The 69,451-nt window shown below is 38.5% G+C and overlaps 3 protein-coding genes across 11 annotated transcripts in view; all 3 read right to left on the minus strand.

The window, feature by feature from the left end:
• LOC111868776 (nucleolar transcription factor 1-A) overlaps positions 1–26,449 on the minus strand; it is a 42,971-nt gene extending 16,522 nt beyond the window's left edge. The window contains exons 1-8 of one of the 2 annotated variants that reach the window (XM_023859734.2): positions 26,358–26,449; positions 21,804–22,085; positions 17,246–17,364; positions 13,134–13,289; positions 5,105–5,206; positions 3,078–3,199; positions 2,892–2,994; positions 674–829 (exon numbers count right to left, since the gene is read on the minus strand). In XM_023859734.2, coding sequence (XP_023715502.1) covers positions 674–829; positions 2,892–2,994; positions 3,078–3,199; positions 5,105–5,206; positions 13,134–13,289; positions 17,246–17,364; positions 21,804–22,080 — 1,035 coding nt within the window. In that variant the 5' untranslated portion in view covers positions 22,081–22,085; positions 26,358–26,449. Of the gene's footprint in view, positions 1–673; positions 830–2,891; positions 2,995–3,077; positions 3,200–5,104; positions 5,207–13,133; positions 13,290–17,245; positions 17,365–21,803; positions 22,086–25,466; positions 25,976–26,357 lie in introns of those variants that run through there. The other variant, XM_023859735.2, reaches the window with a different exon arrangement.
• Positions 26,450–31,242: 4,793 nt separating this feature from the next.
• On the minus strand, positions 31,243–54,937 carry LOC111868784 (integrator complex subunit 9). 5 transcript variants are annotated; one of them, XM_023859755.2, is made up of 8 exons: positions 54,634–54,937; positions 52,453–52,644; positions 50,995–51,197; positions 47,911–48,088; positions 44,017–44,704; positions 40,374–40,765; positions 36,302–36,502; positions 31,243–31,434 (listed from the first exon to the last, which is right to left on the minus strand). In XM_023859755.2, the coding sequence occupies exons 1-8, from the start codon at positions 54,640–54,642 to the stop codon at positions 31,315–31,317; spliced, it is 1,983 nt and encodes a 660-aa protein (XP_023715523.1). In that variant the 5' UTR covers positions 54,643–54,937; the 3' UTR covers positions 31,243–31,314. The 5 variants fall into 5 exon arrangements, with proteins under 5 accessions (XP_023715523.1, XP_023715519.1, XP_023715521.1 ...); XM_023859751.1 differs by lacking the exon at positions 54,634–54,937 and adding an exon at positions 54,212–54,428; XM_023859753.2 differs by lacking the exon at positions 54,634–54,937 and adding an exon at positions 53,336–53,820.
• Positions 54,938–62,048: 7,111 nt separating this feature from the next.
• LOC111868778 (metallo-beta-lactamase domain-containing protein 1) overlaps positions 62,049–69,451 on the minus strand; it is an 11,660-nt gene continuing 4,257 nt past the window's right edge. For all 4 annotated transcript variants that reach the window (XM_023859738.1, XM_023859739.1, XM_023859740.1 and 1 more), the window contains exons 3-5: positions 68,569–68,733; positions 65,104–65,217; positions 62,049–62,816 (exon numbers count right to left, since the gene is read on the minus strand). In XM_023859738.1, coding sequence (XP_023715506.1) covers positions 62,632–62,816; positions 65,104–65,217; positions 68,569–68,733 — 464 coding nt within the window. In that variant the 3' untranslated portion in view covers positions 62,049–62,631. The remainder of the gene's footprint in view (positions 62,817–65,103; positions 65,218–68,568; positions 68,734–69,451) is intronic.

Below are 69,451 nucleotides of genomic sequence, written 5' to 3' on the forward strand. Positions count from 1 at the left end.
AATGATCTTGGAAAAGCAAACCACAACCAAATCCAGTTCAGAAGATGTTAGATCTCCAGTGAAGGAATCAATGCAAGACAGTGCAAATGGGACCTTCTAGGAAGGCTATCAGAGTCAGATAAGAACACTTAGCAAACACAAGCAACAAAACATTTACAAGTTTAGCGGCCTCCGTAGTCTAGAGGTAACGTTCCCACCTCATGACTCGTGGTACGCGGGTTCAAACCCGGCGGAGGTCGAATTTTTTAGGGCGGAAACATTCAGGGAACAAGTCCTCCAGGAGGGACTTTAAGCCGTGTGTCCCATGTCGTAACTTTAAGGCACGTAAAAGAACCTCCTATCTCCAAAGGAGGTCACTGAGCCAAATTCTAGGACGTTTCCCGCCCAACAATAGTCTCTAACGTCTCTAATAGATGGGGGAAGCATTATAGATACCGCCAAGCTAGTGAGGCCGAACTCGCTGGCTTGGTCGGGACTGATGGTACACACCAATATCCGTAGGGTATAGAGACTGGTAGAATATCATAGAGGGAAGCACAATGGACCAATACTGGTCTAAGTGCATCGGGAAACCCACCCTCTCAAATAACTAAGTAACTAACTAACTAATTATAAAAGTTTGCTGGCGTCACTGGTAATACAGAACAGATCCTGATATATGGTTCTCCCTCACCTGGTATCTGGTCTCATCTTCCAGTGCCCAGTTGATCCAAACTACCTTCTTCTTGTCACTCATATTCCGCCACTGCTCCTTACACCTCTCCATTAACTCTGTTCGGTCAAAGTCTGGGTCATTCTTATGCCTGTTTTCCTTGCTTGTATAGAACAGCTGTAACATAAAATGTTAGAAATAATCTAGCAGCTTCTCCCTGGATGTGAGGGGAAGTGGACTGTAAAGTGCTGAGAACAAAATCCGTTCCTCAAAAAAATCAAAACTTACAAAAATTTCTGTACTGTTCCTGAATATAATAGTTTAATGCATGATAATATTCCAGTCCACAAAAAAATCAATTTTTTTATTTAATTAATAGCATGTTTACAATCTACTCTCAATAATATGGAGAAATAAGTAAATTTGTTCTATGTAGGTGTCTTGAGTAGAGAAGTCATTCACTAATGATATTCTGACAAGCCCTGTAGAAGAATGGTGATGGTTTTAATCTTTGTCATCTGTGGGTTGTGGTAGGTCACATGGCCACTGTCTCCTCAATCTTCTTCTTACATTTCGTGGGTTGCTATTTTCTACAACTAGTCTGTTATTGTGTCCGAGTATGCTTTGATGGTCAGTGATGACAATCTCTGTATTTCTTCTATGACAAATGATACTTGCAGATCATTGTGGATAGTAAAGTTGGAGACATACCAAGGTGCTTTAGTTACTGAGTGCAAGAATTTGGACTGAAGTCTGAATTATTTTTGTGTTTGCTGGTTTTGTACAGCCCCATAGCTGTACACCATATGTCCATATGGGTTTTATTATGCAATTATATGACAGAAGTTTATTTTCTATGGATAACTTGGATTTATGGCCCAAAAGGCAGGACATTCCTGGTAGTTTTTTTAACTTCTGACGCTTTGTTTTAACATGTTTCTGTCATGTCAGTTTTTGGCCAAGGTATAATTTTTCCAAGTATTTTACTTCGGTTTGAACTGGTATTTGCAGTTAAAGCTAGTAAAGTGATTCATCTAAAGGTAAAGGGAAAAATAAATTCATGTATTTGCTCAATTCTTAACACAGTACAGGACAAAACCATAACATACAAGGTACTATCAGAAAGTTTCCAGACTGGGTTGAAAAATAAATGCTGGCTTAACTTACTCAATTTTCACTGCCATCTCCTTCAGAAGCACCATGGAAGTCACTTTCCTTAATGCTGTTGAGTACCGCTCGCAATTCCCATTGGATGTCAGACATCGTTTCTAAATGTCATCCCTTTGGTTTCATTTCCAATTTGGGAAACAAAGTGAAATCACAGGGGGCTAAGACCAGCTAGTAGGAAGGCTGGGGAATGATAATCATGTTGTCGTTAGTCACGAACTCTGTGGTTTTCAGGGATGTGTGGGTGGGAGCATTGTTGTGATGAAGGAGCAATGCAGTGCATGTTCAAATTTTCTGTTGAGATCTTCTGGCAAACTCCATAATTGATCCAAATGGTGTCTGTGAGCTTATGGATTGTTCGGCAATGGTCTTCGTGGACGAGTTCTCAAATTTTGTCAACATTTTCTGTCATCTTGCTGTTACTTGGTTGCCCTGACACTCAACCGTCCTTGAAATGTGAATGCCATTCAGAAACCACTGTCCAGCTTAAGGAAAGTTCCCCATAAGCCTCATGAAGCATTTAAAGGGTTTAGGTAGCAGATTTACCAAGCTTCATGCAAAACCTGATGCAGACACATTGCTCGATTTTGCCATCCATCGCTCAACTCAACTGACTTCACATCACTAACTGTCCTGCTTACAACATCTTGGCATGACCTGTACAGAAAACACCGTTCCTCTGTTGCGGTATCCAACTGTTGCATTCACATCTATTGGGATGCCCATGTGATTGCTACTCAGCCATTGCCTAGTAACAGTCATTGTTTACAGAGCCATTAGTTGGCAATGGCTGTTGTATAATTGCTTATCTCGCAGTCATTGCCTAGCAACAGGTCTATATGTCACAATGTGTACTCTGCCAGTTCTCTCTTACAGGGTTTGGAAATCACATTACATGAACACAAATTACTTCTCCACTCCTACCACCATAATAACCAAAATATCAGATCATCCTCAACTGCAAGCTAGATTGAACTCCTATCCATCCTGATTCTGAGAATCCAAAGACAGGAAAAAGCCAGTGAACTACAACTTCAATACCAAAATTATAGAAGCACACACACAGTTTTACCTTGAAAGGTGTTGATGGTTTCCGTGGTCCCGTATCAACTGCTGCTCCTGGCTTGTGATCTTTGGAAGGCACTGGCTTTGGAATTAGGTTTGGATGTTCCCGGCTGCAAAGGTGTAAAATCCAAGTCATGAATACCTGATACTCTCATAAACAAGGAAATTGTAACATGTAAATGTTTAAACTTACTAGAATTCTTCCAATTTCTGATCATACTCCCTTCTCTGAGCAGCTGCCATGTCAACGTACTTCTGCTTCTTCTTTGCTGGTAAGTTTTTGTACATCTCAGCTATGCACTTTGAAACAGCTGTCTGTAACAAGTTTTACATTATCTCTTTGTCAGGCAGATATTCAACTCTGATGAGTAAACACATACATTTGTATACAGCTGGATGAATAGGCATGTAACTTACTCATCTCTATATCTCTATATATTTACATTTATGTGTGCTTGGTTATGATATCCAGTAATTCAGTGGAACAAATCTGAGACCATTATACTGTTTGGGTATTCTAGTTAAGAACCGAACAAAACTGAAGACAGACATCATTATCACCCTACTTCCTAAATCCATGGATGAGATAGGAAACATGGGAATCTTACTGAAACACTTCCAGCAATTAAGGAACTGGGGTCTGATTCCTTGCAGGAACATAGCTTCTAGACCAGCTGAGGCCCACCCAGCCTCCTACACAATGGGTACCAGGGGATGTTTACCTCTTTAAGTAAAACAGCCAGGGCATGAAGCTCACCACTCACCTCCATTCAATGGGAAGATTAAGAATGGTGGTGGTATACCTCCATTACCCCATACATCTTCAGCACAGGGACTTTACCTTTTACCATCACTATATGGAAAATGCTGGGATAGAACCTCAAGCATACCATAACCACTTCCTTTCATATCATTCATAAACAACCTGTGATCCATGCTATGTAATCTATGCATCTAAGCACACAAAATAAATAAATAAATAAATAAATTAATTAATTAATTAACAACAGTTAGAATCTCCAAACTTATCAGTTTGGAAGTTGGGTGACTGACATGAATTGGCTTCTGTATTGTGGACCAAATCTTACTATAGTTAACCTTTAATGTCTGAAGTACACATACCAGTACACTGGAGGGTACAGTCATTGTGGCCAAAGCACCTATATTCAGGTATTTGGGCATTCAAATGCTGCTAGTAGAAGCATACACACACAAATCTAAATAATTATTTTAAATATAATAAAATTCAATGTACATACCCTTTTTTGTTATCTTCGTCATGTATATTTAAGCTTCAACCCCCACCCCTCCACCCCAAGCCATCAAAATGAATTGCACCTTGGTACAGTACTCTTCGACACACCCGAGAATGCTCAGTCCCACATCAAGTATCTTGCATTTCAGCTGTTTTTCAACTTCATCATCTTCCAAATGACATTTCATTGCCTTTGTATGATGGAATGAAACTATGATATTTGAATTCATTATGACCTAACAGAACACTGAATGCACTCTGCATCTCAGCTATGATGCAAGTGTTTGGCTACAACCACAGAAAGCGCAACATTTTCTTGCAGCTGCAGTGTAAGGGCCTGGGACTCATGTATGTAACCAAGAGTTTTCTCTCCAGCCGCTCTTGAATTCCCATACTTTCACTTTTCTATCCCTCTAGTCAATAGAGCCGAATAACTGAGGAGTGTAGCAAAAATATGAATCTTACAAATAGAATAATAAAAAAGTCTTTTAGTGGTTCTACATGTTTTACAACACCACAGACAACCGAAGTATGTCAAATGTTACAAGGAACGATTTTATTATAATGCAGAATTACTTTGTGAAGACGCAGGCACCCCTTCTGTAAAATATCCCCCCCAAAAGTATAACTTTTTTGCATACACATTTTAAAACTGACATTACAATAGGTGACATGGTCTTTTCTGATAAAAAAATTACTTCCCTTCCTTTATCATACAAATTGTATTAGATACAGCATTTCTAACAACAGGCTTAAAATTATTTAAAACACCAAACAGCAAAGCACATTTCAATGCCCAAAAGCAATGGACATTTAAATGAACTCTGTCGAACTCACCCCACCACCATTTAAAGGTTAATTAACTATGGAAGAGTGGAAAACTTCTAGGATCTAGCAAATGATTATAAATCTGACTAATCAGAGGGGTAAAAAATTTCTGAAATTTCATCACAGTTTATACTTACCATCTCCAATCCAGGGTTTTCTCTAGCAACTTTGTCTTTTTTCTCCATGTAGAAGAGCATATATGTTGAGAGAGGTCGTCTGGGCAAATCAGGGTGACGGTTCTGTGAAAGACCAGAAACTTCAAAATCTTAAAGACACATGCCTCATGCAGTGTTTCATGGTATACATACAGAATGTAATTATTCTGACTTACATTAACTTTTCACTGCAAATCATACTACAAAGTACCTGCCAACTCAGTGTATCTTGGTATACTGTATGACAACGGTCTCCTGACTAGAGTCCTATACATGGAATATAAAAATCTTTCAGTTGTATATACAGCGTAACCTCGATATTATATTATTATGAGAATTTATAAAATTCCTGAAAACACACATTGCAAAGGATACTTTAATATCCAAAAATGCTGAAATATGTAAGCACAAGTCTCCTATAACTTCTGATTATATACAATACACAGCACCAATGATATCTTTGTTATTAGCCATACCCATTCTACTGTTGTTTCACTGTATGTCACTGTCGCACAGATTATATTTCTTAGTGGGAATTTTGAGAATCTATAAGACTTTTATTTTCTTTTGCATTTTAGTGTGTTTGAAGAATAAATTAAAAGCAGAACTGATTTCTAAAAAGGTTATGTGTTAACGTACCTATAAGAGAGTCAGACTGTAAAGCATAATACTCTTCTTGAAATAGTAGAATACTCAGTCCCAGTTCCCTCTGTGCAAAAAGGAAGCCTTGTTTCTGGCCAGATTACAGAGACTACCATCATTCGCCACGTTACCAAAAAATGATAAGTGGTTAGTGACTACCAAACAGGCAGAATAGATGGAGACAGGTGGCTAAGAACAGCAAGAAATTACAGACCTAACAGAGTAAAGGATAAGAGATAGATCAAGAAAATGATAGAAAGATGATTTTAAGGTATGTATCATTACTTTGTCTGTGAAGAGAACACAAAGAAGGAATTATACTCATATTTCAGTAAAATCCCCATCTGAGATTTGTTACCTTGTATCCATACCTATGGTATTATGTTTCTGCATGTATCATGTAACTTTCGATGCAGAAACAATAGAATTTGTCAATATACAACCAATAACAGAATAATGAATTTTATACAGCAAAAGAAACTGAAAAGAATGAGCTCAGACAAGGCAACCCAAAAGTTAAAAAATAACTACCCAAAAAACATATCTAGGAAGAGATCTAAAAGACTGAGTGATTCTGTTCTATGATCCCTACAGTAGACCATCTAGGTCAATATAAATTAAATTCATATTGATTTTAATTAGTTTTACAAAAAATTAATCATGCAAAAGTTGAAGCATAATATAAAACAAAGCATTCATTAATAATCTGCTTTTAATTGAAACATTCCTCAATACAGCGAATATACTGAATAAGGAGTTGCGGACAACTGACAAGGGGTGGTCCTCCAGCTTGGGGGTTGCGTATGGTGCTAACAGGTCCTCACCATAAAAAAATAAGCTTGTTACAAAAATGTTCAAAAAGCCTCAGACCTGGACAGACCCTGTGGATAAATGACTTAGGTGAAAGAAAATGGATATGAGATTTAGTACTTGAATGTTAGAAGCATGAATAGGGCAGGTTGGCTCAGAGCAGTGGTGGAAGAAATCTCAAAATATAAGTTGTTTTAGTGGTAGTACAGGAGGTCAGATGGGATGGAGGTGGTATGAAACTAGCAGACAAATACTCATTTTTCTATGGAAAGGGAAATGAAAATCGTGAATTAGGTACAGGTTTTTTCGTACAAAAGAGAATCATATCAGCAGTTAAGAGTGTAGAGTTCGTTAGTGACAGGATATCATACGTGTATATAATACTAAAAGGTCGCTGGTGTGAAATCATCATTCTGAATGTTCACGCCCCAATAGAAGATACAATCAATGATATAAAAGACAGGTTCTACGAAAGACTAGAATGTGTATTTGATAAATTCCCGAAGTACCATACAAAAATTTTAATGCCAAAGTAGGCAGGGAAGATGTTTTCAAACCAACAACTGGGAATCAGAGTTTGCATGAAATTAGTAAAGATAATGGAGTTGGAGTAGTAAACTTTGCCACAATGAAAACTCGTACTGTCAAAAGTACAATGTTCTCACATTGTAACATTCATAAATGTACTTGGACATCTTCTGATGGGAAAACACAATGAAATCGACCATATTTTAATAGACAGGAGAGGGAATTCAAGTATACTTGATGTCTGACCATTCAGGGCAGCAGATTGTGATACTGACCACTACCTGGTGGTGGCAAGGGTTAGGGAAAGACTGGAAGTGAGCAAACAAACAACACACAGAGTTCATATTAAGAGGTTCAATCTCAAGAAATTAAACAAGGTAGAGGGTAAAGAGCAGTATCGTGTTGAAATCTCAAATAGGTTTGTAGCTTTGGATGCTCAAAATTATTATACAGAATAAAACAAGCCAAATTTCATTGGTTACAGGGTCCAAGAAAAATAAATGGAGATAATCTGAACAATATAAGATGTGAAACCAGCAGGCATTTCAGGAATAAAAAAGAGGGAATATCTGAAAGACAAAATTGTTGAACTTGCAATGAACAGTTAAGTACAAGAACATTAGAGACCTGTATAGAGGAATAATTTACTTTAAGAGGGGTTACCAACCTAGAAGTAACTTAGTGAAGGATGAGAATGGTGATATGCTTCCAGATTTCCACAACATTTTGAATAGGTGGAAGCACTACTTCTCTCACTTACTGAACGTACATAAGGTCAATGATGTTAGGCAGACAGAAATACATACAAGGTGCGGCAATAAAGAAACCGATTACGTTTACGAGTCATTTCCGGCCACGTCGATGACGACGAGGAGGGTAGGGCATTGACCCGTGGACTTCCCTCTACCGTCACACAAAGTTTCATTCACGCACATCAGTTAGTCTGGCCGCGACCACTGTTAGAAGCAGATCGCGTGTCTGAGCTCCATCGGAATAATGCTGAGTGCTAATGTAGAATGTGTTAACATCCAATTCCTCACAAAACTTGGAAAATCTGCCACTGAAACTTACAATTTGTTGACAGAAGTATATGGTGATCAGTGTCTATCTCACACGCAAGTTTTCGAGTGGTTTAAGAAGTTTATGGAGGGTAGGAAAAACGTCAGGAACGATCCAAAATCGGGCCGTCCTTCCACTGCGAAAACTCCAGAGAATGTGGAGAAGGTCACTAGAATTGTTCGAAGAGATTGTCGACTGAGCATTCGNGTTTATTACAAAAATGTTTTGACGACCCTCCGTGAACGTGCACGATGAAGGAGACCAGACATGTGGAAGAATGCCTCATGGGTTCTTCATCACGACAATGCGCCAGCACACATCGCGCTATCTGTGAAGAGGTATTTGGCAAAAAACAACATTCCAGTGATGGAACATCCACCGTATTCTCCGGACCTAGCACCGTGCGACTTTTTTCTCTTCCCAAAAATCAAGTCTGCGCTGAAAGGGACCAGGTTCGAGTCCGTGGATGCAGTGAAANCTGCCACACCTTGTACAGCTGAGCCATCAGTACCTGATCCTAACCCTTTTGAGGTTGAAAGTGCTATTGCAAAATTGAAAAGGTATAAATAGCCAGACAGTGATCAAATTCTGGCAGAACTTATTCAAGCAGGAGGCAAAATATTACGTTCTAAGATCCACAATCTAATTACTTCTATTTGGTATAAAGAAAAATTGCCTGATCAGTGGAAGGAGTCTATTATTGTACCAGTTCACAAGAAGAGTGATAAAACTGACTGTAGTAATTATTGAGGGATATCACTGCTATCAACTTCATACAAAATTTTATCCAATATTCTTCTCTCAAGGTTAAGTCCATATATAGATGAAATTATTGGGGATCATCAGTGTGGGTTTTGGCATAAGAGATCAACACTACAGATCAGATCTTTAGCTTTCATCAGATACTGGAGAAAAAATGGGAGTACAATGAGACAGTACATCAGCTATACACACACTTCAAGAAAGCCTATGATTCAGTTAGGAGGGAAGTACTGTACAATATTCTGATAGAGTTTGGGATACCCATGAAACTAGTCAGGCTGATTAAAATAAGTTTAAAATAAACATATGGTAAAGTCCGTATAGGTAAACATTTGTCTCATAATTTTCATATCCAGAATGGTCTAAACAAGGAGATAGTTTATCACCACTGCTTTTTAACTTTGTTTAGAATATGCCAATAGGAAGGTGGAAGAAAACCAGGTGGGACTGAAATTAAATGGGGCACAGCAGCTGTTGGTCTATGCTGATGATGTGAATCTACTGGGCGATATAACATAGATACCACAGAGAAACACACAAACTTCAATTGACAATAGTAAAGAGATTGGTCTAGAAGTAAACGCAGAGAAAATTAAGCATATGTTGGTATCTCATCACAAAAATGCAGGGCAATATCAGGACATAAAGATAGGTAACAGATGTTTTGAAAATGTGGCGCAGTTCAGATATTTGGGAATGACTGTAACAAATCAAAACCTGACTGAGTGATTGAGGAGGCAATTAAGAGGAAATTGAACTTGGGTAATGCTTGCTACCATTCAGTCAGAGCCTTCTGTCTTCTTGCCTGCAATCTAAAAACATAAAAACTAGAATATACAAAACTATAATTTTGTATGTGGTTCTGTATAGGTGTGAAACTTGGTCTTTGACATTAAGGGAGGAACGCAGACTGAGGGTGTTTGAGAATTGAGAACAGGGTGTTCAGGAGAATATTTGGACCCAAGAGAGCTGAAGTGACAGGAGGTTGGAAAAACTGTATAATGAGGAGCTTCATAACTTGCATGCTTCTCCAAGTATAATTAGAATGAGCAAGTCAAGAATGATGAGATGGGCAGGGCATGTAGCACAAATGGGGGTGAGGGGGGACGCATATAGGATATTGGTGGGAAAGCCAGATGGAAGGAGAGAACTGGGAAGACCAAGGTGTAGGTGGGTGGACAATATTGTAACGTGTCGGGTTACTGATCCCACTTCTGACACCAATGTAACATGTTTTAGTTACTGAATACGCCGTAGAGATTGTTAACTGGTTTATTCAACAACCTACAAGTAACGGCTACAATTAATTATAACAGTTGCGGGGTTTCACACTTTATAACCCTAATCGCAATAATCTGTTCACACTGTTGCGGGGTTTCACGATGTCACATGTCACAATATTAAAATGAATCTTAGAGAGATAGGATGGGATGGTATGGATTAGATTTATACGGTTCAAGATAGGGGCCGGGGTAGGGCTCTTGTGAACACTGTAATAAACCTTTGGGTTCCATAAACTGCTGGGAAGTTACTGAATAGCTGCACAATTGGCAGCTTCTCAAGAAGGGCTCAGCTCCATGAGTGAGTGGGTGAATAACTGATATCAAAGCCAATGAGATATGCAAAACTAAAATGATACAATTGGAATATACAGCAGAATTTCACTATAATAAGAATTTGTAAGATGGCGAAAGATTGATGCTCTAATAAATATTCGTTATGGGCAATTTAGAACGAAAAGCCTGTAGAAACTGTTCCAAGAATAAAGCAATGAATATCTGGGTTGCCTCACTGTAACTGAGAGAAAACACAATAATTTATAATAAAGTTACCTATTCTGTAATACATACACTACATGTGAATCATATTATCAAATTTGAAGTTGATACACAAAAGTAAATAATGTCATCGTAGTTTAATAACAGCAGATATTCATACTTCATATACTTGGGACACACAGTGGGAAACACCGCCTGTACGGTACTAACCACTGAACAAACATGGCAGCTGTGGGGTCTAGCACCAAAACACAACTGCATTTATGCCTCAACTTGGCAACATTCCAGTCTGCATTTCTTGTCCACTGGTTATCAGTTTCTTAACACATTTTATAACAAGAATATATTATGCCTCTTATTAATGCTCAAATACAGAACCTACATAAACACATCATTTTACCATCATGACCAAGTCTGCAAGCACTCTCACTGTTCCCACAAGAAAAAAGATGTATGCATATCATGTGATGTGATGCTGCTTCATGTGCAGAAGTAATCAGAGGTCAGAAGAGACAAATTAAAAGCTACATTCAAGCAAATGTATTAGACTGCTGCAGATAAAATGTCTCTTATTGCTTCTCTCTCTCTGCATAGATGAAACTTAGATCCTTTCCTCTTATGTACCAGGGGACACATGCACTGGCAACGCAACTCAGAATTTGCATAAACCAATACTGAAAGGTAAACGATTTATTAAAATATATAATGACAGAGAAAACAAATTCATTCCTAATGTTCTGCTAACATGGAGAGCTAGCCAAAATCATTATTCTACTACAATTAACTCAATAAATTAAGAAAAATGATTTGATGCATGAGAAGTTAATTCCAAATCTTGAACCAAACTCAGTAACTGTATTTGTCAAAGCATCCTCATGACACATAAATATGTAGAACATAACAGGTGTCTCCAATTACTATCATGACTCACAACACTTCATTTCAATATTTAACTTGGAAAAACATAACCTCCTAAAATTAATGATACTGTCATGTGTTAAGTAACTAGACATGGGTTTTGGACTAGTAATCATATTTATTGCACTTTTCAAAACTCATAACTACAATTCATTGTAACAGTTTTACTACTTCCTGCACTTTATTATTCACCATAGCATAAACTAAGTCTTCTCAGTCTGCTGCATCTTCATCAGCTGTCACCTGGTAAAACTTCCAATGTCATAGATCCCTCAGCTTCCATGTTCCACAGCTCTGGTCCTTGCTGGCTGTCCACTATCTCACAAGTCAACTAGGCATTACCTGGTTACAATCTCCTAACAAGGGCTATTCCCCATACCCTTATGTATAAGGAACTGTACTCACCGCCATCTCAAGATTGCACTGGTCTGTCACTGGCCTCCTAGCAAGAGCCCAGGACTTACTGTCTCAGACTGCTAACTACTGACTGTCTAACTTGGCATTGCTACCGTTTTCAACAGTGGGGGGCCCTCCCTCTCCCATACCTCCGCCAGGCAACTCTCTTGTAGTGCCTACCTCCAAACTCAACTGCTGATCAACTAACTCTGCTATCTCAGGACTTAAGAGAAGCCACAGTCATCTAATGTCCACTGGGCCACTGCCTAGCAATGGATGTGTTTACAGAGCCGTTCCCAAGAAACAGTCATCTCTGCTGACTTCACAATTCTGGCTCTCAGCAAGTAAAGAAAGGAAAAGCTATCCCTGTAACAGGATGTGGAGGCTCATTGGGTTGTGAGATGTTGAGGTTCCCACATTTTCTAGATAATCGGCTCACAGGTGGCGGTGAAGTTGTCAGCCTTACACGTCAGCCACCTTTTAGTCCCAGGATGATTCTTGGTACTAATTTCTGTTAGAGGCTGAGTCCACCCCAAGGCCATAGTGCAGCTGGAAAGATTAGGTCAATTAAAAAATCCAATGACCTCATTGAGAATCGAACCCACGACCTTCCAGTTTGTAGCATAGTACCTCAACCAACTATGGTACTGTGTTCCCCTGGCTGTCAGCAGACACATGAAAATATTAATTAAATAAAAATTTGTAACATAGCACTAATACTTTACTCTACACCTTAAATCCATTCTCAACAATCACCTCAAGATCAGTGAACATCCACAAAACAAGTAAGATCTGGCCATGAAGTAATGTATCCACATGAATATCACATAGTTTCAGACCTTAATTCCATCTACAAGCTCTTTAAAATTGTACAACCAACACATAAGTGGATTAAGAGAAAGTTCCTGTTATTTTTTGTTTCAAAATAAATACACAGAAACTCTGCACACATAAGGGTGAATATGCTGCAAAAATATCAGCAGTCAAAGGGATAAAAGAAATTAACATATTGGGTCTTAGGTGATCTATTTACAGCAATCATGCAGAGGGAAATGGCCTAGTACTGTACTACAAATAATTCTGCTGCTTAGAAGCAGTACTGAAAAATAATTCTTCACCTGTTTCTGACTGCGATAGAAGTTGGTCCACGGTTTTGAAACCCAAGCCTTTGCATCTTCAAGCATTTCCCGCAATAACCTAAATCTTCGCAACCTCTTCTGAATCTTCCCCCACATATCTTTACAGTCCTCTGCTGTGTAACTTGCAAAGCTGACCTGGGAATGACAAAAAGGAGCACTTCAAACCAGTGTCTGATGCAGCACATTGGATAGTTCTGAAACATGGCAGAAAGTTCCCTTAACATCACTAATATAATATATGAACATTTTAAGGTTATGGTAATAAGGTTATGGTAAAGGTAAAGCTTCTATACACAAGCATTAACCACAAAGGTATATGAAGAAGCTCCTTGTATTCTTACAACAGTTAAAGATAAAGAGGTAAAATTGTCCCTGTGCTTAATTAATTAAGGACAATGCCATGAAGCCATATGGAGTGGAGGTATAGGTCCACCATTTTTGACTGAGCATTAGACAGATTTTGAGTGGTAAACTTCAAGCACTTGCCACCTTAGCACCCAGGGAAAGAGCCCCCAGAAACCACTGGATATGACACAGGGTAGGCCATAAAGTAGGTCTGAACACTGTGGAGTAGGACTAAATCTCTTGCTCCTGCTGTGAACTGAACCCCAGCCATCCAGCCTATAGAACATAACTACACTGACTGAGCTTCCATGCATTCTTACCACATATAGCTACTAAACTTGATGAATAAAAAACTAACAGCAAGTTACTTACTGGCTGAAGCAGCAGTAGTCCAGGTACAGTAAGGTTAACTAAACTGAATCACAGCCATGGCAGCTGACCACATTGCATAAAGAAAGTTATCTTAAAGGGAAAACATTTCCTTGTATACCTATACACTACACAGAATTTTATTTTCCTTTTTTTTTTTCTGTGTGTGTGATGCTTGTTCTAGTCAAAAGTTCGAGAGCTCTTCAGTGATGTTAGCAAATATGGTTATACAGGGCATTTAATCGTCAAGGAAACCTGGTAACAGCGCTGATCAGGCTCAACTTTCCTCACGGATTGCTGCTGTAACTGCTGACAGTGGAATAAGTCATTAGCGCTGATAAACACGTGCACTCTTGCTAGTGCAGAGTGGATGGAATGTTTCTCTGCGGCTATCCCCTCATATAGGTTTCTGTACATGCACACATTTATAAGAATACTGTAAAATGAAAACACAAACTTACCTTGCTTTAGAACAGGTGCTGAAAGTGACCCCCTTCTGCTTGCAAACATACCTCACATTGCATAAATAAACTATGCAACACTTTCTGAAGTTGGTTCATGGTAACTGAACCAATTATGCATGTTATTTCATTCTGCAGAGCTTTAGTGGTGCAAGGATTACTCTTGTAGACCTTTAACTTTAAGTTTCCCCAAAGATAAAAATTGCAAAAACTGAGATCTGTGGATCTGAGAGGCTGCAGTCCTCTGCTGATTATTCTGTCTTCACACACTTCCCATATTGCGACCATGGTTGCATTAGCCATATGTGCTGTAGCGCCATCTTGCTGAAAATACCCATATTGTCATCCTTCAGCAGTCAGCTGCTTGAAGAACAGATTCAGTATATCATTAATGCAGCAGTCACAGTTCACAGTTTCATGGAAAAATAAGGGGCCAATGATTCACCGCAGACTTACAGCACACCACACCCCCACCTTTTCACTATGTCATGGCACATGCTGTATAGTGTGAGGATTTTCATCGTTCCATATTCTTACACTGGTTTCCTGTGCTAAGCATATTAATGATTTTTGGGGACTGACCTGTAGTCATGTCTCAATATCCCGAACTTTTTCTTCAGTCAGCACAATCCTCTTCGATTGCTTCTTTATGTCACACACTGAACCTGTGGCCTGCCACTTTTTCACAAGCTCGAATACACACATGACTTTGTGGGAACTGGCGCATCAGGATATTTACGATGAAACTTACGGACACATTTTCTCTAAGTTTTTTCCTTGCAAAAGTTTTGACAATAAACACATGCTGTTCAATAGTGAACTTCATTTCAGTAAAAATGTCAGCCACCTATCGACATCTCTAACACAGACTATTAATGTGACTTAACTGCAGTGACAAGATTACGTCACCAGACGGCATGTGTTTATCAGTGATAATGAGTCATTCTGCTATCAGCAGTTACAGCAGCAATCTGTGAATAATGTTGGGCCCGGTCAGTGGTGTTGCGATGTTTCCTCATTGGTTGAATGCAGTGTACTACTTGAATTATGCATGTGCAATAATTCATCCAATTGTAATAAAACTCCATGTTTGCTACTGTCAGTACGACTGTCACTACTACTGCTACTGCAGTCAACATCGTTATCCTGAAATATTACTTGTTCAAAGGTTTCTTCAACTATACCCTCTTGTCCATGGTACGTGTTAAGAACCATTCTTCTTCTACTATTTCTAAGAATTTCTGATGACACAGTCAGTCTAAATCCTTAATTATAATACCTGTATACTTGCCAACAATCCACTGCTTTACATCCACTCAAATGATTCCAATTGGGTTTCAGGTGAAATGATAGTGATTCAATCTTACACAGTCTCAATAATGTCAGTAACATTAAATAACCAACATAAAAAATGATAACGTGGCAAAGTCGACATAGGATGTCCACAATCTGCTAAAATCCCATTGATGAGATGTTGCCACATGCCACACAGTTGAGTTTTCAACACGGACTCACCGAAGAGGATGTTCTTTTCAATTAATGGGGTTTTCATTTCCACTCTGATGGAGTAAAATGTTGGTAACTTATCTCCATGAATGTGATAAGATGTGGCATCAATAATTAGTACTAACTTGGGCAGAAAATTTTAAATTAGTAATGTTTCTAACCAGCATACATAACTGTTGCTGTCCATTTCATTGTAATAATAGCCTATTTTCTGTCCGAATATATATATACGATGGGGTACAAAAAGAAACTGAACTAATTTTTCTGTGGGCAGAGCTTTTGTAGTACCGCGTTTTGCCGCTATGAGCGCATAGAGCTAACATTCCTGAGTCGATAAGCCGACTACCGTTGCTTCAGAAGGTAAGGACTAGTTTCGGCAGAGTTTACAGTGACAACTGTTTTGTGTGATCGTCGTTTTTGCAATGGCTGATTTTCGCGAACAGCGTGCGGCGGTGAAATTCTGCTTTTTGCTCGGGAAAAGTGGAACAGAAACTCTTGAAATGTTAAAAACGGTGTACAAGGATGATGCTATGGGGAAAACTCAAGTGTTTGAGTGGTTTTCCCGTTTCAAAAATGGTGAAACGTCAATTGATGACAAACCTCGTTCTGGTCATCCTTCCATGGCCCGAACACATGAAAATGTTGAAAAAATTTGTCAAATCATCAAGGAAGATCGATGACGGACCACTGAAGAAATTGTGGAGCTGTCGGGAGTGACTTGGAGCTCAGTGGCCAGATTTGTGGTAGTGGGGTGACTGGTTTTTCCATCATGACAATGCCCCTGCTCACACAGCCCTGTCTGTATGACAATTCTTGACCAAAAATGGTATGACCCCTGTTCTTCACCCTCCATACTCACCCGACCTTGCTCCGTGTGACTTTTTTTTTGTTTCCTTTGAATGAAAAGAGACATGAAAGGAAAAAACGACGGAGGCGCTGTCAAGCATCTCAAAAGATGAATTTAGACAATGTTTTAAAAAATGGAATAAAAGGCTAGACAAGTGTATTAGTGTAAGTGGAGAGTACTTTGAAGGGGATTGAAGGTTTGTGCTTAAAATTTGAATAAATATGTTTAAAAAAAAATAAGATCGGTTTCTTTTGGGTACCCCCTTGTACATATCATGGATGAAAATCAGTGCAACAGGACCCTACAATACAACATAATGTAAGTGATTTTAATTATGTGACTCATGTAATTTTGTATATGTATATTGATATATCTATTTTCAAAGGGACTATTTCCACATCCTAGGTTTGTTACCTGTATGGATATATGGAAAATAAAGGAAATGAATGAATGAAGAAGTCACAAGTCCTTTCTGGAAATCCTAGTCTAATGCTTCCTACACCCAGGTCAGAAGAAACTTGGACTGAAATTATGAGCCTATTTAAAAACAAATGCTGCCTTACATTATCCCAATTGAGCTTGTCGGCACGGGAATCAAACCGAAGGCTATCTTTCTGAGGAATCTCTTTCTCTATACGCTTCACGAGCTCCATCAAATCTGCTTCTGGCCAGTCAGGAATATCTGCAATAAATACGATATTCCATTAGTCAGGAGTCAAAAGATGCAGGAGTCGATTCCATTTATTTGTTGCATGCATTGCTAAACAGCATGGCTATGATCATCCTAACTATACAAGTTGGGACATCTTGGACTTCATTACTTTATCACCACTTTCAGCAAACACCTCAGCAGTTACAAGATTTTGCAGAAGGTATATTGGAGACTTCTGATATACAAAGCAGTTGGTTGTACTACTCTGTCCAAAAAGTATCCGACCTTGGGCCGGCAAAACAAAGTTCTGTATCTGGGTGGTTACCATACCTAATCGCCTTCAAAGTAGGCCCCTTGTGATTCCACACACTTAGCCCAGCGGTCCTTCCATTGCTGGAAGCAATTCTGGAAGGCTTCTTTTGGATTGGCATGCAGCTGTGCCGTCACATTCTGTATGATGTCCTCGCGGCTGTCAAAACAGCAGCCATTTAGCGGTGTCTTCCATCTCAGGAACAGCCAGAAATCACAAGGAGCCATGTCAGGAGAGAAGGGAGCCTGGCAAACCTGCGGAATGCCATGCTTGGCCAGGAAACCCTGGATCAGGTGTGACGAATGAGCTGGGGCGTTGTCATGATGCAGTTGCCAGTTGCATGCGTCCCACAGCTCCAGTCTCTCGTGCTGAACTGCATCACGATAGTGGAGGACTTCTTGGTAGTACTCCTTATTCACAGTCTGGCCTAGTGGTGCATACTCATGATGCACAACAACCCAGTAATACAAAAAAAAACAGTCAGTATCACCTTCACATTGCTCTGAACCTGTCGTGCTCTTCTGGGCCTTGGGGATGTTGGATGCTTCCATTGTGACACCTGGACCTTGGTTTCTGGGTCATATCTGTACACCCACGACTCATCACCAGTGATCAGTCTTCAGGAACTCAGGATCCCTGTTGGCACACTCCAGCATGTCCTGTGCGACCTCAAGACGGAGGTGTTGCTGCTCTGGCGAAAGCAGCTTTGGCACAAATTTTGCCGCCACTCTTTGCATGCCCAAATCCTCAGTTAAAATTGTGTTTGTGGAACTTCTGCTGATCCCAACCTCATCAGCAACTTCACGGATGACCAAAGGATGGTCCTCCATGATCAGCGTCTGCACTTTTTCAATGACATCAGCATTTCAGCTCATTGACAGTCTCCCGGAACGCTGCTCACTGTCCGCCGACATACGGCCATGTTTAAAGTGGTTGTACCACTCTTTAATTTGAGTGACCCCCATTGCATCATCGCCGAAAGCCTGCTGAATTTTGTGAATTGTTTCCGCTTGGGTATCCCCAAGTTTCTGACAAAACTTGATGCAGCATCGCTGCTCCAAGCATTCTGTCCTCTTGAGTGAAACGAGAATGCGAAGAACACGTGTTACACCACTTCACTATCTAGCAGAAAATCACGCATGCGCATGAAAGACCCTTCTACCACTACGCTCAGTTTCCCCACCCCTTTGGCCACTACTTACAGCAGAAAAAGACAAAGTTGGATACTTTTTGGACATATGGTTTGTAATACATACAATTAGGGACAACAGATTTTTCAAAATACACATACAAAAGTTCTAAGGGATGACTGGTGATAGATCGGTGTTACATAATTTGTGTATGGAAATGCAAGAACGAACACTCATAAAGAATAAAGTTCCACTGTGGAACACAATTACTGTAAAAGATCTTCTCAGTACACAATATTAACCCATCAGATTAGCGTATAAAACCATTCCAAGTATGTTTTGCAGGAACTGAATGCTGACTTATAGAACCATTCTGTCTTGGTAGTTTACCATGTAGTTTCAACTTTACCTACAAGATGGTGATGTATAATTCTCAGGTATCTTAATGAATGTTTCTGCAACATGGCCACACATTACAATGTCCACATGAAAAATCTTGGTGACAGCAAAAATGGTGAAAAAAACTGTGAGTTTGAATGCTGGTAATACAACATAAAAATGACACGGTAGGCATGTGTAAGAGGATAACATTAAAGCTCTCCTTTGCAGGAATAGTGACTCTGGATGCAGCAATGATGAAATTATTACAAATGACAGTACAGTTTCCAGTGATGACAGAACAGAGAGAAGATGCCAAAACTGAATTGAAAGCAAACTAGGAGTGGAAGCTGGGCCAAAACAGTCTACAGAACATCATGTATCGTGCAATGTATGGAATAAATGCTTCCCTTGTAAGAAAATGGAGCAAGGAAGGAACTCATAATGTAGGAACTGTTTTAAGTATGAAGAAAAAATATATCTAATTCAAAACTACAAAACTAGATAACAATGATGAATGGTCTGGTTAGCAGTGGGCTGCCAGACCACTGACACTAAACGTATATGGAACAGTTTTCTCATCTCCATTCAATAAAAGCAAAATGTATTGCTTGGAATCAGTTCCATACACTGTATAATCTACATGCTACAGCATTTCTTAGCTTTATATCCACCAGACCAAGGAAGTGTGTATATCCACCCTTGACTATGTGCCTCAGAACTCCCATCACATATGCATTATCAATGAGAAGAGACAGAGAGTAGAGTTCTGTTAATAATTCCAGTCATGGGGTTGCATTTATGCATGATCTGACTTCTAGACCAGGAGGTAAATAGGCTGCTAAGTGTTATCTTCAAGAACATTTTGGCTGTAAAGTGGAGAGCTCAAAAAGACGTTCACATCTTGTCAACCCTTCACACAGCAACAAGCGAATTTTTAAAAATAATAATACGAAGGCTATTCATAAAGTAAGCTTCATTTATTTTAGGCAACTAATGTAGAAGCAGGGGAGAGCTTGCACACATGACATGACTCACTGCCTTGTAAACAATCAAACAACTGGTCACCTACTGTTTGTTCTGGTCTCTACAGAGTGAGTTATGATGTGTCCTGCGATTGATAATCCTGCTAGCTTGAAATTCACAGTTATCATAGGTTTTCTTGGCAAAAACATGAGTACTGCAGAAATCCATCATGAATTATGTGCTGTGGTTAGAATAAAATGTAATGGGTGAAGGTACTGTAAGACAGTGATGCTTAATATTCAAAGAAGGGCTGATGCACTTTGCTGCATGATTTATACTCATGCAGCAAAGTACACCACATAAAACAGACAACACAACATTAACCATTGGCATCCGACAATGTGAAAGAGTTCATTTTCTAGAAGTTAACATAATGATAGCAACACAACGGTTTGACACAGCAAGTAACAGAAGAATTTGGTGTAGGCTATGTGTGGTCTCCTACAACAACAGACATGAAGCTCATAAGCAGCTTACAAAGTTTTTTATAATCAATTTTAGATTTAGTTTTGACCTAACTGTTAAATTTGTTTTAACCTAATAGTTATTTTTAATGTTTAATCACATGTATGATTCTTGTTTGAATCAATGTCTGGTCTAGTTTAGTCTAGTCTAGTTGATGAGCTGAATATATATAAAGTAACTTTCTTGAACCATATGTATATAAATGGGAACGCGAGCGTTGCAGTTCAGTGGTTGAGTGTGTGAGATTTGCAGCACCTGAGGATGGCCCATTTGGGTAGAAACATGTAGTGCTATACCGTATTTACACATGTATAGGCACAATTTTCAGACAGAAATTATAGAAAAAATAATTTTCTTGGAATATTATTTCAGGAGTATTACACCCTGTATTACTGTTTATGAATATAATTTTTTTTAAATGAAGTGTGATTTCAAATATTTCGAATATAAGCCGCACCCCAGTTTTCCTCTTGAATTTCTGGCAAAAAATGTGCAGCCTATACATGCGTAAATATGGTATATGTTAATAGACAATTGTTGTGTTGATGGTGGAATTTGTATATGTTGATTGTATACACGCAACTGAATGCAAACGTTAAAATTACTTTCCCAGTACTACATTGTACAGTGAGAGGATACATAACTACAGTCTTTTACTTAGTTGATATGGCAATACACGAAAGGATATGACCAAGAAAAAGATACATTTCACTGACTTCAGTATATGGGTTAAAGTTTGAGGCAAAATATTACTCTTTCACAAAGCAGAGTAGGTGGAAGACTTCTACTAATTCACAGTTCTTCAAGGCTGCAATTAAAATCTGGGGCAAGCAGTTTGGCACCTACATCAACAGTTTCAGTCAAGATCTTGCAAGGTGTCCAAGAGATGCCACATTCATTGCATCTGGAGGGCTGCTTCAAATCCTACCACTCTTATGGAATAATGAACCAATATAAAGCTGAGGTTTTCCTCTCAATGCAACATATATTCACTAATGTGAACCTAAATTAATATATAGATTCTGAATATTTATATGGTGTCAAACCCTCACAACTTGATTTTTAGATACAGTATTCCAGTCCCAATGCCTTTTCTGTAAGAGAAAACCTAAAAAAAGGATTTTTCAATTCACAAACCAACAACAAACAGGTAAACTCACCAACATTTGACTGATTTGTGTGATGTGTCTGGCCTGCATCATCGTTACCATCATCGTCATCATCGTCAACATCATAAACTTCAGTTTTGATAATGGTGTCTCTTGCATCTTGTGACTTTCTGCCCCGTGACCCAGCTATGCTGCTCCTGGAAGACTTATTAGCTACTGAGGTAACACTGTGGCTTGTGCTTGCACCATCACTCAATCGCATCTTCTTGCTCGCAGATTCTGTTCCTTCTGCTTCAAGGGTTAGGGGCCGCTTTTTTTTAGAGACCATTGTCACTATGGGATCAGAGGGATTACTAATTTATGGTTTAAATCTTCCATGATGTGTATGTATTGACCGTCTTCTAGTGCACACAATCTCACTTGTCACTTCACTACATGTTTCGGCATCACTGTGCCATCCTCAGGTGTGTTATTTACGTTAAACTACTGTCCTGCTCGCCATCAGGTGTCGTTTATAAAATGATTTAAAATGTATATTCGTCATGTACTATAATAAACGACACATGATGGCGAGCAGTGCAATAGTTTAACGTAAATAACACACCTGAGGATGGCACAGTGATGCCGAAACATGTAGTGAAGTGACAAGTGAGATTGTGTGCACTAGAAGACGGTCAATACATACACATCATGGACGTGAATCAGTGCAACAGGACACTAAAATACAACATCTCACTGAGTACAATTTGTTGAAATAAATCACCTGAATGAAAATATCCAAAATACATATATATATATATATATATATATCACCCTTGAGAGACACAATACATGGGGTACCACAGGGGTCAATTCTGGGACCACTACTGTTTCTTCTATATATAAATGATCTCCCACTAAATGCACAAGGTGCAGAAATGGTATTGTTTGCAGATGATATTAATGTACTTGTTATTGATAAAGATAAAGATGTAGCTCAACAGAAAATAAATAAGATCATGAATCAGCTTGAAACATGGTTTCATGTAAATAACCTTTTAATAAATATTAAAAAACAGTTGCTATGTCATTCCATCTTAGTAAAAATAGGTTTGTAGTTATACTGCAGATACTCTATAATAACTTGGAAACTGCTTATTCATCGGAACTGAAATTTTTAGGTATAGATATTATAGAAAACCTTAAATGGAATACCCACATCAACTCATTATGTTCAAAACTTAGTAACACATCCTATATAATTAAATCTCTAAGAGGAGTTTTGAGTCCAAATATGTTAGAGGCATTTATTTTGGAAAGTTTCAATCGTTACTGAGATATGGAATAATATTTGGGGGGGGGGGGTTGAAGGTGATAGTATAAAGGTATTTAAAATGCAGAAGAGGGTGTTGCAAATAATTAGTGGACTTGGTAAACAAGAGTAATGCAGCCAATTTTTAAAGATTATGGCATCCTCACAGTCACATCTTTGTATACCTTAGAGGTATGTTACATAAAAAAGCACAAAGCAGATTTGATCCAAAATATAAATATTCATAGTTATAATACAAGAATAAAAAAAGATTTTCATGTTCAATTCTGCAGAACTACATTATTTAAAAAAGTGTGGTAAATATGGGGATAGAATTGTAAAGTAGGGTGCCAAAATAAAAAACTTGGTGGGTTTTTCAGCTTTTAAAAAATACTTAATATCATTTTTATTGAAAAATTATTTTTATATGATAAATTAATTTGTTAGTTTTAATAAAAAAGGGGAGGGTGCAAGTACTTATGTTTGGATGTCATAGCCATTCATGAGCTGTATATAGTAGTTTGTATATTTTTTTAAATATTGTATTTATATATTGCTTATGATTGTAACAAATGTTGGTAGTATGCTTGTAACTTTGTAGGTTTATTTCATTAAATTATATTACAAAATGACTTGTCCAAGTGTTACTATGTAGCAAAATGGATGAAATAAAATTCAATACAATGCAATACAATTCTTCTGGTTCAGAATAGGGATTAATGGTAGCTTCTACGCACACAATAATGAACCTTCAGATTCCATAAACATTCCACTAACTTCTCAAGACAGACTCTACTCCAGGGAGTTAGTTATGAGACTGAGAAATGAATTATAGCAGTTCAAACATTTTTAAAATCTTACAGGACATTAATACAGACAAGCATAGCCCCGCACAGTTTCTGTCTATCTATAATAATATAGCAGCCTCTGTAGTCTAGGGGTAACATTCCCACCTCATGACTCAAGGTACGCGGGTTCAAACCTGGCGGAGGTCGTGGAATTTTTAAGGGCAGAAAAATTCAGGGAACAAGTCCTCCGGGAGGGACTTCAAGCTGTGTGTCCTGTGTCATAGCTTTACGGCACGTAAAAGATCCTCATGTCTCTAGGAGACCTCTGAGCAAAATTAGNAGGCAGATACCTACCTTCTTCCTCAACACAGAGGGTTCCCCACATCGACAAAACTGCAACTAATAGTAGAGTGAATTTACCGACTACACAACACGTTTTTTATTATTATCACTACATGTTTCGACCTCAAGAGGTCATCCTCAGGTGTATGAACACGGCTGTATAATTACACGTGGTCACATTCACTTTTCACTCATTCGACCCTGTATCTTATCCAGATTTACGCTCACTAATATATCGAGTTCTTTTTATAAAACACAGGTTAAAATTATTATTATAATTTAATTGTTAAAAGTTAAAAGTTTGTGAATCAAAGTTCAATACATGTCACTGGTTACACTTTCACTTGTTTTTACAGTCTCATTTTACTTACGCTCACAACTTCGATTCACGAACTTTTAACTTTTAACTGTAATTATACAGCTGTGTTCATACACCTGAGGATGACCTCTTGAGGTTGAAACATGTAGTGATAATAATAAAAAACGTTTTGTGTAGTCGGTAAATTCACTCTACTATTAATTAAACACACAACAGGATGCAAGAAATGATTAAAACTGCAACTGTCTAACAGTAACAAAATCTGGTCTTAGACCCCAGAAGAGGCTTGACACCAAGACTGACTGGTCAATTGACTGTAGGTCATAACCCGAATTTGACTGAAGTCAGTCAGAAGTTGACATCAGACAGTTATGAGTCTGCAGTTGCAGCTGGTGGTTGGCTGCATTCACAAAAGCAGAGGAATCTCTACTGTTAAAAAACCTCAAACAAGCAATGACCAGTGAAGAGAGAACAAACTGAGATGCCTCAGTATTTGCTATAGTGATACATAGAGTTTGTAGACTGGTGAGTGTTATAGTTATTTGTAGTTACATGTTTGTGTTCAATAAATCCAATTATCAATCCAAAACCCATGTCTATTCATTAACATGTGACAATACTAAAACACATTAGCATGAGAGGACCAGATATTTCGAATAACTTAATTTGCTGCGACCATCACCAAATTACTATTCTGATAGAAAATGTTGAATTAGAATCTGTTTATGTATTCATTATTTTGCACATAATGTTTATGAATACTTTATTTTTTATTGTTATTTTAGCTTTATTAATTGTATTTAAGGTTGATACTTCTTTTCTTACTTCACTGAAGCATGAACTTCAGATCATGTTCATAAATGAAATAACTACTGAAGTGCATATGTCCTGTATACACATATTTTGATCTACAGGATAAAATAAAAAAAGTAATGAATGCTTCAAAATACCCATGTTCCACCAAAGAAACTTACCGATGAAATCGGCATGTAATCATGCAATGCTGTTACATGAAGCCTTGAATATGATTACAAAATACGTCATTCATGAACTTTAATTCGACCTCATAAAACTGTAATTACTAGGTGATAAATTTTGGATGTAACTCACAAAACAAATCACGATTATTATTATTATTATACCTAACACAAAATAGACAACAGTATACAATTTTATTATTTGCACGTAAAAAGTCTGAAGCCGCCAGTGTGCACCGTAATCAGACGCTTTCTCGATCGGCCCTCATCTTGTGACACTACCGTAGCTTCCCCGGTCTCCAGCCCGGGTAAAACAAGCGGCATGTAGTCCGAGGCCAGCCGAAGTTACCGACCCACAACGGACGGCAGAGACGGGGCCGGGGCGACGGGTTCGCTTGCCTGTTTGCCTCGCACGTCACCGAGACCACTCACTCACGACATGGCGGCGATCCCCCCATTACCCGCCGCAATCACTAAAACGGCCTCGCCCGCATTCCGCTTCCGTCGTGTCGACCTACACGCAACAGAACTTGTTAATTTATCTAAGTATTTACCTCCATAACTAACAATATAATCACATCAAAGTAATGAGGAATAATCACAGATTCCGTTAACATATTTATATAGTGTACAGGTCAGCTGAAACAGTGTGTCGAGCAGAAAATATTCCATCGTACGCAGCGGAATATGGTTGCCGGCTACTACAGCTGCGACTGCGGCCAACGAAATCAGTGAGGCAGCCATCTTGAGCAATAGCATATAAAAGTTAATATTCCCACAAAACTCAACAGAAAAGTGGCAAATATAATCAAAATACTTTATAGGAAAACATCCACTTGCACGAACAACATATTAATACTAGTATAACCGAAATAAACAATAACATACAATTTAAGTTTACCAGTACGGATCTTCTCACTTAACACGTGTGATGGGATACGCGCTTCCAATGACACCAATGTTCCAAACAAAATTCGCTAATATCACATGTATTACCATTCTGCATTATTGGTTTTGCTGTATTGTATGTGCATATGTATATATATTAAATGCATCTATATATGAATGGTATTGAATGTATAAATACATAAGCAATTCAAATTAATATTCACTGTTGATACTTTTATGCCTACGAATGTAATATTGGCGAACATGTATTCTGACACTACAACGCAATCGAGACCTTCCTCAAAATAGGCATATGATTGGTTAAATAAAGGACAAAGAAATCTTATTGTTTCCACTGTTATTGAAATGTTTACCCGCCGTAAATTTGAAAATGACGGTGACATTACATACAATTAATCGAAGCATATAGCCCTCTTAGCCTTCACGCATGACTCTCTCTTGTCGCTCTTGACCCAGGAATCATTGATGATGGTGTATTATTCTTCCTTTCACTCGATTATGACTTATGGACTAACATTTGGGGGAAATTCTTGCCATAGCAACATAATTTTTAGGTTACAAAAGAAAGCTATTAGAATTATTATGGGGATTAGAGGTAGAGAGTCATGCAGGAAATATTTTGGAGAACTAGAAATAGTACCACCAGAACATCAATACATATATTCACTTTCACTGTGATCAACAACAGACATAATTTCAAAGTGAATTATGAGATTCACAATATCAATACTAGGACTAAATCTGATATGCATCACCCTTTGTGTCATCTGTCAGTCTTTCAGAAGGGAATTTATTATACTGGGATTATGGTGTTTAACAGCTTACCTGTCACAATAAAAGATCGGTTCCATAATACAAAACAATTTAAATTGGAACTGAAAAACTTCTTGCACTCCCATTTATTTTATACATTGGATACTGATGTCGGAAGCAGCGTCATCAGCAGCGACTTGAAGCACAGAGCAAATGATGCTCGAGATGGTTCAAGTTCGTATAGCAACAGGCGTGACCAGAGTGGTTTGAACGGCTGTTGTACTGCGATGTGGAAAGCAAATGGAAAAACTACCACATTATCACTTTTCCTGGATAGTCTCTTTCCAAAAACAGAAGATCGCATTAAGTGGAGAAACTGTTTTGGAAGAGACTGTGGACCTGTCGTCTGACAGATTACTGATGATGATGATGATGAGTTTTTTAAATATAGGACGAACTGAACCTTTTATAAAGCTGAATATAAGGTATCATGTGTTGTAAGACATTCATTTGATACTTGTATATGCATTTCCAAAATGTGAGCTCAGTAAGGTGCTGATAAATTGCTCATATTGTCAAGGTATTAAATTATTTTACTGTTGTTCTTTTAAGAATGTGACTATAGAAGGACTGAATTTGTTTTCAGAACTATCATATATATATATATATATGTGTGTGTGTGTGTGTGTGTGTGTGATGTTTTATACCATATGGCTGTTAATTGTATGAGTGATGAATTATGCATGTTTGTTGAATTGCTAGTATTTAATTGTTCTTTTGTGAATGCAGATGTAAGAGGACTATTTCCAGTTCTCAGAAATATTAGTTGCCAAATTACTGAATTATGTTTAATTTGATTTGTTTCATTCTGGTCCATCATACTAAAAATATTATAAAAGGATAAAACAGTTCCATCCAGTGTGACTGGTGAAGATTTTTCTTATTTCAATTCTTCATGCCCTTGCATTTTTCAGTCCTTAGAGACCATCGTCATATATACACATATATATTTTAACACTCAGAACACCTATCGTAATAGTGGTTTCCAGACTGTATCAATGTCCCTCTGATGATGGTCTCTAAGGACCAAAACCTGTAAGGGCATGAAGAATTGAAATAAGAAAAATCTTTACCAGTCACACCGGATGGAACTGTTTTATCTTTTTGTAATATGTATAATTGTTGTAACTTTTATGAATTCTGTTGTAGGATGACTGGTTCTGTGTTCGGAACTAATATATTGTCACGTGTTGGGTGTATAACGCGACAAATAACTTCACACTATATTGGATATAGCGAATTTTATTTCACACTCGCTCTTACAATCACACCAATTTACAATCTCACAACTACTGCTATCTGCAGTATTACAATTACTTGGCCTGCGAATGCTAGACTACAACTGACTGGTTGACTTCCTGGCTAACTCGTAAGTAACCCTTGAATAGTGTTCGCTGCTCCTTATTTAGCCCCATTACGGACAACACAGAAAACAGTTACGTAATAGGCACCACTGTTGTCTGACGCTGTGTTTGCCGATAGCCTAGCAGCACTGTCGGGACTTGTTTACTGCTGAGTAGCAACGGTGGCATCCCGGGTTACGTCACCGTGGGAGTGGGCAGGGTGTTGACTGGCCTATTACGGTAGCAACGGCAACACATCGAAGGTGTTACGTCACCACTGGCGGGGGACGGGGTGTCCTGCATAGCACAAATACGACACAGTATGTATGTGACGTGTTCTGTATCCAATGGCTTAAAAATATATAAATTTAGGATACAGGGTTTCTTTTGGTTATTGCATTGCTGCAAGTGGGATGACGTACTGTATGACTGATGTGTATGAAATCTGTAGGTAGTTAAGTTATATAGTATACTTGACTCATGTACGATATGCATATTATATTAATATGTAGTTACTGACTTGTTCTATATCCAGAGGTTGTATCTCCAAATATGGATTCTTGGAACAAATAAACTGATTGACTGACTGATTGATTGATTGAATAGTTCGGATGAAGGCTGGCGTTTTGGAGAAACATATTGTCTCCATGTTCAGGGTCGAAGAGCGTGCCAAGCAAGAAGCAGACCACAAGCCAACATCGTTTACTTTTGTGTTAGTATCTGTCTGTATTATGCGTGATGTACACTATAATTTGTATACTTCCAGTTAGTGTTAGGGAATTGGGAAAACAGCTACAGAAACGAAAGAATTAGGATATTTCAAAGTAACAACGATGAAAGGAACAATCAGGAAGACCTGTGTTTTTAAATTTTAAATGTTAAACTAAGTACAGTGTGACAGATACATGAGTAATACACGTGATGATGGCCGTTTGTGGCCGAAACATGTAGTGTGTAGGGGAGAGCAAAACGAAAGACTTATAATATATGGTTTGCATTGAAGACAGAGTTCGTAATCATGTATCAAATTTCAAAGTAATAAATATGATATTCAGGGTTGACTGCAGCATGGACATTAAGTATTTCTAGATCTATGTATTAACTGCAGTATTTAATTATTTGTGCCACCTGTCTTACACATTCTCTCTCCATCCATGAAGTGCTTTGTTTCACTTCAGTTTCTTAATACCAAGACAGTTGGTAGGACTCCTTGGATGGGGGATCAGGCCATCACAAGGCAGCTACCTACACAGGACAACACAGACACAGAATAAACACAGGCAGACATCCATGCCTTGAGTGGGATTTCAACCCACAATCCCAGTGTTTGAGTAGGCAGACAGTTCATGCCTTAGATCCTGTAGACTGTGCAGCCACTGTCATTGGCCCTCCAATCCATTACTGCCAATAATCTTGAGTTCAATGTACAGGAAAGCACTGTAAAATGAAATGTTCCATGCGCTTCATAAAGTACTGTAAAGGAGTATTATCACTTGTTGTCTTTTTGTTCAAATTACTATGTGATCCTGAAGATGGAAGAAGTTTTTTCCTCCAAAATGTAAGGCGTCTTCTCAACTACATATTATTACAGCTAGGAGAACCCTATTCTTCACAGTCACCACTATGAGAACCTCAAATGCAAAATTTAAATTGTTTTATACTCCATTCCAGAAACGTTTCTTATTGTGCATACCAGCAAATAATGTCAAAAAATAAGTTAAAACTTTTAAGGCTCAGGCTTCTCAGTCTTATGTATATGCACAGTGGTGCAGTATCGTTAAACAGAAGAACAAATGGCACAAAAATTTACCCATCTTCTCTTTTTAACAACTAACATGAATTTAAATTCCAAACTACAAAACAAATTTTTTGTTAATTTATTTAACAGAGAGTTCGAGCTGAAATTCACATTTTCATGCTACAGCAATAACAAATGAACGCATAATCATAAATACAGCAACCACAAATTTCAGATGTCTTAAATAAATGTTCTCAGGAAAATATCTACCTAAAATGGCTATTCAGGATATAACACAGGTGTGCCAGGAGGAAATGTCAGTATTCTGGGAGGTCATAGTATCAGTCATTGTAAGCAAAAGGTTGTATATGTACATGTATCCTATTAATGGTTTCTGAGATGGAGCTTTTTCACTATACAGTTTTAAAATTGTTAATAAGAAAGAGATATCATACCGTCTCTAATACCAATATTTATTATTCAAGTGACAAAGTTGGTACAGTTTACCTAGTATAATATTGTACATTTCCGAAAATCCCACTGTCAACTCAAGTGATGACATGACATGTTGCTCGTCTCTACAGTGTACATAGCTCTATCTCGGAAACCATTTAGAATAGGACACATGTACACATGCACTTTTTTGCTTAGAATGGCTGATACTATGACCTCCCAGAGTACTGACCTTCCCTCTTGGGACATTCTGTATAAAGATAAACTTTTTATGGGATTTATAACAAATAAATTCCATTCAGCTGTTCTTGAGTTGTTACATGTGGACAGACAGACAGATGTTGCAAAAGTAAGAAACTCATTTTACAACTCTCCCTTCCAGAAATGTTGAAATACGCAGATGTAGAGTAAACGACCACTGGGATAAAAAAGTGACATAAAGGCTTATAATGCTTGCAGGACAATACAAAAAAAAGCAGTGAATACTATATTACAAGAAGAAACACACTAGTAGAAATATCAATAATGATAACAGCAAAAATAATAATTTATTTGTATAAAATAAAAATACATTTAATTTCTGCACATATTAGAACTTGTTGAGGCACTGGAGGAGAATGTTACGCAGTCGAAGACGGAGTTGCTCGTCACCCTCACAGAAAATATGTGTTGACGAGTCTTCCACCTGAATCAGTGTGTCTTCATTTTGCTGGAAGCAGAGGAAGCATGGTCTAATCAAAGATCAAACCTGTCAATTCACTTCTGTCTATTTTATACCGGGACACAGAAGGGCCATTTCAGAAGTCACTTGTGTCGTGGCAGTTGAGTGACTACAGGCAGGGTTTGGATTGGTAATTGGATGTACTGAACGCTCACAGATCCGTGATTACAAGTAATTATAACTGTGACACTAATTCACAACTTTCAGCTCACTAAAGCACAGACTTAAGTCTTCTCAGCCTGCTGTGACTTCACCAGTCTTCTAGTAATGGCTTCCAATGGCTGATGTTCCCATTCGCCTGGGTTCCCAAACTGTACCTGGCCTCAGCTACAGCAACTCTCAACTAACTGACTGACTCTGACTGTCAGTCAGGGTTACATTACAAATGTCTCTAGACTTGTCCTGCTTATAACATCTCGGCATGGACTGCATAGAAAACACTGCTTCAAATTATGGCTGTATGCAATTGCTGCCATGGAAACATGCTTGTTTGCGAAGCCATTACTCAGTAACAGCTGTCTCTGCTGGCTTCATAGTTCTTGCCTTCAGCAAACATGACACAATGCTCCCTCCTTAAGGCTATTCTTCCTGAGTAGCTTACAGTCAAGGTGATAAGGAGGACAACTGAAGCAAGAATTCAGAATTGTACGGGAATCTGTGAAGAGACGACATGGTCAGCATAGTTAAATAATCTCCACTGTTAAGATCTGTTATGGGAAAACCAGTGAAAGCAGGCTGAAGACTTAGTATGTGCTGTAGTAATTGGTAAAGTGTGCAAATGAGTGATGGCGCTAGAATTACATGTAGTCACGAGTTGTGTGGTAAAGTGGTCAATATATCAAATCTCCAACCGAAAACCCCGTCAAGAGTCACTCTTAACATATGAAAATACACATATACATATATACTCTTCAGTCACACACTATATACTTCCTTCCACAGTGCAACCCATTTATTATCTCCCTCTCCTCACTACAAATTTCAGCTGTATATGGCCATCATCAGGTGTCTCTATTAGCTAAAAATGTGTAGTACGTATATGCAACTGCCTAATCCCACTTTCATAACATGACTGGGGGTCTGTGTTGATATATGTGTCATTCACATGTAGGTTGTCTTTACTGATTTTATAAATGTTATACCTTTCCAAGGTATTCAAATGTTTTCCCTTCACTTCCACACATGTACAACCACTCAACCACTATGCTGTATTGTAGCATCCTGTTGCACAGTGTCTACTATTTATTCATGTGTTTACTGCCGTCTCATGTACATCTCACACTACAAGTTTTAAAATTTTAGAACCCTCAACTGTTTCAAGTTGTATATTGTCATGTGTTGGGTGTGTGACATGCGACAAATAACTTCACTCTGTCTTGGATGTAGTGAATTTATTCCACACTTGCTCTTACATTTACATAATTACTGCCATCTGCAGTATCACAATTACTTCTCCTGATGGAGTCACTTCCATGCACTCAATACAACTCAACTCGTAGCTGCTGGACTTCAATTCATACTGGATACTAGTAACTGGCTCAATCCTCACTCACACTACTCCTGAATAGTGTTCACTGCTCCCTATCTAGGCTCAACAGAGACAACATAGAGAACACACTGCTGCTTGGCAACAGATTTCAGGTATTGTTGTCAGGTGTTTCTACCTATGCATTGCCTAGCAATAGTTGCTGCATGGACTCACCTGTTGCGTGACATCACAGTATAGTGGGGAGGGGTGTTTATCGAGCGTTGCGTAAGGAATGGGGGTACATGACGTCACTCATGGAAACACAGAGTTCACGTGACCCCTACTTTCTGTTGTGCCATCCACGTTACACTGCTCCCTTCTAAAGGTTGTTTATCCCGAACAGCCTAACGGTACATCTCTGTTCCTTTTCTTTCAAGGCTGTGCTTGCTGCATCTTCTTTTGGTTTGGCTACTCCTTTTGCAGCGACTATTCTCCAGCTGTTACATCCGCTCCCTTCTTAAGATTGTTCGTCCCAAGTAATTCCATGGTCCAGCGTTCGTCGATCTGTTGTATCACGTTCACTCCTCAGGTACTCATTCATGCTGGGAAGGCCGGTGTTTCTACATTACCGGTTCCTCCTCTGCTTGCAGTTTCTTTTTCCATTTTGGAGGGGGCTGACCCCTCCACAAGGTCCTATCCTTGCCTTGTTGTAGGCTGACAATAGTTGCTGCACGGACTTGCCTGTTGCATGACATCATGGCCTAGCGGGGAGAAGTGTTTAACGAGCCTTGCGTAATGATGGGAGGAGTGGGAGTACATGATGTCACTCGTGGAAATGCAGAGTTCACGTGATGCCTACTTCCTGTTGGGCCATCCACGTTACAATATTTTTATTTAACTTGTCTATTGCACAACATGTTTCAGCCTATTTGGCCATCACCAGGTGCACTAAAATTACTGGAGAAATTGCTATACTTTTGTACACTGTCATAACTTGTTTTTACATGTTTTCCTAATTTTCATAATTTAATTTTAAAATCCGAAATATAATTTATGAGCAGCATGTGTTGTATAGACTGGTATATTTTTGCGGTGATGTATGTTTTTCCTTCCATTTTGCCATGTGTAGATGTAACCATCGATAGTTATAGCCAGATAAGTGGTAACTGAAAGACATTTATTTCATGTGTTTCGTGGTGAACTAGGTAATGACTATTAAGATGCTTTGTTGCCAGTTGAAGAGAAGAAGAGGTCAGGTATTTCTGATGAAGTATAGACAACCTTTGACAAAATCATTCTCTCTACATAACAGGATCACTTAGTGCACACTGTTATTCTATCAACTTTAGTATCTTAGAGAATGCAGCTGTCCTTGAAAACTTTTAAAGTTGATGTGGTTAGGTATACTTCATAAATATTCCTCTTAACAATTCCCTGTTCAAACTTAAAAGGGCTTTATGCTACATGGTCTCCAATTAATGATGCTTCAAATATCACAATTTCTTGGCAAATCAGGTGGATTTAAGAGGGAAATTTGCAGCAGCATGGCAGCACTGTACATTAAAAGCTCAGTCTTGGAACTTTATGTCAGTGTTTCAGAATCTTATTTACGAGGTCATTCCCAGTCAGAGATATCATATGAATATGGACTCAATTCTGATTGATTTGCTACCATGGATGTAGTTATGGTGTACGTGAACAAGCAGGCACAAACAGGTTCAAACACAAGCTTACTCTCTAGCATCAAATGTAACTAAACATGCTGTTTTCATTTTCAAATGAACAATATCCTAATAAGCATTTTGTACATGACTGTGAAAGGGTAAAATTTTGTTTCTACAAGCCCCTGATTGTATGAAGCCACTGAAAAAAGAACAGAAATGTTTCTACAAAATATAATCTGACCACCAACAAAGAAATTCAATCCATGTAACCCAAAAGTGTTTTTCAACAATAAAAGCGGTGGTATGATGCATTAGGATTGTTGTCATTTCTACTGTAAAGACAGGAGACTGAATTCGGGTAATGCTTGCCGCCATTCAATCCAGAACCTTCTGTATTTTCATCTTGTGTCTAAAAATGTAAAAATTAGAACATACAAAACTATAATTTTGCCTGTGGTTCTGTATGGGCATGAAACTTTGTCTCTGATATTAAGGCCGAACATAGACTGAGGGTGTTTGAGAATAGTGTGCTGAGAATATTTGGACTGAAGAGGGATGAGGTGACAGGATGTTGGAAAAAAACTGCATAATGAGGAGCTTTATCACTTGTACTCTTCTCCAAGTATAATTAGAATGATCAAGTCAAAGACGAAGGGATGGATAGAGCATGTAGCATGAATGGGGAGAAGAGGAATGCATACACAATTTTGGTTGAAAAGCCAGAAGGAAAGATTTGAGGTTTTCACGGCGGTGACTATGAAGAATGCCGTTTTCTGTGATGTGGTGCCATGTAGATCTTATGTGAACTTATGTTTCGGAGGAATGTATCGCCTCCATCTTCAGGGTACAAAAACCCGTGAGCAAGGAACCAGCAGCCACCTGCTCATGGATTTTTCTACTCCAAAGATGGAGGCAATACATTCCTCCAAAATGTCAGTTCATACAAGATGTACACGGCGTCACATCCAGAAAGATGGCATTCTTCACTAGGAATACCAAGACATAGGTGGTTAGATAAAATTAGAATGTATCTTAGAAAGACAGAATTGGGCAGAATGGACTGGATTGATCTGGTTCAGGACAGGGACCAGTGGAGGGTTCTTGTGAACATGGTAATGAAACTGTGTTCCATAAAATGTTGGGAAATCCTTGAGTAGCTACACAACTGGTGGCTTCTCAAGAAGGGTTCATCTCCATAGATTTGGTTGGTTTGTCTATTGTAAAGAGAGTGGCACACATTTTCCAAAAAGAGCAAAGATAAAACTAATAAAATGTGTGAACATGGTTGAAGCAATTATCCAAGAGCTTAAACAAACAGTATTAGTTAATATTTAAACTACTTGGTACTTTCATCCTCCAAGCCCCAATCAGGTGTTTTGTATACTATCATAAGTTATGAAATTTTTAAGAATGAAAATCCATAGGAATACTTTTCAAATCTCCTCTACCATTATTTTTGTGTTTACCATTCTATGACTAGTGTCATGGGCATGAAGATTTTTTCTTGTGCTTTAGTCATACAATATAATTTTTTGACATCATCAAATGCATGATGCATCTGAATGTGTGAAAGAAAAGGGAATTTTACATTCAAGGAAGTATGGTATATTCTTTTCTCTCCACAAATTCTCTTTATATCATCGCATTCAGACAAGGAAGCCTTTTTCTGACTTCCTTGCAGCCATCACTATAAATAAATAACCCACAAGATAACAAAGTATACCAGATGAATGATGTAGCCACTGGCAACCTGCTCCACCTTGGCATCAGTGATCCCTTCCTGGGTAATCTTCTGGATGAATTCATCAATATCGAGTGATCCCCACGTGTAATTACTTGGTTTCTTGTTCAAAATATCTTCCACAAGACGAATTCGCTTCTTACCCACTGTGCTAACAGCTTTTGGTTCTCCGACTTCTAAAACCTGTACCAAAACAATATCAACAGTTCTTGTTTGATATTCAAGTAAGAGTGAAAGTAATCTCATATACTGGCACTTGAAGTTGATCCAACATGTAAGTTCACATTTTTACACTTTTTGCAAAAAAGGAATGCTTGCAGGAGACAGATTATCTTTCTATCCACTTGACCATATGTTTAATTTCCCAAACTATTTAGTGAATTTTCATGAAAACAACTTTGAAAGCTGTCAAGTAAAGTACTTATGATACATAATGGTGCAATATAACCTGTATCTTATGAGGGTCAGTCAAAAAGTTCCTGGAATGATGGTATAGCACTCTAATGGTAGGACATACGGCATTGTTTACCTAATCACCTTCAAAGTAGGACCCTTGCATGCATACACACTTGCTCCATCAATCCCGCCATTGTTGAAAGCAGTGGTGGAAGGCTTCTTTAGGAATCTTCCGGAGCTCAGCCGTCACATTCGATTTGATGTCCTCCATGGTTGCAAAATGTGTCCACTTGATGCCCATTTTCAGAGTAGGGAACACCCAAAGGTCACTTGGAGCGAGATCCGGAGAGTACGGTGGTTGAGTGAAGACAGGAATGTTTTTCTCAGCGACGAATTGCTGTACAACAAGCGATGTGTGGCTCGGTGCGTTATCGTGATGCAGAAACCACTGTCCCTGCCACTTGTCACGCCACTTCCTCCGAACCGCATTGTGTGACCTCTACAAAACTTGCACGTAGAAATGGCCAGTAACAGTACCAACTTCTTGCTTCAACTCCGTGATGGTCATTCATCGATCACATCAAATCAGTTGTCATATTTTTCCAATCATTTCTTCGGTTCTGGATGTCGAAGGTCTCCCGCTGCGCTGGTCATCCTCTAACGCCTCCTGCCCATTCTTAAACCAGGAAAACCAGTCATAAACTGTGGATTTCTTTAGTGCAGTATCACCGTAACCTTACTGCAGGGCTGATAACATCTCTGAAGCAGATTTTCCCAATTTGCACATGAACTTGATGTTTGCACGCTGTTGAAACAGCGACATTGTGCCAAATGACCAACACTCATGTCTAATCCAAATGGAACAGTAATGACACTGCACACTGAAACCTGTCCAGACCTGTTGCGGTTGTGAGCAGACATGCTGAGCTTCCCACCACAACAGTGTGCGCGCTATCTTATTGCTCGTTCTCCGCCTGCAGGGGAATTCCCAGAACTTTTTGACTGCCCTACATATGTGAAGATTAAACAAAACTTTATGATTTCTTGCATGCACATACATACTCATATTATATAAAATACAGATCTGAATAAGACTGACAACTTTTATTTTAAATATTTTTCAGTATAGTAAATAATGTAGGAGACTACAAGGGAAAATGACTATGACTTTGTGCAATGTGATCTCTCTATAGCAATCAGCTTTGCAATAAATATACACATATATAAAATAACTGACATCAAAATCAATGATATGTGCAGAAGAGAAAGGACATGTTTAGAAATATGTGCACTTGTTGGTATACATGTTTGTCCTCTTGCAGTAACATTAAAGTGTCTAATACATTTGAATCTGTCACCTTGCACAAGAGAGGTTAGATTTCCAGCCAACAAGAACTGATGAACAGTCATATCTGCACACTGCAATAATATTTCTTGTAAATTTCAGGCTGCTTTTCCTTCTTGATTGTGTGATTGATTTTAAACCTATGTAACGAAGCGGTTTCAGCAGTTTTCAATTCAGGCAGTAGAATGATCATGAATGGTAAGTAGGTAAAGATTATGGAAGTGGTGGTCATGGTCTGTTTCAAAGTGATCCTGGCATTCGCTTTGAAAGACAAAGTTAAACAAAAATCTTAGGCAAGGTAACTGGTTACCTGGCCAAGAGCCTGCTGGATACTTCCTGAATACAAGTCTTCAGATATTTACTGCTGCACCAAGTTTCTTAGTCGAGCGTTGTTTTAAAGACTTCATTCCTCAGCTTATCTTGACTACACAATGTACACTGACATGTTTCAGTTCTTCTCCTCTTTCCATCGTTTTATTCTTGAAATCAAGGGCTGGATGTATCAAGCTTGTTCCAATATTTAACAGTTTTATAATCAACTAGCTGTGCCCGGCCACGCCTTGCTGTGGCTCAGTCTGCCCGTTCTTCCCCAGTTTGATTTGCAATTACTCGACGCATTGCTTCCTCTCCGCGAGTATGACGACCCAAGTTTGATCTTCTGCGAGGCATTATTTGAATGAACTAAAGCAGATCGATGGCACTGATGAAGGAAAAAATGCTAGCAACAGGCCACTGTTATTGCGTTTCCATGGAAGTATACGCTAACTGTTCTAGCGTTACAATTGAAACGACTGCTGCGAATGCAACGTTGAGTCAAAATTTCGAAGCGCTCGGACGGGATAGGGAATACATTATCAAAGAGTTAGTTTCATCTGTTGCTTAGGAAATGCTAGCAACGGGCCACTGTTATTGCATTTCGATGGAAGTATACGCTGTTCTAGCGTTACTATTGAAACGACTGCTGGATTTCGAAGTGATCAGTGAAGAACCTTCGGAGATCTTCGATAATATTTTTGCTTAATCTTCTCTCATCAGTCATCAGTGCCATACAATAATGTAGGTCTAGCAGTGGTTTATAAATTTTAATTCTTGGGTGTCCTCCAGACTAATGGTAATTTTAAAACTGGTTTATAATACCTGGAATTTTGACGTAACTGGCAGATATTATATTCCTACCACGCAGTAGCATAGTTGGTTAAGGCACTATGCTACAAGCTGGAAGGTCACGGGATTGAATGCCGATGAGGTCATTGGATTTTTTTAATTTACCTAATCCTTCCAGCCACACTATGGCCCTGGGGTCGATTCAGACTCTAAAAGAAATGAGTAACAGGAATGTTCTTGGAATGTTCTTGGGGGTAAAGAGTGGCCGCACGCAAGGCTGACAACCTTACTGCCATCTATGATCCGAATGTCTAGAAAATGTGGGAACCTCAACATCTCACAAACCTATGGGCCTCCATGGCCTGTTACAGGGATACCTTTACTTTTTACTTTACTTACCATCTTCTTCTATATAATGCAAACTGCATCCTAGATATGTAACTTGTTCAAATACTTTGTTGTTTTTAATAGCTACAATTTTAGTTATATTTGTACCCTGATATATGCACCTTCAGTATGTTTTTTGTGTATACATGTGGTCTTCATTCTTGAAGGCATTTCATATTTATATCATGTATTTATATGTATAAACAGTTTACTCCACACTCTCTGGCTCATTCTAACTTTGACAGTCAGTCATCATGACCTCCTTGTGGATGCATTTGCATAGAAGTGCTCACTATCTAACATCAGTTGGTATCTCTACAGTTTATTCATATGCCTTATATTCAGTGCATGAATTTAAATATTATGACTTCTAAGTTCGCTTCCCTCAACCTCAGAGATTACAGCTGCTGATCAGCATCACCTTGTTGGTAGTCTTCCCTCCTCCCTCTGTTTCCTCTATTTAACCTCCATAAACCATTCAATTTCCTTAATTTATGGTTATTAAGTAAGCTTCACCAATATTTTCGTGAGTACCAATATTCTGGGAAGCAAACAATATTTTATAATGTAATGTAATGAAATGCCTTTTTTATGTTATGGTAAGTTAATTTTTTTGTTTCAAAAATGAAACTCACCAAGTGTTTATCATTGCAAAATCCAAAGACACAGCCCTTTCAGAAGGAAAAACTTTCTAAGGCATGTGGATTTGCTTCGCCTAGTATTTCCAATGAATAAAACTACCTCATAAATTGGGGTATGCCTGCATTTATCTCTATAGATACAGCAGCATAATATAACAACACTTTTACAAACTACAAATACCTTGAGGATGTGCTTGTTATCCTTGACCTGAAGGCCCCCAGTCAGTGTTGACAGTGAAACTCCAGTCCGCACTTCACTGGGGAGGAGGAACTCAGCCAACTCTGGACTCAGTTCAACCCTTCCTTGCCTTCTCTTGAGAGGGAGTGTGAGAACCTCATCTCGTTTGAATGATATGATAGGTCGGTCTGTTTCTACTACCAAATCAATTCGATGAGGTGCTGTCACAGGTGGTAGGGTGTATGATTCAGGTAGAACCAGTGTGCCAGGCCTGAGATCCCTTATCAGTTTGTTAGCCTGTGTGAAATTGAGGCTGGTGTCAATGGGACAGTGAACTGCCTTCATTGCAAGAGGTTGGAATGGGGCCAGCGCTTCCAGGTATGGAAAATCTGGCTCTGAAATAAATTGGATGGATTTATGCTTTGTATGTTTGCTGTAAAGAATGCAGAAATATGAGTCATTCACCTTAGTAAGAAGCAGCTGCTTCTACGGATAACAACTTTAATCATTAATAGCTAGATGATATAGGTCATAAAGGAGAAGTGTGTAAGCAATTAAACTTGGATACTGAGACAGAAATCCAAGTTGTATGGGACAATAACAGTAATAATGGTGGATAAGGTCGCCACATATTTTCACTGTACATGAGCAACATATTATTAACTTTCTTTCCTTATTTTATAATGAAAGACATTCAGTCCACAATCTCACATCACATTTCTTTAAGATCTATATTAATATTACCCTCCAATCTATGTCTAGGTCTTCACAGTAGACTCTTTCTTTCAGAGTTTCCCTACCAAAACCTTCTATGCACTTCTCTTGACCTCCATGTGTGCTACATGGTCTATCCATCTCACCCTGCCTGATTTGATTGATGAGATCTACAAATTATGGAACTGCTCAAATGCAATTTTCTCCAGATTCCTGTTATTTCATCCTTCTTTCGTTCAAATACTTTCCTCAGCAACCTACTCTCATGTGCCTTCAGACTATGCTCTTCCCATAATGTGAGAGATCAAGTTTCACTTCTTCTTCTTCTATGGCGCAACAGCCCGATGTCGGGCCTTGGCCTCCCTTATCAAGCCCCTCCATTCCTCTCTATCCTGCGCTGCTCTCTTCCAGTTCCTTACGCCCATTAACTTCTTTGCATCTTCTTCCACCAAATCAATCAAGTTTCACACTTATACAAAACTACGTACAAGCAAAGTTATAATTTTGTATGCTTTAATCTTTGCATTTTGCAGTAGCAGGTGAGAAGATAAAATATTCCAAACTGAATGGTAGCAAGCATTCCCAAGATTTAATATGCTCTTCAATGCTTCATGAAACCAATTCTGATTTGTCAGCATTGTTCCCAAATACCTGAACTTGCTTCATTTTCAAAGGATCTATTAGCTATATTTATGTTATGATTTTGTTCTGCATTCTGATGATGAGGTATCAACATATTCTTCGTTTTCTCTGTGTTAACTTGTAGACTAGCATCCTTACTACTGTCAATTGGAGCTTTTGTGTTTTCCTGCATGGCATTTGTGTTATCTCTCAGCAGGTTTACATCATCAGCATACACCTGATGCTGCTGTGTCCAGGTTTTCTTGGACTTTCCTAATGGCACATTCTAAGCAAAGTTGAAAAGCAATGGATATAAAGCATTGCCTTGTTTTAGACCATTCTGAATGGGAAATGTGTCAAACCATTGTTGATCTATATGGACTTTGCTGTAGGTTTCATTTAAACACATCTGACATAGTATACTAAACTTCATAATAATACTGTACAATAAATCCTTCCTAACTGTAACATAGGCTCTCTTGAAGTTGTAAATAGCTGATGTACCATATGTACCATCCCATTGTACTTCCACTTCTTCTCCTGCATGTGCAAAAACAAAAAAACACCCACCACCTGATCAGTAGTTGATCTGTTCCAATGAAACCCACACTTGATGATCTCCAATAATTTTGTATACATACGAAGTTAACCTTGAAGGAAGAATACTGAATAATATTTTGCATTTTTTTTTTGTTTAATCAGCAATCAGAATATACATTCTATAAGCTAATGTTATGGGTGTTTAGATGACATGATGAGGAGGCATCCAGCGACGAATCCTCAGTAATTCAAATCAGGTCAATTGGCCAGTTTCGTTTGAGTTGTCTTGATAATTACTATAGTCAGTTTTATCACATTTCTTGTAAAGAGGTACAATAATACACTCCTTCCACTTCTGAGTCAATCTTCCTTGTTCCAAAATGAATATATTGGTCTATGGGTCTCAGAACATGTCTTACCTCCTGCTTGAAATTTATCAGAGGTCATGATATAAGAGCAGATATTAACTGGAGGAATTCTAACTAGTCCTTAGCTAATGTGTGCAGTATATGATTATGTAGAATACTTTGGCCAACAGAATATGTGAGAACACAATGTCTGAAACATCCAGTACAATAAGAGTCTATGTGCAATGTCTCAAAGTTTGTACTTTACTTAAGTTTTTAATGCTGAGTGGCATGCTGAATCTGTCTGAAATTTTTCTTAAGACAGAATTAAGACTGACCCAGTGGATATAAAATAGACCACATTATTTATTGCAATTACGTACGAAATAATACTGAAAAAGAACTATAAAATTAAATTATAAGCAGAAATAAAACTGTCAGAAGCCTACGTATAGCAGGACCCAGACTAAAACCGCCCTCTGTAGGCTTTGCAGCTACAGTTTTAAACATGTTACAATATTGAGAATGTTTGGATGTCTGCATAAACAGTGTGACCTTTCGTGTCTTTGGAAAAGTCTATAAGAAAGTGGTGTTTAGATGTGTTGAGAGGTGCTTACAGACCAGGTGACCACTTTGCTGCTCACCCAACTCCCACAACAATGTATTTCATATTCCACCAGAATTACGTAACATCTTAATGAAAATGTTATGTAATTCTGGTGGAATATGAAATATATTGTTGTGGGAGTTGGGTGAGCAGCAAAGTGGTCACCTGGACTGTAAGCACCTCTCAACACATCTAAACACCACTTTCTTATAGACTTTTCCAAAGACACGAAAGGTCACACTGTTTATGCAGACATCCAAACATTCTCAATATTTTAACATGTTTAAAACTGTAGCTGCAAAGCCTACAGAGGGCGGTTTTAGTCTGGGTCCTGCTAAGTGCAAATCATACAAGGCTATGATCAGTAAGACAGTACGTGTTCCAAATAATGAGAAACATTACAATATACTACTGAATATGTTCACATTACAGTGTGAAAAAAGAAATCACTTAGTGGGGGGTGGAGTCCAACTGGGTCCACTTGGCATGGCAGCCACTGACTGGCCTATTGTACCTGCCCCAGTGCCACTTTGTCCACCACAAATCCCACTTGAACAGACCCGGGATTGAACCCAGGCCGCTGCAGTGGGAAGCCAGCGACTAACCGCTTGAGCTATGGCACAGCCTTACAGTGTGAAATATATGAAGTTATGAATATTAGGAATGAATGTTTCATTATCAGTAAACATCAGAGTTATCAGTTGTGTATTTATTTCAAGAATGTGGAGTTATTCCAGGTAATTTACCTTGAATTTCATCCGATGATTGATCTAAGACATAATCATAGAATAACGAGTGTGTGTAGGTGATATCTTACCTGTGAAAACAATAGTGTTCAGAGCACTGGATCCCCACAATTCCACAAAGTGAACAGCATCTCCAAACCTGAGACTTGGGTGCCCACAGAAAACTACACATGGCTGACGATAGTCAGTGCTGAAACCTTCTGTATAGATGTGTTTAAAATGCTTCAAACGACCATTTCGAACCAGAAAAGCATGAGGGAATGGTTCTTCAGGTAAGTAGACTTTGTTCTGCTTTGCTGTTGACAACCATTCGGCCAAAATGTTTGAGTATGCTAGTGATGTATCTGCCACAGGTGATATGAAAAACATGGGTATTGTTGCCATTCCAGAGTTATCAAGGTGGCTGGAGAGGCACTCAAATAAGTCATACACAACCCCTGATGGGTAGCAAGGAATGAGGACACTACCACCACACCTCAGTGTTGTAGCCACAGTCATGCACAATTCCCCCAGCATGGAGTCAGGATTCGCAGTTGGAGTCTGTGTCAGACCAGTGAGAATTAACACATTGGCATTCTTCAGAGCCGTCTGATCCATGGGTCGTGGGTGGGTTGTCAGTGTGGAGGAGCCACTAACATATGTGACCTTCTCATAGTGAGAGGAAATGACCCAGTTGCTAGAGCCAAGACAGTATCCAGAACTGACTGGCATCACACCCACAGCTCCATAGACATCAAGTTTCTCATTATAACCAACCATCTGAAAAATAAAGGTTAACAGTACATGTTTCAACTGATTTTATTGAAGATATGAAGAAGGGCACAGCAAACACTGACTTCCAGTTATTGCCACTTCATGCTAATGAATCGTGTTACAACAGCCTGAACTATTTTTCACTGTTTCTTAAATTCATTATTTTTATGCTGAATACTTTTCTGATGTTCCTCAATGTAAGCTTTTCTCTTGCCTTTCAACAGCTTCTGCAGCTGCTACCACCACATGCAATATTTGACCTATATGGCCTGTTATTACTATTGAAAGGGAGATGTTGTCCCTACATTTTGTCCTAAGCATATATGACAGGTCCAAAACATTTGCTCAGGAGAAATACTGTAACATGACATCAATGAACAGTCAGTAAACACTTTAACAATGCCAGGCCCAATGCTAGGCAGTGGTCACAACAACCAAAGACACTGCTAGAAACAGTGTTCTCTATAATGTGTGTGCCAAGGCTATATAAGAAGACAGACCAGCAGCAGACAGCCAGTGATATTGAGTGATAGCAGAGGGTAATCCGTTGCTGGGATCTGCTGCCAAGCACCAAATGGTGAAGACACAGCAAACTGAGAAGACTTAGCAAGTGCCATAGTCAGAAAGCATTATAATTACTTGTAGTTAAATTTATATGTGTTCAATTAAACCAATTACCAATCCAAACTCACTGTCCAGTCACTAACATGTGACAGTATCCTTATATAACCATAAGTAATATCTATGTAACTATTATGAAAAAGAGAGTAAAACAAAATGGTTAAATTGAAAACTATGTCTATGGCACAAATGCCTATGGGACTAAAAATAACATGTCAAACTACAACATGGATGACTAATGAAGTGATGAGGGAGTGGTTACTAGTTGTCTGAAAGAACCACAAATATTATAAGACAATGAGAGAATGTTTGTCCTGGATATACGAAGGGGGACCCCAAAATAACCGGAACCGACCTGTTGCGCGCGCATACTTTGTAGTTACGAGTTGTGCTGCTAGGTGGTGTTAGCTGGGGGTCTCCCACAACTGTTAGTGAGCTGGCGTCAGTCTGAGTTAAGTGGTTTGTCTGTGGTGCTCTGTTGTGTGCGTTCCTGTTTCAACCCTTTGGCGATTAGTGAGATGGCCGACCAGAAGGANTGTTCCTTCTGGTCGGCCATCTCACTAATCGCCAAAGGGTTGAAACAGGAACGCACACAACAGAGCACCACAGACAAACCACTTAACTCAGACTGACGCCAGCTCACTAACAGTCGCGGGAGACCCCCAGCTAACACCACCTAGCAGCACAACTCGTAACTACAAAGCATGTGCGTGCAACAGGTCGGTTCTGGTTATTTTTGGGTCCCCCCTCGTATTTAAAGGTCACTAACCACTGGAAGTCAGATCGGTGATCCATTCAATGAATACTGACCTTGAGGTAAAACCTGGTAGAATGGCCTCACAAACTACAAGTTCTAAGTGTAGCAAACAGGCCTTTTAAGGATTATTTTAAACAGTTGTATTCTGAATGACCCTTGGCAGGGAACAGTGTTGTGACACCAATCAGGAAAATAACGAAGCCTAGTGCAGAACAACTCTGCTAGTAGATCAAGTTCATAGAAGGAAATCTCTCCAGAAATCCAGAAATAATAGTCAAAGGATTTAAAAAGTGGTATATCTAATGAAATGGGTGAAAAGGAGGTTGAGGATGGGGATGGGAATGTTCACAGTGAACACCAGAGTGTCAGCAGTGAGATAGGAGATAGGAGATAGGAATTATAAACACAATGAAGCTGAGACAGATGATATGAATAGTGAACACAGTGACAATGACAGAACTAAGTAACGGTTAGAGACTACATAAAGGAAATTAACTCAGTGAATGTTATGTCACACATGTCTAACATGTTTGCTTGTAATAACAGTATGAAATTAATTCAGAACATTTCTTTTTCTGTGCAGATATGTTACTTACTGCAGTCATCTTGCATTCCAGTAAACACAGTAACACACTTTAGTGCACTGCAAAAAAAAAAAAAGTCTTGTGCTATAAATTATTATACCAGTAAAAGTGGTCTGTCTAGACATGTATGAATTGGAGTATGCAAAACTATAAGTTTGCCTGCATTTTTGTATGGGTGTGAAACTTGGTTTCTGACATTAAGGGAGGAACACAGACTGAGAGTATTTGAGAACAGGGTGCTGCGGAGATTATTTGGACTAACAGGGATGAAGTGATAGGAAGTTTGAAGAAACTGCATGAGGAGCTTCATAATTTGTACTCTTTGCCAAGTATAATTAGAATGATCAAGTCAAGGAGGATGGGATGGGCATGGAATGTAGCATGCATGGAGGTGCAGAGGAAATCCATAAGGAAAGAAGCCACTAGGGCGACCTACATGTAGATGGGAGGACAATATTAAAATGGATCTGAGAAACAGGATGAGGTGGTATGGATTGGACTGATCTGGCTCAAGATGGGCCACTCAACACAGTCATGAACCTTTGGGTCCCATAATATGTTGGGAAATTCCTGAGTGGCTGAGGAACTGGTGGCTTCTCAAGGACTCAACTCCATGGAGTTAGTCAATAAAATTGATTCACTAGAGAAAATTCTTTTGCCACCAAATTCTTGACATTTTTCCAAATTCTTGTGTTGAATGTGATATTTCATGCTATATAATGTGACATGAAACCTGAAAGGTAGAATAGCGGAGCCAGAAGAGGTAGCCACTGTTAGGAAATGGCCTGGTATACATGCTCTCACAGCAACGGATATGCATGCAACAACAGAAGTGCAGAAAGTGGTGTTTTCTATGTGGTACAAGCCGAGGCCATATAATGAGGACAAGAGGCTAGTCAGTTAGTGACTGGCACTTAGCAGTTAGTTGTGGGTGAGCAGTCACAATTGGTGGTTGCTCATGAGCATGGAAGCAGAGAAATCTCCACTGTTAGAAGCCACTACCAAGCAACAACTAGTGAAGATATAACAGACTGAGAAGACAGTGTCTGCTGTAGTGATCTGTAGAGTCTGTAGAGGAGCGAGAGTATTATAATCATTTGTAGTTCATGGGCATTAGATAAATTCAATATTCAATCCAAACCCCATGTCTAGTCACTAACACATGACAACAGTTACAAATGCTGCAGTAAGGGTTTGGAATTTGTGAGAAAGGAAAGCTGAAGAGCTAATTATATATAAAGTCTGCATGCCTGGATCCTGGCAAGACTACTGTTGACAGCACGCATGTTGTAGATATGCCTCCAGCTGCGTGGCTTCTGACTGTCACACAATGGTGATGGCAACACATGGAGATGCTCCTTCCAATGGCTTGCTAGTGTGGCTTTTGGTGTCTGCTCTATGTGCTGGACCAGCTCTTCCAAGAAAAGTCTGTTAAAGTTACAATGATAGATTGATGGGATTACAGTTGACTTAAATGGATGGTTATTCAAAACTGTCAAATCAAGGTAATAAAAATATAGCACACATTTATCCATTTCCCAGGCTTCTAATTTTATTTTATAGACATAAAAATTAAAAATTTCATTCTGGGAATGAATCCTGTTTGGTCTCTAGATATATTTAAAATATCAAATTTTATTCCACACTTGCTCATACAATCACACAGTTTACAATCTGACAACTACTGCTATCTGCAGTATTACAATTACTTGACTGAATACTCTTCCCTGGCCAACTCGTAACTGACTTGAATAGCCTTCGCTGCTCCTTATTTAGCCCCGTTATGGACAACACACAAAACAGCTACGTAATAGGCACCACTGTTGTCTGATGCTGTGTTTGCCAACAGCCTAGCAATGCTGTCGGGAGTTGTTTACTGCTGAGTAGCAACGGCGGCATCCCTTGTTACCATGTTACGTCACCGCTGGCGGGGTAGGCGAAGGAGTGTTGACTTGCCTGCTACCTTAGTTAGTTAGTTATTAGAGAGGGTGGGTTTCCCCATGCACTTAGACCTGTAGTGGTCCATTGTGCTTCCCTCTATGATTTCTACCAGTCTCTATATCCTACCGGTATTGGTGCTTATCATCAGTCCCGCCCAGCCAGCGAGACCAGCTCTACTGGCTGAGAAGTATCTATAATGCTTCCCCCATCTACCGGAGGTATTAGTGACTGCTGTTGGGTGGCAAACGTCCGCAATTTTGGCTCAGCGACCTCCTTTGGAGGTATGAGGTTCTTTTACGTGCCGTAAAGCTACGACACGGGACCCACGGCTTAAAGTCCTTCCCGGAGGACTTGTTCCCCAAATTTTTCTGCCCTTAAAATTCGACGACCTCCGCCGGGTATTTGAACCTGTGTACTATGAGTCATGAGGTGGGAACGTTACCTCTAGACTACGGAGGCCGCTTTGCCTGCTACCTTAGTAATGACAGCGATCTGATGGTGTTACATCACCGCTGGCGGGGGCAGGGGTGTCCTGCATAGCGCAACATGTCATAATATGTTTTGGCCACACAAGGCAATCAGCAACACAGTTTCATATGTAATTTTCAAAGTGTACTGTGATGTGTAGGAACTGACTACCAGGATATTTTCTATATGCTGATGACATCCTTATCACATATGACCAAACAAAACAAACAGAGAACCCTATCTGAATTCAATGTATTACAACTTACCATAGAATTTACAACAGAAAAGGAATCACAAAATTGAATTCACTTCCTAGACATCACAACACGCTGAGAAAATAACAAACTAAACTTTTCACTATATTGTGAACTCACATAAATAGACATTACAATCTATCACAACTCCTATCATCCTTGTGACTATAAACTACTAAGCATTAAGTACCTAAAAATAGACTACATATATATCCAATATCCAAAAAAGCAAAATTAGAAGAAAAAATCCATTAATGACATAGAAAACAATAACCAATATAAGGAAATACAAGTTGTCACCCCCCACCCCAAAAAAAAAACTTTCCTTACCCAAGAAAGAGACAAAAACAAAATGGGCCACTGTAACATACCATGAAATAGTAGGAAAAGTACAAAACTGTTCCAAGACAAACAAATGCCTTTTGCATATAAAGTGCAACATGAAACCATTCAAAATCCAAAAGAGACCAGTACAATAAGATTGGGATACATATCTCATGAGAAGACTGATTTTCCATTCAGATACATCAGATAGACAGGGCACACTAGAGACAAAGAGCACATCCAAGAAATACAAATAACAGCAACTCTGGATATTCAAATCATATATTAAACACAGAACATACATGTGGAACCATAACAAACACAATGGATGTCATAAAAATAAAAAAGGGAAAAACTGAAACAGCTGAGAGAAATACTGCATCTATCTGACCAGCATGAATAATGTACACATGAATAACACTTGCATATACATTCAAAATAAAATAGTTGAAACTCTACACCAGACAGCAGGGCATATAAAAAAAAAGAAAACTATGAAAAACTCAACATGATAATAAACATTGGCAATCTTCATCCACCTACCATAAATACTATGTACATATATTACCATAGTTCCTTATTGGAACAGTATCAAAATATAACACACCGTTATAAATTTAATGCATAAAAAGTACAATAGAAAAAAGCAACACAACTGCCACTTAAGACCTACATAGAATGAGGTGCACCAATTTCTTCAACCTCCAAGTGATAACTTTAATTTTACCTATCAACTTCAATTTTTTTATTATTTACTTCAATTACTGTTTTCTTAATGCTTCACTCAACAAAAGAACACAGTGCACCCTCTTCAAGCATACATATGTACCTGATGATGGCTGTGTGTGGCTGAAACATGCAGTTATCTGAACATTAAATGAAGGTTGTGTAAATAAGACAAACATAATAATCCCAAAACAATGCTACATGGTTCATCCACCAGCTGGAAACATGTTAAAATATGCACTTTTAAATTCTACATGCATTCAAATGATTTATATAGTGAATAAATCTGTGTTCATGCAAGAGGTGGGGAGTATGCATTAGAATTCATACAAATCTAAACATTTACTTATAATGCCTTCACTCCACTTACTGCTATGTCTATAATTTAATAATCACACTTGATTAATGAAAACGATGATATATTAAGAAATGGGATACATGTTTTAAGGGAATCTCATAGCAGTTGATTTGAGAGATTGATTGGAGGCTAGATGGGTTTCATAGGTAGTTTGGGGGTGACAGCAAAGAGAAAAATCACTTCCCCCCTTGCCAGAAATCATACCCTCATTGCCTAGTCTGTAAATGATCACTGGCTGTTTCTGACAACGGCATTTAACTGACCTTCCAATCTGAAGAGTGGGTTCTGTGGCATAAACCACACCTGCAAACCCTGTTCCTTCTGTAATGAAGGGCAGAGCTAGCATACACAGGTAGTTGGATATCAAGATGACATCTACTTCTGAGAAGTCAATTATTTTTGGCTGAGGTGGGAAAAACTCTGGAGCAGAGTCCACAAAAACTCGACCACAACATTCTTTAAGTTCCTGAGAGCAAGGATAAGTCATATTATATCTTGAGCAAACATAAAATCAGGACATAACTTCAACTCATAATCAGAAATGATAAATAGAGAGCAAAATTGTACAATTGACAAAGAATTATGCCATGAAGATATACGGGTAAAATGGTGATAAAGCTTCATGTATTCGTAACCCTGGTACTCACTGGTACTGTGTGGTTAGTTTCCTGCTCTGGTTGCTTCATACCTGGGGAAAGACTGCCTAGTATTACTGGATTACTGTCCCTTTAATTCTTAAGTGAGTGTGTTATGGTTTTATGTTATGACAAATACCTTGTCCTCACTTAATCTATAAAAAATTTTTGGATGTAGGATTTCTTTCGGTTATCGAATTGTTGCAAGTGGGATGATGTACTGTATGACTGATGTGTGTGTGTATGAAATCTGTAGGTAGTTAAGTTTTATAATACAGTTGACTCATGTACGATATGTATGTTATATTAATATGTAGTTAATGACTTGTTCTCTATCTGGAGGTTGTATCACCAAATATGGATTCTTGGAAAAAATAAATTGATCGATTGATTGATTCATAGGTGGATGGATAGGCACTATGGCTGACCAAAAGGGGGGGGGAGGCCTCTTGGAAATTTTAACAATTATTCACCCTATAACAAGCTGCTCTGCTGACTAAGCTATCCAAGATCTTGCAAGCCTGTACATTTTGTTTCCACTGAACTTCCCATTTGAATGATTTATTTTGGCAGACTTGTAAGATCAATTACTCATCCACGCATAGCCTTCCTACTTCTGTTTCAGTAAGCCTTCTGTATCAGGAACCACATTTACCAGCTTTATTCAACAATGCCATTAATGGACAAACATCACCATTTACCAGCGTATTTTTTTTATAAACTTCAGGTTGGTTTTAGCTTAGCTTATTTAACATAACTTCATGCAGTTTTCAATTAACANTGCCTTCTGTATCAGGAACCACATTTACCAGCTTTATTCAACAATTCCATTAATGGACAAACATCACCATTTACCAGCGTATTTTTTTATAAATTTCAGGTTGGTTTTAGGTTAGCTTAGCTTATTTAACATAACTTCATGCAGTTTTCAATTAACATGTTAGGTAAGTTAACTTCACATGTTTCTGCATCAACTACTTTAACTGCCTTCATGTTTCTTTATGATTCTCTTATCCCTTTCTACAGTGATGAGTACACATTACCATACAAACTGTAATCTCAGGTAGATTTATAAGCTAAACTTACACCTTCCAGCTGTGGGTCAGAAACATCACGTGGCATCCATCCAGGCAAATTGTTTAGTCTTGCACTGGGAACTAATGGTAAAGGCAAGAAGTTGAGCACTGTTTGTGTTGATAAACCACAGTCTAACATTAGTGTTATTTCTTTGAAACGAAGAACATAGCATGGTCTGTTTGGGTCACTGCTCAGACAGTACTGAAAGGAAACAAAAATGTACATACTTTTCTTTTTGACAATACAAGAAAAGAAGATTTTAAAACAGAATCAGAAATTTCAATAACAGGAGTTCATAAGACACAAAAAAAAACATAGATGAAAGTGGAAATATTGAAAGAATCATCTGACAACATTCCCCAAAAGGTAAAAAAAAATTCAATCTTAGGAGAACTATCACAAGAAAGATGTCAAGATTCAGTTTTCTGATACCCTAACAGACCACTCTGGACTTTGGGAAGAGAAATATTCTCTCAAAGAATAAAATAGTGACACTCCTCTACTTGGGATTAAAAAAAGGACCATGAAGAGGGCTGTCTTTTATCACAATTCAATCTCCCTTTTGTAATAGTAGCATTGTTGTCCCTAGTAAGAGCCACATTTTCTCATATTCCATATCACTCCAGTAAAAATAATGTTGTGGTCTCTTATAAGGGCCCTTTTTTCTCACACTTTGCATTTACTGTTCCAATTGACAAAGACAAGGATCTGAGTGTCTATCTTCCTTGTAACCTGCCTAAACTCATCATATCCTTAGTCTACTAACCTCAATCATGAAAATGGTGGAAAGATGTTAAACCAAATTCCTGGTATCCACCTACAACACCATAAAGTGTCACAATCCAGATGACCACAATATGAACATTTATTGCCAAGAAAATCCTGAACTTACACTGTATCTGGGTTCCCATAAGTGCACAGCCCATTACAGTTTTTAATCCAACATTGCTTCCATTCTCATTAGGTTCAGTTCAGTTTAGTTGGGGGCACCCAAACTACAACCTTCAATTTTATACAGTAAATAAAACCTGGATTCACTTAAGAGTGTAGGGGAGAGGCAGGTCTCTGGCAGCATAAAGCAACAGAAGTAAACAATCAATTGATGTTCCTGATTTTCAGTCTCCATTGTTCAGCGATCGCAAGCATAAATGAAAAGATCTGAGAGACTGTTAGTATTCTGCACTTCTTCCCATTCACTCTGACCGTGGTCAATTCCACTACTCTCCTTACTTCCATCAATTTCCTCCTAATGATTCACTCTTATACCAGTTTTCAGTGTTTATTTTTTATTTTCTCCGGCTTTCTTTCTCATTCGCCCTGAGATTGAAAAATGCTGTCTGCTATTCGTTAATTCTGGGCAGTTATTTCTCCGTCTGACAGCAGCCCCCCCCCCAACTAGTAACGCTGTCCCTGTGCTTAACTAATTAAGCAATACACCATGAAGGCGTATGGGGGACCGGATGTATACATCCACATTTCCTTGACCTCGGCACTAGTTGGTGAGTTGTCAGCTTCACGCCCCGGCCCCACGGTACCCATTTTATAGGAAACTGGGTGGACCCCAGAGGCGCTCTGGACGATATGGAGAAGTGAACATTCTTCACCCCACTGGGACCCGAACTCTAACCCCTCGGTCGTCCAGCCAGCTACATCGACTGCGCTATCTCGGCTCACCCCCACTGACTAGTACGTGGAGGGTTAATACATTCTTGTATCTCTAATTGCGTAGCACCAGATACCAATATTACTTGCAATTGAGACTACTTACTAGCTTCATTTTTAATACCACAGAAACGAATATACATATGCTGGAATGTTGCTCTAATATGAAACAGTTATGTGTAGAACAAACATAACCTACATTATACTGTTCATATGTTACAACGGAATTCTAGATGTAGCTAACGAACTCACAGCTACAGGGGGGCAACGATAACTAAAGGAAAACACTAGCAACATCTAAACGCGAAAGCTCTGGATTTACTTGAGACATCCANGACGATATGGAGAAGTGAACATTCTTCACCACACTGGGACCCGAACTCTAACCCCTCGGTCGTCCAGCCAGCTATATCGACTGCGCTATCTCGGCTCACCCCCACTGACTGGTACATGGAGGGTTAATACATTCCTGTATCTCTAATTGCGTAGCACCAGATACCAATATTACTTGCAATTGAGACTACTTACTAGCTTCATTTTTAATACCACAGAAACGAATATACATATGCTGGAATGTTGCTCTAATATGAAACAGTTATGTGTAGAACAAACATAACCTACATTATACTGTTCATATGTTACAACGGAATTCTAGATGTAGCTAACGAACTCACAGCTACAGGGGGGCAACGATAACTAAAGGAAAACACTAGCAACATCTAAACGCGAAAGCTCTGGATTTACTTGAGACATCCAAGTAATAAACAAAACCTATTATTCACGAAAACGTCGCGTAGTCCTTTAACTGAATCAACAGAAACACTGAACACATTTCGACCATTTCGACGCCAATTAAGCGTGGTATTACGTCACTCAAACACGGTCAAACACCAACAGCTTAGCCGGTAAAACGGTACACTACTATCCCACTGTTCACACAGAAATGAATAATTTTACATTACTTAGCTATTCATCTTATCTTATAAATACCACTGTCGTAATCAAAACTTGATTAAGGAGGAAATTATGGGGAGGCTGAATTGGGTAATGCTTGCTACCATCAGTCCAGAACCTTTTGTCTTCTCANGACAAACATAACCTACATCATACTGTTCATATGTTACAACGGAATTCTAGATGTAGCTAACGAATTCACAGCTACAGGGGGGCAACGATAACTAAAGGAAACCACTAGCAACATCTAAACGCGAAAGCTCTGGATTTACTTGAGACATCCAAGTAATAAACAAAACCTATTATTCACGAAAACGTCGCATAGTTGTTTAATCGTATCATCAGAAACACTGAACACATTTCGACGCCAATTAAGCGTGGTATTACGTCACTCAAACACCACCAACAGCTTAGCCGGTAAAACGGTACACTACTATCCCACTGTTCACACAGAAATGAATAATTTTACATTACTTAGCTATTCATTTTATCTTATAAATACCACTGTAGTAATCAAAACTTGATTAGGAGGAAATTAAGGGGAGGCTGAATTGGGTAATGCTTGCTACCATCAGTTCAGAACCTTTTGTCTTCTCATCAGTTGACTAAAAACATAAAAATTAGAATATACAAAACTATAATTTTGCCTGTGGTTCTGTATGGGTGTGAAACTTGGTCTCTGACATTAAGGGAGGTACATAGACTGAGGGTGTTTGAGAATATTTGGACTGAGGAGAGATGACGTGACAGGAGGTTGGAGAAAACTGCACAATGAGGAGCGTCATAACTTGTACTCTTCTCCAAGTATAATTAGAATGATCAAGTCAAAGAGGATGAGGTGAGCAGGACATGTAGCACAAATGGGAGAAAGAGGAATGCATATAGGATATTGGTGGGAAAGCAAGAAGGAAGGAGGCCACAACTAAGACCAAGATGTAGGTGGACAGACAATATTAAAATGGATCTTAGGAGAGACAGAATTGGATGGTATGGACTGAATCGATCTGGCTCAGGATAGAGACCAATATAGGGCTCTTGTAAGCACGGTAATGAACCTTTGGAGAAGTTCTTGAGTAGCTCCAAAATTGGCAGCTTTTTAAGAAGGGCTCAGCTCCATGAGTGAATACTACTTCCATAATTAGCTGCATGGTTACTGCAACAATCTCANCGGGTGTTGAGGAGAATATTTGGACTGAGGAGAGATGACGTGACAGGAGGTTGGAAAAAACTGCACAATGAGGAGCGTCATAACTTGTACTCTTCTCCAAGTATAATTAGAATGATCAAGTCAAGGAGGATGAGGTGAGCAGGACATGTAGCACGAATGGGAGAAAGAGGAATGCATATAGGATATTGGTGGGAAAGCAAGAAGGAAAGAGGCCACAACTAAGACCAAGATGTAGGTGGACAGACAATATTAAAATGGATCTTAGGAGAGACAGAATTGGATGGTATGGACTGAATCGATCTGGCTCAGGATAGAGACCAATATAGGGCTCTTGTAAGCACGGTAATGAACCTTTGGAGAAGTTCTTGAGTAGCTCCAAAATTGGCAGCTTTTTAAGAAGGGCTCAGCTCCATGAGTGAATACTACTTCCATAATTAGCTGCATGGTTACTGCAACAATCTCACACTTATTTTATTTGTTCTCATTCTCAAAACATGGTAAAATCCATTTATGTTGTTATGCATAGCATTCTTTGTACTCACTCAATTTGGTAATAATCAAAATGCCAACCAACATTATGCAATGATACCCCTCCACCTTCCAATACCTTTATGATATACATCAAAAAGTTCAATTAAGATCTTATGAAATGCATACTTTATGATCAATATGGCTAAATACCAAAAAGGCAAATTTAACACAATGCATCTTGACATTTTACAACACATTTAGCCAAACTTGGATTAAGAGTTTACATTATACATGAAAAAGTTCATTTATGCATGTAGAGTTTGTAATCTGTCAATTTTGATAAAAATCAAAGGGGCATTACACACACATCTCATGTTAAATTTCACCAAAATTTGTTTAATGATTTATGATTTACATGAAAACGTTTATCAACGACCTTGTGTAAAGTATGTCTTACTGTGGGCCAATACGATTGAAAAATGTAAATTCCCAAGAATTTCTGTGAAAGTTTCCAATCGTCCCCGCCTTCCTCAAAGCCAAATGATTTTACTGTAGATTCTTGGTGACAGATGAAGAGACATGACCTCCACATAAGACATTCTTTTTACCTGTAAAGAATGCCTTGAAATGAAAGTATTTTTAAAAAAAATCTGTAAATCAAACTAACAAAATTTACAAACAATGGGAATAACAATACCAACTCACCTGAATGACATTAGAACTGTATGTATAAATTACATAAATTATCATGTTAACAACGTGTGAAATGAAAACTTTCATAGAAAGAATGAACATAACACAAAACCTGCTACGACATTCAAAAATCAGTCTCATGAATCTCATGAGAATATTTGAATCACAGTTTTAGTATTATCACACCTGAAAAGTCTATCCAAACAAAATGTAACAAATGCAAATAACAATATTGCTACAGGTGGAAAATTCCAGGCACAATTACTTACTGTTACATTGCAGCATCTTGCTGCATTGCATAGATCTGACTTTTCATTTTGCTTTTATGCCACCTAAAGAGATAGGACAGCATAGTTGGTATTGCAACTGGCTACAGGCTGGACAAACAAGGGGTCAGAGTTCGAGTCTTGGTAGGGTCAAGAACGTTCTCTTCTCCATGTTGTCTAAACCAGCTCTGGAGCCCATCTAGCCTTCCATCTAATAGTTACCCGGGGCTCTTTCCCTGGGGGTAAGGCAGCCAGGGTGTAAATCTGACCACTCACCTCCAACTAGTATCAAGGTCAAGAAATGTAGATCTATACATCCAATCTCCCTTCATGGCATAGTGCTTAATTAGTTAAGCATATGGACAACTTAACCTTTTTATCGATACTTTAAGCCATCTATGTGCAATGTCAGTGGTTATTCACTCATCATTTTTCTTTATTGACTCTACAGGTTTCAGCCTAACCAGCCATCCTCAGGTGTACAGGTTGTTGTGATTAAGGAATAAGCTGCTCAAGGTAATGCTGTTTTGTTTCTCTTACATAGTTGCCTCATATTATTTCTGGTTATGTGGGTTAACCATCTATTTTATTTTGGCATCCTTTAGTTGCATGAGCCAAATTTTGTGGTCTACAATAGGAAGGAGGATATTGACTTGACACTAGCGACTAATAAAATAGGAAACCTGGTAAGAAATTGGCATGTACGTGTATCTGATGAGCCATCTATGTCAGACCACAGGGACATACACTTTCAGATAGGTAGCATACCTACAACTACAATTACTTTCTGGAATCCCAAGAGAACCTATGGGGAGTCATACATACATACTTACTCACTTACTTACTTACTCATGGAGCTGAGCTCTTCTGGAGGAGCTGCCAATTCCGCAGCTACTCAAGAATTTCCCAGAATCTTATGGAACCCGAAGGTTCATTATCATGTTCACAAGAGCCCTCCACTGATCCCTATCCTGAGTCAGATCAATCCAATCTATACTATCCCATCGTATCTCTCTAAGATCCATTTTAATATTGTCCACCCACCTATGCCTTGTTCTTCCCAGTGGTCTCTTTCCTTCTGGCTTTCCCACCAATATCCTATACGCATTCATCTCCCCCATTCGTGCTACATGTCCTGCCCACCTCATCCTCCTTGACTTGATCATTCTAATTATACTTTGAGAAGAGTACAAGTTATGAAGCTCCTCATTGTGCAGTTTTCGCCAACCTCCTGTCACTTCATCTCTCTTCAGTCCAAATATTCTCCTCAACACCCGGTTCTCAAACACCCTCAGTCTATGTTCCTCCCTTAATGTCAGAGACCAAGTTTCACACCCATACAGAACCACAGGCAAAATTATAGTTTTGTATATTCTAATTTTTATGTTTTTAGTCAACTGATGAGAAGACAAAAGGTTCTGGACTGATGGTGGCAAGCATTACCCAAGTTCAATCTCCTCTTAATTTCATCTTGAATCAGGTTGCGATCTTTTATCGTTGTTCCAAATATCTGAACTGTGCCACATTTTCAAAACATCGTTTCCTATTTTTATGTCATGATTTTGCCCTGCATTTTGGTGATGAGACAGTAACATACTTGTATACTTAGTTTTCTCTGTGTTTACTTCTAGACCAATCTCTTTACTTGCATCAATTAAAGTTTGTGTGTTTTTCTTTATGGTATCTACATTATCACCCAGTACATTCACATCATCGGCATAGGCCAACAGCTGATGTGTCCCATTTAATTTCAGTCCCACCTGGTTTCCCTGGACCTTTCTAATGGCATATTCTATAGCAAAGTTGAAAAGGAGTGGTGATAAAGCATCTCCTTGCTTTAAACCATTCTGGATAGGAAATTTATCAGGCAAATATTTACCTACATGGACTTTACTATACGTTTCATTTAAACACATTTTAATCAAACTAACTAGTTTCATGGGTATCCCAAACTCTATCAGAATATTGTACAATACTTCCTTCCTAACTGAATCATAGGCTTTCTTGAAGGCTATGAATAGCTGATGTACGGTCTCATCGTACTCTCATTTTTTCTCCAATATCTGATGAATGCAAAAGATCTGATCTGTAGTTGATCTGTTACATTGAAACCCACACTGATGATCCCAAATAATTTCATCTATATATGGACTTAACCTTGAGAGAAGAATATTGGATAAAATTTTGTATGAAGTTGATAGCAGTCGATATCCCACGATAATTACCACAGTCAGTTTTATCACCCTTCTGGGAATTATACACAGACAACCTAATAGTAAATCTTGAAATCATTTCGTGAAGCATGATAAGAGACACAGATCTGGCTGCTGACCAGTTGCAATAGACCATCATCATGTCCTATCATAACAACTGTCCAGCCAAGAGCACCTGCTCACCATGGAAAGCACCTTGGTGGATTAAAATGCTGAGTGGGGTGAGAGCCAAAACAAGAAGGCTGTTTAATGTAGCTAAATGGACATGCCAGTAGGATACCTATACGGAAACTCTGACCTGTTACAAAAAATAAATTAGAAAAGTCAAATGATATTCATGAAGAAGGTACAGGCACAAGATCACTGATATACCAAACTCATGAAGATCATGGCAAAACAAGTGACTAACAGGGTCAGCACTATTAAGCTATGAGATGGTCAGTGCACATGAACTGGAGACGAGACTCTGAAAGAGTTATTCAGAGTTCACTTTCTCAGCTCAGAGCTGATTAAAGATTCATATGATGGACAGGGAAGACTGGAACCTGGCCCGAAATATAATCAATAAAAAACTAGATGGGCACTAGATACCTTCAAACAATTTAAATCAGCAGGAACAGATGAAACAGTACTGGGACTTTTATAGCAATTGGTGGAAGAGTTAGTTCCATATCTTTTCCACATATTTGGAGCCTGCCTGGTATATGAATTTATTCCTGTGGCCTTGAGGCAGGTTAAACTGATGTTTATTCCAAAGTTAAGGAAATCAGAATATACTGAGGTTAAGGCATATCATCCCATCAGCCCGACTTCTTTTGAAGATGGAGAAATTGGTGGATAGACATATGAGGGGAGGTGTACTAAAGGAGCATCCTCTACACCAAAACCAACATGCATATCAAATTGGTAAGTCGACTGAGAATGAACTTTCACTGTGCAGTATCACACACAGAAAGTGTTATTAAATGCAAGGAAATCAGTCTAGGAGCATTCCTTGAGAAAGCGGGAGCTTTTGGTAGAGCCTCAATTGATGTAATAACACAGGCTCCTGAAAGGCATGACACTGAGCCCTCTATTTGCAGGTGGATCAGTTCTATGCTGAAAAGCAGAAACATAATAACTGTACATGGTTGGGAGAAACCATGTACATGTCCGCTGCTAGGGGATGTACACAGGGAGGTGTGTTCTTGCTTCTGCTGTAGAACCTGGTCATGGATGAGCATTTTTGGGAGATAATTTAACGATTATTATGCAGTAGAATCTACAGATAATATTACAATCTTAATCAACAGAAAATTCCCTTAGACTGTCAGAGGTCTTACAAACAGCTCTATCCAAATGCCAGCAGTGGTGTGATAGGATAAAACTGTCCATCAACACCAATACCTTTTACTAGGAAGAGAGATATTAGGGGATTTAAGGAACCAACCATCTTCAGTAATACAATCCAGCTTTCCATTGATATCAAGTATCTTGGACTCATTCCAACACCATGATCTATTTAACGGACCTGAAAATATGAAATTCTGTTAAGTTCTGAGTCAGCATTAATGCTTTAACACTGAGTATTGGACTTTCCAGAAAAGTAATTGATACCATACACCAGGCATGTCCAACTTCAAACAGGTTGTGATCGACTTTTTAGTGTCAAAACTGCCAGTTATCTAACACCTCCTCCTATCGCTGTACCTCACTTTAAGCAAAAATATTGGTAAAAATAACATGACACATGATGTTTGTTGTAAAAAAACATACATTAAAAGTACAGATACTTTAACATTTATTTTCCATTCAAAATTTTAATATAATCATATTATATTACAAGTGAATTTACATTCTTTTCACATATCATTTCCTTATAGGCCTATGAGATCGACCAAAAATCGTCCTGCAATCGACCGGTTGGTTGCGATCAACACGTTGGACATGCCTGCCATACACTAAGAAAATTAAGCATAAATACATATATCAACATGTGGTCTTGTGAAGTTTGAAATGCCAAATTAGCTGTTGCAGCAGCCTCAACAGGCCATACCAAAACCTGGACACAGAAGAAATTACAAGCGGATCCCTTCCTGCACACTGTGTGGCAACTTCCACGGCTAAATATTCTATTGTGTACCATGTTACCAGGCAGACTCCTCATAAAGGAATTGGACTCATCTTTTTCAACCATGTGTCTGTACACACTTTATTCTCACATGTGATGAAATTCTGTTGGCCATACAAAAACCATGATATGTTTGTTAGCGATGTTTGATGAGATACTGGTGTTCAACAAGCAGATGGCAGTTGACCACAAAAATGAATGTGTATTACCACAGAGATGGAATTTTCTCATCTCTGTGGTAATGCACCACTAATCTTCCCCTGTTTCATCTCCAAGCCACTGATGCAAAGTTGCTGAAGAAAACAACTTTAAAAAAATTCTAGCATTATATTTTAAGTAAGCATATTACCAAAGTTTGTGTTTAAAATTTACAATATTGCAACACATAGGTTTCTTGTGTCAAATGGTCGGATGACTGTGAATGATGAACCACAAAGAATCCAGAAGGAATGATCTGTAACCCATAACAGGTATTGTTCTAGTGTTTCCCTGGAAGGACTATGGAAAACCACAGAAAAAAGTATACACCTAATCTTCAACCCGAGATTTGAATATCAGACCTCCTGTATATGAAGCAGGTGTGCCACTCACTAAACTGTGAGGTATGGGGACATAAAACTCTTAGGAAAATATGTATTCTTTGTTTATTATTTATTTACCACCACACTTCATTTCTGCTGTAACCTTAAACATTGGCCCATGGCCAGGAACAATCCAGTCAGCAATTTGCAAGATCTTATTTCGGTTCTGACGCTGCATCTCTGGGTCTTCACTGCCAGCTACATACTGCCATAGTGATGGATCAGTAATGTCCTCCTCTCGTTCAAACAAGTCACCTGTGAACAAAAATCATGTTTCATATGCAAAAATACTGCTTTATGGACTGAGCACAGATAAATATGGTTCATGTCTCTATCTCAAACATTTCTACTGTTTCCAGTGATTGAGGTTAGATCTTTCTAGGGTGTCTTCCCCTCACCTGAGGACAGAAACAGATTCAGTTTCTGAAATATAGTGTTTTCTAGTTTCTAGAATACTGGATGATGGATATAGTCCAACAAACCCAGTAATTCTGAGGATTTCTACTGACCCCTGTATAAGGGAATTTTATTGACTGCATATCTATCAAAGGAAGATCTCCCTTTTATAGTTATGGTGACAGATGATTATACATTGTCTCCTCTTGGATATTAAATAAGCTAGAAAATCCATAGGTTGCAGACAGGATAGCTCAGTTCACCTTGTGTTCAACATTTATGCTTTAGATTCAGGAAATCTTAGGTTTCAGTCTGAAGCCTGAGGTCACTGCTACTTTTCATGGAATCTTCCTGATACTGCTACAAAAATGACTAAATTGCATATTGTAATAGGTCAGCTCTCGTTCCTTCCACACTGTTTCACTCGTCATTCTAGTTAAAATATCTGTAAGTCAAAGATACATAACCTATGCAACTGGCACTCTAGCATTTTAAAATAAACTGTGAAACAGAAAGTTCAGCAATACATTAATGTTGTGAAATTGCCCAGTCAATCTCACTTATGACATCTGAGTTTGGTTTCCAATAAAAGTATGCCATTCTGAAAAATTAAGTGCTCTTTTGGTCTCAAATCACAGTAAGACAAGTCAGCACAAAACCTGTCACATAACTTTCAGCTTATCTAAATAAAGATTTTACAATCAAGACTGGGATGACAACCTCATATAAGTAGATGGTTACATCTGGAATGGAGTAAATATTACTAACTAATTGAAAAAATAAAGTTGTGGCAGTAGAGCCATTATATCTGGTGTTCAGGACATGAGAATTTAATTCCAGACGACAAAGTGATGTTTGTGTACCCACTACACTTGAACTGATTCTGGCCCTGAAGATTTTTGGCAGTGGTCTAGTATCAAGAGATGCTTTTCCTTGGGAATTGCCTGTCTAAAGTGTTTTGGAGGCTTGCTCTGTCTGCCTAGTTAAAGGTAAAAGAAGGTAAAGCTATCCCTGTAACAGGTTATGGAGGCCCATATGGCTGTGAGAGGTAAGGCTCCCACATTTTCTAGATAACTGGCCCACAGATGGCAGTGCGATTGTCAGCCCTACATGCCAGCAACCTTTCAGCCCCCATGAAGATTCTTCGTACTCATTTCCTAAGGGACCTATTAGGTAAAGGTACTTCTTACAAGGCACTCAAGCACACAAAAGTATTCCACATTCAGGAGAATGCAACTTTTGGAGGGCCTCAACAACAAGAAATTTGCAATGTCATGTCACAAGAAGATATAAAAGAATGAAAAGAGAGACAGAAGGAAACAATTACCAGTTAACCTGGAATCTGACTTGTTATATTCTACAGCTAATTTTTAGATGCTATCTCCATATGAAGTTTGCAGCTCCCAGTTTTGTACAAAGAATCTAATCCTGAACAATGTCAGTGCTTAACGATAAGAAGTTTCATCTCTGACAGCCAGTACATACATATTGTGACGTATTTGTGCTTTGCAGGATACCCCCTCCCCCGCCAGTGGTGACGTAACAGCATCGGAGTGCTTCCATTGCTACGGTAACAGGCCAGTCAATATTCTGCCCCCCTCCCACGCAGTGACATAACAGCACTTCCCACTGTAACACAGGCAACAGGGAACGGTATAAAAAGCCGGCTAAGCAGTATGTGACGAGTGTGTGTGATCAGGAGTGACACAATGTGGATCGTGAAGTCGCCGAGTCATTTGGAGTGTAGCATTCGCCGGAGTGAATGGAAGCAGAAGACGTAATTGTGATACTGCATATGACAGTAGTGGTGTAACTGTGAGAGCAAGCGTTCAATAAATTTGCTATATTCGATATGGCATGAAGTTATTTGTCATGTGTCACATACCCAACACATGACAATATCATACATGTGCGTTTTATCCAAACAATGGCCAATGTGAAAACTGTTCCATAATGCAATTACTTCCATTTACATGCAATATGTCTAGAGAGGGTAAGGTAAACAAACCTGACATGAGAGCTAGCCAGTGGGATGTGAATCAAATCCAATACTTCCAAAAAACAAAGTAGTGGTAGTATTAACTGGATTCAGTCCTTATTGGAAGAAAAGGTCATTTTATATATGTACTATCTTATATCAAGTTACCTGTCACTGCTACAAGTTCTTTATCCTTTGTGTTGACCAGAACAGACACATCTGTCAGTGTGTGGCCTGGAGTAGGCACCACCTTCACAGACTCATCAATGATGAATGGTTCCCCTGAAGTTCAGAAAGCAAACGAACCCTTAAAACCTGAAACTGGAGACTTACCATATAACACAACTAAATTACAGTATGGAGGCCACTAGAATCTCTACCATGATTCACAATGACAAAACCCTAAACCATGACTTAAAGAGTGTTGATCAATTCACAATTTATTACTAACTATTCACATTGTATGTTCCAAACTTGAATCTTTGCCTCAGCGAAAAAAACAGTCTTTTATACAACTGAATCCCGTTTGTCATTATTTTAAGTCATAAGATTAAGTGTCACACAAACAAAATATAAAAACACCATCTTCTTTATTACCGATCATACACTACACATGTTGACTACACTTTGGCATCATCAGGTGATGTACATAAATCAGGCAAATCCAGGTTGTAACGATAAATTTGTTAAAACATAAGGACTGTAAAAAATGCAGATAAAATAGTAAGAAATTAGGTTGGACCCAACTTTAATTTTATGAGCATAAAATTGACAGTGACTCTTCTGTTGTGAGTTTCCACCTCTCTAATTCTTTCCTAAAGAAACACACACACAGACACTAGTGTCCCCAGTCACATCTCCGCTGCCATTTCTTGGCAGCAGCAGTTCTCTAACTCGCCAACTAACTGCAACAGCTAACTGGCTCTGCTTATAACATCTTGACAAGAACTGCACAGAAAATAGTTCTTCTGTTGCAGTGCAATTGTTGAGTTCATGTATGCTGTGGTGATCATGTTATTGATACTGAGCCATTGCCTAGGAACAGCCAAGTTTTGCAGAGCCATTACTTAGAAGTTGCTGTGGTATGGTTGCTTCTTTCACAGTCGTTGCCTAGCAATGGGTCTACATGCCACATTGCTTTAAGGAACCATAAATTGCAAGTGAAAACAAAATGCCAAAGAAAATATTTCAACCTAAGGTTTGTGGCTCATTTAACAACACTGTCAGTAGCTTATACTATATAACATTTAATGGCAGGATGAATGGTGAACAATAAATTGGAAAGGATTTAGAAATGATGATGACCTAATCAAGGGTATTGCTAGGAATGACTGAGGAAATCCAAGAAAAACTCAGTCATGATAGCCAGTGTTCCATCAGAGAATTGAAAATAACATCTCCCAAATATGTGGTCTGTTCAAAAAGTTTCAGAACTCTTGAAACAGCATGCCAACTCAATGTATTCGCAATGTCTGGTAAGTTGTGCTGCCTAATGACGTGCTTCCTAATTATCATCCTTTTTGTTGCATCATCCTGCTATGATTAGTCATCACCCTATAGCTATTTGTTCACGTTATTATTATTATTATTATTTAATTACATTCCATTAATCTATACAAGGTCAAAGACCTATAGGATATAGAAACTGTCATTATAAATATAAAACAATAAGTATAACAGTAAATCTAATATACATGTCATAAAACTTACAACAGTCATCTGAAACAATTTTACATAGAATTAATACAAATATGGCAATACATCTATTACAACTATTAGCTAAATAATGTACAGGTATTCATTGGGAAGTTGTTTTGTAAAATTCATCAGTGCTATAAAATGCATGTTCAGTGAGATAGCTTCTCAATAAAGATTTTAATTGCTTAACGTCTTTAGATAACAATTTAATATTCAAGGGTAAGTGATTATACATCTTGCTTCCAGGGAAGCAGCACTCCTCTTTGAACTATTGATAAATTTGTAGAGGGTAAGTATAAATTATAATTATAGCGGGTATTAATATCATGAATATCCATGTTAGATGTAAAGTAATTTTTATTCTTAATAACGAAAAGAAGCAAGGAAAAAATATACTGAGACTGTAGTGGCAATATTTGTAATTTTTTGAACAAATCCCGACATGAATCAAATTTTCCAGATCCAGACATAACTCTTATGGTTCTTTTTTGAATTTTAAAGATACTCATACTAAGGGGGGCATTATTGGCAAAAGATAATGCCATACTTCAGTATCGAATGTACATAAGATAGTAAATCATCTTGCGTATAGTGTGTGTCTTGCGATATTCAAGATGATTGATATTCATAAGCAGCGTATTAACATTAAATTTTGATTTAAACTAGGGAAAGCGTTTATGGTGATCAGCGCATGAGGCACACACATTGGTATGAATGGTTTAAGCGATTTAAGGACAGTCGGCAGTCAACACATGATGACCCATGTTTGGGAGGGACTTCAATGTCATGTAACAACGCTCATGTTGTGTAAGTTCATGAAATTGTGTTCTAATTATTGTTTCACAGTGCGGGAAATAGCAGAAGGGTGCAGTGTATCGATAGGATCATGTCATGACATTCTTACTACAAAATTAGAAATGCATTGGGTAATTTCAAAGTTTGTCCCATGACATCTGACACAGGATCAGAGAGACAGTTGCATTGCCATCTGTCAGGAACATTTCAATTGTGCTAGTGAGAATTAAAACTTTCTGAGAAGAATTATGATCAGCAACATGGGTTTATGGATACGATATGTAAATGAAACTCCAGTCCTCACAATGGGTTGGAAGAAATTCTCCGAGACTGAAAAAGGTGGAGCAGGTCAGGTCCAACATGAAAGTCATGTTGATGTTTGTTTTTGTACATTGAGGGTGTTGTACATCATGAATTCTTATGTCAGAGTCAAACAGTGAATCCCTGGTATTATCTCAAAATGCTGAAATCTAACAGAAAATGTCAGGAAAAATAGACCTCAGTTGTGAAGAAACAACTCCTGGTTCCTCCATCATGACAATGAGCCAGCTTATGCATTACTACTGATTTGTGACTTTTTGGCCAACACAAACACAACTGTGCTTACTCAGCCATCCTACTCACCTGACCTGGCTCCAGCAGACTTCTTATTTCCCAAACTAAAATGCACTTTGAAAGGACAACAATTTCAGACGATTCAAGAGATTATGGAAAATTTGCAGATGGAGCTACGTGTGATCCCGAAAATGCCGTACCAGTACTGTTTCCAGAAGTGGCAATGGCACTGGGAGCAGCGCACTGATGCAGGAGGAAAAAACTTTGAAGGCAATAAGGCTCACACAGTTGTAGGAAAGGCCAAGAAAATCATAAAAAATAGTTTCCAAACTTTTGAACACACCACGTGCAAGTCTAGGGTACTACTGCAACACCAATCTGCTCGGTGAACCCACAGAGATGAAGCAAAGAATGAAGACCTACATAAGCAAGAAAATTTAAATTTATATATGGGTTTGTCATCTACTATTGTTTGGGCAAATGAAAGCATGGTGTCTTTCTCTGAGAACAATTATACCATGTAGTCCCTGGTATCAGCAGTTGGTACAGTGTCATTAAATGATCCATTAACTAACTTGAACTTGCCTGTTTCAAATGGGTGAATGAAATACAGGTCCTTGGATGATATACTGAACCCTACAATGTGTTTTGCATTCAGAAACAGGTTGTTGTTGCCTGTATGATCGGAATGTCCATGAGAACACACAACATAATCCACATCATTGCACTCGACTCCATAATGACCCAGACCTGCAACAACATCCACTGTGACACATTAACAGAATTCAGAAGGTATCTCACTTGGAGCCAGCTATACACCAGTTCTGTGCCAACTTCTGGGGTTACATTTCCAAATGAACCAGCTGCTGGCAACAACTACAGATGTGGGAAGACAGGGCCTGTGGTAGTGGTACTCATTAAAAATCGACTAGAAATAAATTTCCATTTCCCTAGGTTGAGCCACAACTTATGGGTGCTGAGATTTCAAACTGAATAATGCAACAGAACCTACAAGATATACACAATAAACAAAAATTGAAATTAAATTCATTACATATTTCATTCACCTAAGATATGGGGGTTGTTCAAATGAAACCCATTCATGGATTGTCCTGCACAAAGGAACAGATGCTACTGAGAACAAATAATCTTATAATAAATACTGAAGACTAAAGCAATACTATTTCAGGGAAGAGAATCTAGTTTACCTTATGAACCCATTCTGTATCTAAAATATAAAGAAATAACTACTCATCAAATTTAAAATTTTTAGGTATTTCTACCACAGATAACTTAAGCTGCATCACTCATATACAATATATCTGGCATAAATTAAACAAAGCTCCTTGTTTGATTAGACCCATATGAGACTCAGAAAGTTTACCAGTATTAAGATGTGTTTATTTTGCTAAATTTGAATCTATATTGAAATCTGGAATAATTTTTTTTTGGGGGGGGGGAGTAAATA

Source organism: Cryptotermes secundus, unplaced genomic scaffold, assembly GCF_002891405.2.
Source record: "Cryptotermes secundus unplaced genomic scaffold, Csec_1.0 scaffold174, whole genome shotgun sequence".
Classification (NCBI taxonomy): domain Eukaryota; kingdom Metazoa; phylum Arthropoda; class Insecta; order Blattodea; family Kalotermitidae; genus Cryptotermes; species Cryptotermes secundus.

Bases quoted from the DNA above. Each gene is read 5' to 3' on its own strand.
- LOC111868784 (XM_023859755.2), bottom strand. The intron at 44,705-47,910 runs GCATGCAGACTT...TTTATTTTTCAG, and splicing joins GTAGTCTTGCCAGGATCCAG to ATGGTTGGTTATAATGAGAA. The intron at 31,435-36,301 runs GTATACTTTGTT...CTCTGCTTCCAG, and splicing joins GTGGCTACATCATTCATCTG to CAAAATGAAGACACACTGAT.